At 50.8% G+C, this 68,405-nt stretch overlaps 1 protein-coding gene across 1 annotated transcript; it reads left to right on the top strand.

Annotated features, from left to right (window-relative positions):
* The first annotated feature begins 7,758 nt into the window (after positions 1-7,758).
* On the top strand, positions 7,759-37,068 carry WNT9B (Wnt family member 9B). Its single transcript, XM_078375417.1, has 6 exons — positions 7,759-7,835; positions 7,942-8,190; positions 27,765-27,884; positions 28,819-29,075; positions 31,358-31,623; positions 32,824-37,068. The coding sequence occupies exons 1-6, from the start codon at positions 7,759-7,761 to the stop codon at positions 33,295-33,297; spliced, it is 1,443 nt and encodes a 480-aa protein (XP_078231543.1). The 3' UTR covers positions 33,298-37,068.
* Positions 37,069-68,405: the final 31,337 nt, after the last annotated feature.

The following is a 68,405-nucleotide window of genomic DNA, read 5'->3' as shown; positions in this document are numbered from 1 at the left end:
TTTCTCTGTGCCCCTCCCTCATTTGTAAAATGTCGTGAGGATTAAATGGGCTAACAGTTTTATGGGACTTAGAACAATGCCTGGTGCAATTGTTAGCACTCAGTTTACACTTATATAAAAATGTCAGAATGCTCTCTATTTTTTATGTGTCTTTCCTAAGAAACTGTGTGCTCCTCAAGGACGAGAACTGACTTAATCATCTCTTACTCCAGAGATTAGCATCAGATGCTTATTCAAAGTATGTTAAATTGAATATTATATATTCATACTTTATTATTTGTTCTAAGACAGAGTCCTGCTTTGTCGCACAGGCTGGAGTACAGTGGTGCCACCATGGCTCAGGGCAGTCTCAACTTCCCATGCTCAAGCAATCCTCCCATCTCAGCCTCCAGGGTTGCTGGGACTACAGGCATCTGCCACAATGGCCGGCTATTTTCCTTTTTGTATTAACAGGGTCTCATTGTGTTGCTGAGGCTGGTCTTGAACTCCTGGCCTCAAGCAATCCTCCTGCCTCAGTCTCCCAGAATGCTAGGATTATAGGCACGATCCACCATATCCAGCCTATACTTCATATAAAATGGAAAATGTGCAGTCAGGTGGAGTTTGTTGCCCTTTTTTTAAAAATATAAGTTAAGCCTCAGCTTACTGCTTCCCAGAGATAAACCAAGGCTTGAGTCTCTCCTTTGTTTAAAAAAAAAATCTGGCTGGACACTGCAGTCCTACCCTGAGTTCAGGAACACATGCTATGTCCCAGCTGGGACATGGTTAGTGAGCACTTCCTGCAAACTTATTTGTACCTGCAGTTATGATAATGTGACATGGAAGAAATGATCTGGTGGTGGCCGGCTCCTAAAACTAACTGCATTCCTCCAGGCACCTATGAACTTCAAGATGGGACCCCTTTCCTCTCATCTCCTTCTTTTTAGAGAGCAAGAACTTACTCAGATGAAAACAAACTAAAAGATGTTGAGAATACCTCTGTCAGGTGCAAATCTATAGAATGTTATTTATAGTAAATTCTGGCATTATTGTTTTAACTTCTATTCCCTAAGAAAGTTGTTTTCTTGCCTCCCTCCTTCCCTCCTTCCTTTCCTCCTTTCCTCCCTCTTTCTTTCTGTCTGTCTCTCTCTCTCTCTTATTGCTCTTGTTGCCCAAGGTGGAATGCAATGATGGGATCTCTGCTCACTGCAATCTCTGCCTCCTGGGTTCAAGTAATTCTCCTGCCTCAGCCTCCTGAGTAGCTGAAACTACAGGCATGCACCACCACACCTGGCTAATTTTTTGTATTTTTAGTACAGATGGGGTTTCATCATGTTGGCCAGGCTGGTCTTGAACTCATGACCTCAGGTGATCCTCCTGTCTCGGCCTCCCAAAGTATTGGGATTACAGGTGTGAGCTACAGTACCTGGCCTCCTTCTTCCTTCTTTTAAGCAGTATCCATAGCTGTGCCCTGCTTGGAACCCCTTTCTGTTGTAAACCCCAATATAGAGTCTTTCATTAGTGCTTTGCCCATAGGGGACTTCACAATGGTTGAAGACAGAACACCCCGCTGCCCCATGCTGCCTGTCCAGGTGTATCCTGGTCTCCAGGTCATCTCACTGTATTGTATACTCCTGGAAGTGGTAACCAGGGCTGGGGTGGGGGTTATATTCATGGTGAGCCCAGTACCCAGACAGAGCTTGGACATATATGTCACCTGACATATATGAGTCGACTTATGGGGGACAATGGAGTGAGTTATCTGAATTTTTTTTTTGACATGGAGTCTTGCTCTGTTGCCCAGACTGGAGTGGAGTGGTGGGCTCAGCTCACTGCAAACTCCACCTCTTGAGTTCAACTGATTCTCCTGCTTCAGCCTCCCGAGTTGCTGGTATTACAGGTGCCTCCACCACGCCCAGCTAATTTTTGTATGTTTAGTAGAGATGGGGTTTTGACATGTTGGCCAGGGTGGTCTCCAACTTCTGATCTCAGGTGATCCACCCACCTCAGCCTCCCACAGTGCTGGGATTACAGGCATGAGCCACCATGCCCAGCCATGTTATCTGAAATTGAGATTTTCATTCCAGGTCACTACTTACTTACCTATAACTACCAGACAGAACTGGACTGCTCAAAGCACTCCTGCTAGTTCCAACTATGTCAGTGTGGATGGCTCATCCCATCTCTTGTGAACATGATAAAATCAGGGGCAGGGTTTGGAGCCATCAATAAGTCAGGTCTGACCTGTCCAGGGTCCAATGTTCATTCATTCAGTTATTTATTCATTAATTCAGTTATTTAACAATCTCTTTACTGTGGGCTGAAACTCAGTACCACTATGGGAAGAAGTGTGGGATAGAAAAGAAAGAGGGGACAGGGTCTCATATCTTGAGGTATCTGCAAGCTACACATAGCAGAGATGCCTAATCTCCCAAACTCAAGGTCAGTGTATCAACATTGGCACTGGCACAGAGCACAGTTATGCCAATAAAGGTTGTAGAACCGGGAGTTGTCAGTCAAGGTGGGCTTCCAGGAAAAAGCCCACTGGTCTTGGCCACAGAAACATGGCTGGGTAAGGAGACACCAAAGAGCTTTTTCTTGCTCCGTTGCTAGGCTGGAGTGCAGTGGCCCAATCTTGGCTCACCGCAACCTCCGCCTCCTGGGTTCAAGCAATTCTCCTGCCTCAGCCTCCTGAGTAGCTGGGATTACAGGCACGTGCCCCCACGCCCAGCTAATTTTTGTATTTTTAGTAGAGACAGGGTTTCACCATGTTGGCCAGGATGGTCTCGATCTCTTGACCTCGTGATCTGCCTGCCATAGCCTCCCAAAGTACTGGGGTTAGAGGTGTGTGCCTGGCCACAAAGGGCTTATTCTCTGCATTCGGCCTCTCTTGGCTGTGCTCAAGGATGCTGCTTTATCAAGGGCTGGAGAACGGCCTTGGACAGGCAAGAAGTGAGAGAGTCAGTCTCTCCTCATACACAACTCAAAGTGTTCTGTGAGGAAGAAGAGGGAGGAAGGGAGGAACGGAAGTGAGAAGGCCTCCAACTGAACTGCCGTGGGGAGTGGTGAGCTCTGTCCGCTCTGGAGTGAGCTCCCTAAGAGGGGACGGGGCCCTTCCCACAGAAAGACAGATGAGTGACTGTCATAGAGGACTCCAGTCCAGAAATACTGCCCTGCCGCTCCCGAATACCTTTCCTGCAAATGCTTAAAGTTCCACCATCGGAGATTTGTTGTTCTATATTTGTCTCCTCCCCACTTTCAGTAATTTTTTTTCGTTATAAATGTCAAACCTGCTTGTAATAGAACGCTAGGAAAATGAAAGGGTAAAACACTTCTTACCCACACTCCCAACCTCCAAGTCAACCACTGTTAACATTTTGGTGTCCTTCTCTACCCTCTTTTTTGTGTTTCAAGCATGGCTGTGAGTTCCCGAGAGGGGATTCTGAAGCCCACTTTCCCTGCTCACCTTCAGTCCTATTTCAGTCATGTGTTCCAGAAACATCAAGTCTCCCACCCCTGAGAGCCAGTGAGTTCTATGACCTTGAGGAAGTCGTTCATCTTTCTGGACTTTAGTGTCCTCATCTGTATAATGGGACAATCATGGCCCACATGCTACCTCACAGTGGTGCTCCAGAGTCAATGCTAGTGGGGCATTGCAAGGGCATTGCCAATACAGTTCCAGTATGTGGGGCTAGGACTGCTGGGAGTGGTCAGGACACAGCCAGTCAGAATAAGACTACGGCAACAGGGCCAGGCCACAGGGAGGATGGGGAAGGACAGGGAGAGGGACAGGTGAGCCCAAACCCAAACCAGTCCTGTCTGGGCTCCCCAGGAACATTCCTCCTGAGCAGCTGTGTCTCAGATCACCATGGGTGTCTTCCCTTGGAGCTGCTGGGGCATCATCCTATTGGGTGCAGAGTTCATTTCCAGTGTAGTCTGAGGGAGATTAAAGGAGACAGCCAGCTTGGACCACGGCATTTCCACTCGGGAGGCACAGGAGATCTGGAGTCAACCAAAGACAATGGTTCCTGAGGGTTTGCTTAAGGCAGGGGGTGCTGGCGGCAGGTGGCAGGGAAGGTGCCGGGAGGAGGAGAATTTGATGTGGAGCTAGATTTGATGTGGCCATGGCAAAGCTTTCAGCCTCATCATGTTTGTGACTTCCAAAGTGTGTGTGTGTGTGTGTGTACATGAGCATGCGCATGCACACAAGAGAAGAAGAGGGCCCCAGCCCTGAGCGGTGGCTGCTTTGTCTGGTTAATGGAGACAGGTAGCTGCATGTGGATATCTAAGAATGCTTCTCTTGCATACCTGTATCAACGTGTGGACCCAGGAATGCAGACACCCATGGGGGAGCTGTGGGGGCCTGTGTGTCACCGAATGCCTGGACTTGGGCTGTAGTGTGTGTGTCCTATGGAGCCTGTGTCTGAGCCCAGGAAGGCCTTCCATGAGCACACATTGTGTTGGTCTGATATTTTACATCTTTACAGCTCCATAAAAGGGCCACAGACCAGGGTTTTAAGCTGAAAACAACACTTGTTTCCTGGGTACCTACTATGTGCTGGGACCTGTGCCAGGCTCTGGAGACACGAGAGAAGTAAAACTCAGGCTGACCCTTGAGGAGCCCACAGGGCAGAGGGACGAGGGCAGAGCAATAAATCCTTGATGGCACAGGTTGTATGTCTCAAGGGCTGCTCTTCATGTCCTTCCTCGGGGATCCCACAATTTCGGGGATATGTTTTACTGCCAGCTCCCCCTCCAGGCTATGAGCCCCTTGGGGATGGACACTTAGGAGGAAAATGATGCTCTGTAAGGATGTATAATCCAAAGGTGTCTGTGAGTCAGGCTGTGCCTGGGGAGTCCTGAGCCAGCCATGGCCAACCAAGAGCCACAGCCAGTAGTGACAGTCCCACTGGGCTAGAGTTGGGCTCAATTCCTGCCTCCACTACAGCTGGGCCACTGACACCACTACTTAAGCCCTCTCAGCCTCTGTTTTTTCATCTGTGCAATGGTGTTAATGATTGTCCCAGCCTCCCAGAGAGCTGAGACTTTAGTGAGACTGTGAGCCAAGCATGGCATGTGCACACACACACACACACACACACACACACACAGAGCTTGGTACACGAGAGCTGCTATGGAATGATTATTATTATTAGCAAGAAGGTGCTATTATCTGGGCAGTTCTGTGCAGCCTTATTGGCCAAAAAGGCAGAAGCAGAACCCGAAGCCTCCATGGGCAAGCTGGGCAGGGGGCACCCAGCAGATATACATCTGGTATAGTTCTAACATCAGGAGGAAGGAGCCCAAGGGTGGGGCCATGCCATGGGCTCAAGAGCATCCATCTCAATATTTTCCTCATGTTTCTCACTCTCCAACCACTGATGTCTCCATAGAGTCTTTGGTGCTTCCTCCAGTCTCTTTGATTCATAGGTTTACCCATCAGACATCAACATGTAACTTTCATGAAATTTTGAAGAGGGTCACTTTGGAAGAACATGCCCTGCCTTCTCCATGCACAAGCATTCTTGTGTGTGCTTAGAGGCATGAGAACAGGAGGAGCGGCTGGGGCAGCCTGATCCAACCCACTCCCTCCTCACCTGCCCAGGGGATGTGGCTGGGGCCTGGTGGGGTCTATCTGCCAGTTCCCGGCTCTTCCTTCTCTCTGACACACTGGTCCAGCTCAGGCCCGTCATCCTCTAGCTTCTATGATCATGGTTCAAAGTCTTACCAGTAATATGCTGGAGCCAGTTCCAGCTGGCCTGTAGGGCTGACTGTGCACATCTCTTCTTAACTCCAGTGATCAGAAATGATGCCACATTGGTAGCATGAAGTCAGCCATAATGGGACTATTTAAGGTGGAGAGATCAACAAGTGATACAAATCAGACCCCAGTCATCCCTCCTCAAAAACTGGTTCTAAACATCATTACATCCCTGGTCCTGCCTGCAGGTATAACAACCACTGATATTAGGTGTGACACCTGCTAGGCATTTAACACCTTTTTTTTTTTTTTTTTAGACAGGGTCCTGCTCTGTTGCCCAGGTGGGAGTGCAATGGCGTGATCTCTGCTCACTACAACCTCTGCATCCCAGGTTCAAGCGATTCTCTTGCCTCAGCCTCCCGAGTAGCTCAGATTACAGGTGCGTGCCACTGCCACCACACCCGGCTAATGTTTTTGTATTTTTAGTAGAGATGGGGTTTCACCATGTTGGCCAGGATGGTCTCGAACTCCTGACATCTAGTGATCCGCCTGCCTTGGTGGCCCAAAGTGCTGGAATTACAGGCGTGAGCCACTGCACCTGGCCAGCATTTAACATCTTATCTGCACAAAAGTCCTGTTAGGTATTTCTCATCATTCATATTTCATATGGGGCTCATAACTTACACAATTTGACTCCAGGTCTCTGCATGTTACAGTGGGCCATGTGGCCTCAATAAATAGAACCACGGATTTGATAGGGCTGGCAGAGCTGTAAGGAATCATTGGATCATCTAATCACCGTGCTGGTTTGACAGAGAAACTGAGCCCAAAGAGGCTCTAGGAGGTGGGGGCTTCCTCTGTTAATGCCACCTAATACTGTAGCCACCTCTTCCCCACACCTCTCTCAACCCCCTACCATGCTGGTGTCCACTGAAAAGCCAAGGTCGCTGTCACCTGATGTTCCACACGCATGGCTGATTTTTTGGAAACCTTACACGTAGATCTTGACATTCATTGCAGGTTATATTTTGTTTTGCTTGATTTGACCCAGCATTCGAGACTCGCAAAAACTCTCTCACTTGGGTCATTGGTTGGTTGTCTGTCTCCTTTCTAGACAGGTACCACCCTCTGCTTTGATCTCTGCACCGTCATGCAGGAATTGGGGTTAAACTTTTAAAAAATAATAAGCAAACAGAACTTTGGGGCCCAACACTTGAAGCTCCCACCCTATCTACCAGAGATTCTGGCATCTACACACCTTGGAAAGTAGGTTCCTCGTCTCACTGGGCTCTGTCTGCTCCACTGTCCACTCTGGATTTCTGCGCTGGGGAACATCAGCGGCATTTTGTAAAAAGCCCACGGAGGCCCACGCTGCGCACCTCGCCGGTGACAGCCACTCTCCCGCGTAAAGACAGGGTGCCCTTTCCTCTCTCCCCTCTGACCAGGAGTTCCCTTGGGGACTCCATTTGCAGGGCCACAGAGTCCCCCGAGCCACTGAACATGTGTTTCCCTCGCTTCCAGAGAGCGGTTCTGCGTCAGGATCCGGCTCTGCCCTGAGTCCGGGGGTTGCGGCGAAGAGACCGGCTCTCGCTGGGCAGGAGGGCGGACAATACCCGGGTTTTCCACCGACTCCAGGTGCGTCTCTGCTACCCTCCACCGTCTCTGTCTCGGAGAAGCTATTGCACTTGCCTCCGCCCCACCCCGGAGAGGCAGAATCTCCTCCGTCCCCGCCCCGTACCCTCCTCCCAGCCTCTCCGGACCCGGGGGGCTTCACGTTCCGCCGCCGCGACCTCTGGCGCGCGCGGCGCCAGGTGAGCGCTCACCTGGGGCGGGAGGGTGAGACGACAGGGCCAGGGCGGGCCCAGGGTGGCGGCCCCACCGCGACGAGGCGGGGCGAGAGCAATGGGGCCAATGGGGCGGGGGGCTCGCTGCCCGGGATTGGGGCGCCGCCCGATCTCCCTCCCCCAAGCCTCCTGCTCCGCCCCCACCCGGGTTTAAAGCCCCGCGGGCGGCTGGTGGCGGCGCTGCGAGCTTGAGCGGCGCGAGGAGATGCTACAGGGCGCCGCGCCGCCGGCACCATGCGCCCCCCGCCCGCGCTGGCCCTGGCCGGGTTCTGCCTGCTGGTGCTGCGCGCCGCCGCCGCCTCCTATTTCGGGTCAGTGCCCGCCGCGCCCCCCGCCCGCTCCCCGACCCGCCCGCCTCACCCTCTTCCAGCTACAGCTGGGTCAATTTTCCCTCCCGCTGTCCTTGGCCCTGCGGAGGTCTCGAACTCAGACCCTAGCTCTGCGCGACCCAGCCCACCTCTCAGTGAGAGTTCGCGCCCTGAGCTCGGTCTCTGGCTTCCCGGGCTCCGAATCCATCGCCCTGTTCGGTGTCCGAGTCTCTGGTCCCCTCCACCGCCGCTGTCCTCACCCCACCGGGTCTCGGACTCTGCGCGTGCCTCGGGCCCTGGCCCCGCCCGTCCAGGCGTCAGCCCTGAGCTCTGATGCCCTCTTGGGATCCTCACGAGGGTGCTCCGTCTGCCGCCATCCTGGGCTCCGTCGAGCCGAGACCAGGAGGGCTGGGTGGATGGGTGGGGTGGGCTGTTCCCGGTCTGGGGGCAGAGGATCGTGCGCGTCCACAGGGAATAAGGGAAGCTTCGGAGCGTGAGACAACAGCTACAGAAGCAGGAAGGAACCATGTGCTGGGGAAACCGGACCACGTCTTAGACCTGGCATGGGGTGATTTCTCAGGAGAATGCCGGAAAGAGCGAGAGTGCCCAGTGTCTGTGTGTGTGTGTGTGTGTGTGTGTGTGTGTGTGTGTGTGTGTGTGTACATAGTTGGAAAAGGAGGATCACAATGGGGGAGAGTCGGGCAGGTAACACTGGGGAGAGAGAGGGACAGGAACTATGAGGGGAATGTTTGGAGCAAAAGTTATCGGGCAATTGTTTCCAAGTTCCTTCTTGTCTGACCCTGAATTTCAGGGACTTGGTGAGGGGGTGGGTATCATGGGTAAGAAGGCACCTTCCCACCCTCCACACAAAGACAATTCCAGTATGTACAGCCTGTTGCTTTAAACCTTGCCTTCTTTTAAAATCTTCACCCCAAGTCAATAGGAGGCTTACAGTCTGAGTATATACAGCAAAGGCAGGAAAACACCAGGCAAGTGACCTACTAAAGGCTACTTTGAAGAAGTAGCCAGGGAGAGGTGTGTGAAGGTCTGAGAAATTCTGTACAGGTTGGAGTAAGGGCTGTGGGCTAATTTCCAGGTGGTTAAAACACATCTAGGCTGTGGGCACTGGCTTTTTCTGAAATATATGGGGAGGGAAGGAGGGCATCATCCCAGACCCTAGCTTTGGGCTCAGCTTGCTAATGACGTGGGAAGACCACTCAGTCTCTGGGCCTCAGTTTCTCCTTTTGTATAAAGAAGGGGCTGAACTTGATATGACTGATCCTTTTGCAATCCACCCCAAGAACAGTGCACAACATATTTGCTTCCTGAAGATTTCAGGCTTGAAGAAATGGTTGTTGCCTCTGCAGGCAGGATGTCATCACTAGGGCACAAACTGGGTTCAGTCTCGCCACTTGGTAGCTGCGTGCTCTTGGCCAAGTCACTTAACCTCTCAGTCTCTCAGTTTCTCAATCTGTATAATGAAGATTTTACTGCCTATTTTATAACAGATGGAGCTAGTACATGTAAAGCACTTAGGACATTGTCTAGCACACAGTAAATGCTCAACTAATGCTAGTGAGTTTTTTTCAAGATGGAGTCTCCCTCTGTCACCCAGGCTGGAGTGCAGTGATGTGATCTTGGGTCACTGCAACCTCCGTCTCCTGGGTTCAAGCGTTCTCCTGCCTCAGCCTCCTGAGTAGCTGGGACTACAGATGTGTGCCACCGTGCCCAGCTAGTTTTTGTATTTTTAGTAGACATGGGGTTTCACTGTGTTGGTCAGGCTGGTCTCGAGCTCCTGACCTCAGTCTGCTAGACTGAGCCTCCCAAAGTGCTGGGATTACAGGCATGAGTCACCAGGCCTGGTTAGTGATTATTTTCATTAAGGGAACCAGGTATAGAATCTTGATGTCCTGGCCCTACCAGCTCTCTGAGCTGGAATGGAGAGGGACAGGGAAAATGGTACCTATATCCTCTTACACACCAGCTCATTTCTACAATTCATTTGTTTATTTGGGTTTTATGGTTGGAGATGGGGCAAGAGTCAGGTGGGATGAGAGGAGAGGGATTCCAGGAGGACCATCCTAGCTGCTGTGTTGGAGGGGAAAGGTGTTCTCAGCAGTGCATGGGGTTAGAATTTGAGGGATATGAGTGAGGAGCAGCCTTGAAAATGACGGGTGAGATGTTCGAGCAGGCCTGGGTTAGGGCTGAGAGGGGTGAGTATCTGAGCCACTTCTTCCAGGTCAGGAGTCCAGCTGGAAAGAGCTGACAAAGGACACAAAAGCCACCACCACCCCAATCTGGGGAGCAGGACAGATACTCAGAGAATAAACTAAAACTGGGGTCTCATGCTTTGAAGTGTTTGGTCTCAGGAAACAGACAGGATTCAGCCTGAGCTCTAAGTGAAGAAACCCTCTTGTGACTTAGACCAGGTTTCCCAGCTTCCTATCCACATTTGCTCTCTGGGAGGAATCTGGGATCAGTCATCTACACTGGGATGGGCCAGTGAGGCAGGGCGCTTCTTCCTTCCTCCACAAGCCATTTGCATTTGCGTCTAATACCAAGTGCTTTGGCATCCTGATCAGAGAAAATGCAAACATCAGGAGGGCAGGTGAGGCTGATCTTCTTGGGCTCTTTCAGATCATAGTATTACAGACTTCAGAGTTGTAAATGACCCCAGAAGGATCTCTGTTCCAAAACTCACTGCTTCAAGCAGCATGTATTATCCCAATTTTTCAGATGAGGTGACCCTCCAACCCCAGTGAGCCAGCTGTTGCTTCTGCTGCTTTTGAGTGAGCCTAGAGCCTAATTCTGTTAATGGTGATTTAAAAAAAAAACAAAAAAACAAAACAAAACAGAAATAGTACTGCAGATTACAAATTACCCTTTTTTTTTTTTTTTTTTTTTTGAGATGGCGTCTCACTCTGTTGCCCAAGCTGGAGTGCAGTGTCATGATCTCAGTTCACTGCAACTGCCACCTCTTGAGCTCAAGTGATTCTCCTATCTCAAGCCTCCTGAAAACTAGGACAGGGTTTCACCATGTTGGGCAGGCTGGCCTCGAACTCCTGACCTCAGGTGATCTACTTGCCTCAGCCTCCCAAAGCACTAGGATTACAAGCATGAGTTACCATGCCGGCCCAAATTACTTTCTCATACAGCTGCCTCTCTCATCTGATCCTCAGAGCCATTCTTCCAGAGCCATGTAGGATGGGTGTAAATAGTTCCCACAAGGAGTCTGAAGGTCAGAAAGGTTCAGTGAGTCACCCGATGTCACACAGTGAATTGGTGGGGGAGGCTGAATAGAAACCATGTTCTGCTTCCAGTTTGAGCCCTTCACCCTACAGGGAGCAGCCTCCCGAGCTAAGGCAGTGAGAGGGCAGCCGTGGCTGCAGAGAGGCCGCAGAGCGTGAGAGTGAAGGGAGGCTCTCTTCCCTGCTTAATTGACTCTTTCAGATCCTCTTGGCTATAATGTGATGGGCAAGGCCCCATATTCTTTTCTGTCCTCAGTAATGAGACAGGATGCACTGACCCCTGCTAGGCTGTCAGGTGGGTGCAGAGAACAGCATGATGGCAGTAGGACAGAAGGCGGACCAGAGGTCAGAGGCAGAAATAGTCCTGGCTCTGGGACACTCTCTGTGTTGTCCTTGATCAAGTCACTCTTCTCCAAGGTCAGTAGCAACTGGAGGTCCTGAGGTTCCCTGAGGTTAACAGTCCTGGTCCTGGGTCTGGAAGTCTAGGATTGCCAAAGAGCTTTTATTTTGGCTTTGAGTGCCTAAAAATTCCACAGATGTTAAACTTCTGTGATGTCGTATAAATGAAAATGCACTGCATTATGTGATGAGCTGGGCACAAGACAGGCGTAGTTACCCAATCCAGGCTTGCTTATTTATTTGTTTATTTATTTATTTAGAGATGGAGTCTTGCTCTGTCACCCAAGCTGGAGTGCAATGGTAAGTTCTCAGCTCACTGCAACCTCCACCTCCCAAGTTCAAGAGATTCTCCTGCCTCAGCTTCCCAAGTAGCTGGGATTACAGGCGTGTACCACCACACCCAGCTGATTTTTGTATTTTTAGTAGAGACAAGGTTTCACCACGTTGGTCAGGCTGGTCTTGAACTCCTGACCTCCAGTGAACCACCTCAGCCTCCCAAAGTGCTGGGCTTATAGGTGTGAGCCACCATGTCCGGCCCCCAATCCTTTTTAAGTCATCCCAATGGCTTCGTAACTAGAAATAGTTTCTGTGGATGCAGTTTTTAAAATCATAGTTAACTTTGGTGATGTTTCTTCAGTGTGTGACCTCTGCACTCATCAAGTTTCTTTCCACTCTAGGGACAGTACTGAGAAGTTTATAAAAGTGCAGGATAGTGAATCCCAGCTTTGCCTGTTGCTAGCTCTGTGACTTTGGACAAGTGTCTTAACCTTGCTGAGCGTAGGGTTATGAGAACACCCATCTGAGGGGCAACGCTGAGGCTTAATTGAAACAATGAAGGGAAGGACTGGATGGGGTGCCTGGCATATACATGCTAAGTGCTTAGTCCAGGCTCACTGTCTGGGTGCTGGGGTTCTAAACATCATCCCAGGTGGTGGAAGAGTCATTACTGTCATTCCACTGGAGAAACAAAACATAACCTTTATTTTCCCCCCAAATCATTGTTATATACAATGAAATGCATGCATTTTTTTTTTTTTTAAGATGGAGTCTTACTATGTTGCCCAAGCTTGATTGCCATAGCATGATCTCGACTCACTGCAATCTCCACTCTCCGGGTTCAAGCGATTCTTCTGCCTCAGCCTCCTAAGTAGCTGGGATGACAGGCATGCACCACCATGCCTGGCTAGTTTTTGTATTTTTAGTGGAGACAGGGTTTCACCATGTTGGTCAAGCTGGTCTTGAACTCCTGACCTCAGGTGATCCACCCACCTCAGCTTCCAAAAGTGCCAGCACTGTGCCCGGCCAATGCATGCATTTTAAAATGTACAGTTTGGGTTTTAACAAATTATACACCTGTGTAACACATTTGTGGTGACTACAATGACTACATGGGACATTTCCACTATCCCAAAGGATCCCTTGTGCCTCTTTGTAATCAGTCCTCTCCACCAGCCCCTGGCTACCCCACTTCTCTGCTTTCAGTCACTCTATGTTAGTTTTGCCTGTTCTAGAAGTTTATATCAATGAAATCATGCAGTGTGTAGCCTATTATGCCTGGATTCTTTTGCTTAGCATAGAGTTTTTGAGATTCATCTATGTCATAGAATACAGCAATAGCCCATTCCTTTTCATGGCTGAGTATTCCTTCGTATGGCTGAACCACAAATTGTTTATTCATGTCCCCACTTGCTAGGTATTTGGATTATTTTGGCTGGGCACAGTGGCTCATGCGTGTAATCCCAGCACTTTGGGAGGGATTGGTGGGTCACCTGAGGTCAGGAGTTCAAGACCAGTCTGACCAACATAGTGAAAACCAATCTCCACTAAAAATACAAGAATCAGATGGGCATGGTGGTGGTGGTGCATATCTGTGGTCCCAGCTGCTCAGGAGGCTGAGGTAGGAAAATCACTTGAAGCCAGGAGGCAGAGGTTGCAGTGAGCCAAGATGGTGCCACTGCACTCCAGCCTGGGCAACAGAGCAAGACTGTGTCTTTAAAAAAAAAAAAAAATTGAGTATTTGTAGTTTTGGACTATTCCAGGTAAAGCTGATACGAACATCCATGTGTATTTCTTTTTGTGGGTGTATGCTTTCATTTCTCTTGGATAACTGTCTAGGAGTGGATTGTTGGAGCATATGGTTAGTATCTGCATAACTTGTAGAATTGGTGTTTTTCAGAGGGGTTTTTACCATTTTACACAGGAATGCATGAGAGTTCCAGTTGCTCCATATTCTATTGTCAACTATTGTCAGTTTTAACTGTGGCATTTTCAGAGCTATGTAGTAATATCTCATTGTGGTTTTAACTTGTAATTCCCCATTGATGAACGGTGCCTTGAACATTTTTTCATGTGTATATTTGAATATCATTTCATTGAGTTACTTCTTATTTTAAGAGATCTTTATATATTTTGTTGTTGTTGCTGCTGTTGTTTGAGATGGAGTCTTAACTCTGTCGCCTAGGCTGGAGTGCAATGGTGCGATCTCGGCTCCCTGCCACTTCTGCCTCCTGGGTTCAAGTAATTCTTGTGGGTTGGCCTCCCGAGTAGCTGGGACTACAGCCATGCACCACCACAAAATTAGCTGGGCTAATTTTTGTATTTTTACTAGAGATAAGGTTTCATCATGTTGGCCTGGCTGGTCTTGAACTCCTGAGCTCTGGTGATCTGCCCGCCTCAACCTCCCAAAGTGCTGGGATTACAGGTGTGAGCCACTACACCCAGCCTAAGATTTCTTTATATATTTTAGATACAAGTCTTTGTCAGAAGTATTGGTAATATTTTATTCCTGCCTGTGACTTGCTGTTTCATTTTTTTATTGGTATCTTCTGAAGAGCAGATGTTTTTAATTTTGATGAAGTCTAGTGTATCAACCTTTTCTTCTATGGTTTGTGCTTTGTTGGTGTCCTATCCAAGAAATCTCTGCCTACCCAAAAGTTGCAAAGATTTCTTCCTATGGTTTCCTTTTTTTTTTTAGAAATGATCTCTTTCCATCATCCAGGCTGGAGTTCCCTTCTGCTGATTTTGAGTGAGGCTAGAGCCGAATTCTGTTGAATTAATAACTAATATTGCAGTTTACAAATCACTTTCTCATACAGGCCATTCTCTCATGTGATCCTCAGAGCCATTCCTTTAGAGCCATGTAGGATGGGTGTAAATAGTTTCCACTAGGAAACTAAATGTGTTACACAATCACGACTCACTGCAGCCTCGACCTTCTGGACTCAAGTGATCCTCCTGCCTCAGCCTCCTGAGTATCTGGGGCCACAGGCATGCACCAGCTAATTTTTTATTTTTTGTATAGATAAGGGGTTTTGCTATGTTTCCTAGGCTGATCTCAAACTCCTGGGCTCAAGTAATTCTCCTACCTCAGCCTCTCAAACTGCTGGGATTATGGGCATAAGCCACAGCACCTAGCTGTATTTTCTAGAATCTTTATAATTTTCTCTCTCTTTCTTTCTTTCCCTTTCTCCCTTCCTTTCTCCCTTCCTTTCTTCCTTCCTTCCTTCGTTCCTTCCTCCCTCCCTCCCTCCCTCCCTCCTTCCTTCCTTCTTTCCTTCCTTCCTTCCTTCCTTTCTTCCTTCTTTCCTTCTTTCTTTCCTCCTCTCCTCTCCTCTCCTTTCCTTTTTCCTTTCTTTCTTCAGTTTAATTATTGTTGCCCAGGCTGGAGTATGGTGGCATGATCTTGGCTCACTGCAACCTCTGTCTCCTGGGTGCATGTGATTCTCCTGTCTCAGCCTCCCGAGTAGCTAGGAGTACAGACACCTGCCACCATGCCTGGCTAATTTTGTATTTTTAGTAGAGATGGGATTTCACCATGTTGCCCAGGCTGGTTTCAAACTCCTGACCTCAGGTGATCCACCTACCTTGGCCTCCCAAAGTGCTGGGATTATAGGCAGGAGCCACCATGCCCAGCCAATTTTAGCTTTTACACTAAAAAAGTCTATGGTTCATTTTGAGTTAACTAGTGTGTACATCATGGAGTAAGGGGCAAGCTTATTATTTTGCATATGGATGTCCATGTGTTTCAGTGCCATTTGTTGAAATGATGATGTTTTCTCCACTGTCATCTTCATTGCTCATCAATTGATTCGATATGTGTGGGCCTATTTCTGGATGCTCTATTCTGTTTCATTCATCTATATGCCTATCCTTATGCCAATGCTATACAACCTTGATTACTGTAGCTTTAAAAAAATGTTTTTCCCAATGAGCCTTTTGTATTGACTATAGCTTTATAGCAGGTCTTGAAACTAAGTACTATAAGTTCTCTAACTGTGCACCGCATTTTCAAAATTGCATTGGCTATTCAGGATCATTGTATTTCAGCATAAATTTTAGTAGTAACTTGTCAATATCCACAAGAAAGGCTCCTGGGATTCTGACTGGGATTGCATTGAATCTATACATCTGCTTATGGAAGACTGACTTTCTACCAATATTGAGTCTGCTGATTCCCACAGAGGTAGGACCTTTCCATTTAGGGTTTTGTAATTTCCCTCAGCAGTGTTTTCTAGTCTTCAGTGTACAGGCATTGAACATTTAAAAAAAGAAATTATTCCTATGCGCCTTAGGTGTTTGGATGATATTGTTTTTATTTTTAAAACCCCCACATTTTTAGAAACTGAATTGGGGCCTGAGAAAAACATAGCTGGAGGGAATAAAGGGTAAAAGAAATTTTACTGCTTTTGTGGGGGCGGTGGATTGAAAACCAAACATCGCTGATAAGAATCATCGTGTTTTGGGAAGGAATTTAGGCCAGCTTGTCCCTGGCTGAGCTGTAACCCCTGAGGTGTTGGGCTCCAGAGTTGGGCTGAGAGTCAACCTAGCCTCTTCAGTGGATGACAGTGGACTTTCTGTGGCTGAGGACAGGAAGGAGGAGAGGAGGAAAGCGGGACCAGCAGACTCCTGAGCTGGAATCTCTTAAGGAAAAGTAGTCCTGGTGCCTTTGGGATTACGTGCTCAGGTGGAAGTTGGGCTCAAGGGGAGGAGGGGCAGGGTGACTTCCACCATGGCATCAGCATGAGCAGGATGGGACATGGCCCCAGGCCCTGTTATAGTGTCAGGAGCACTGGGCTTGTAGTCACACAGATCAGAGTTCAAATCTCCATCTACCACTTACTGACTGACCCAGGGCAAATCAGATAACCATTCTGACCTCAGTTTTCTCATCTGTAAAATGGGCTAATCTTGATCCCTTAGGCTTGTTGTAAGGGTTAAATACACATATGTAAAAGTATTAAAATGCTATCTCTGTATAAGGATTGAAAGAAATCTAGTGATCTGCCATACAGCATCCTGAGTTAAGAAGGGTCTTTGGTGATGACATCTGTTCCTTCCTCTCTGCGCCTGTATCCCAGCCACTGTACAATTCAGAACAAACCCAGCCTTTTCTGTGCTCTGCACTTTATATACAGTACTTTACCTCATACTGTGGCAACCTGAGAGGTAGGCGCTGAGATAATTCTCATTTAAAATTTCACTTATGTTTTCATTTTTAGAGAAATATGTTCTTGCTCTGTCACCCAGACTGGAGTGCAATGGCACGATCATAGCTCATTGCAGCCTTGAATTCCTAGGCTCAAGCTATCCTCCCACCTTAGCCTCCTGAGTAGCTGGGAATACTGGTGCACACCATCATGCCTGGCTAATTATTTTATCTTTTTAAGAGATGAGGTCTCACTACATTGCCCAGGCTGGTCTTGAACTCCTGGCCTCATGCAATCCTTCTGCCTCTGCCTTCTGAGTAGCTGGGATTACAGGCACAAGGTATCATATCTGGCCAGTTATCCTCATTTACAGGTGTATGTGTTGGGGGGAAACTCAGAGAGGCCAAGTGCCTTGCCCGAAGTCACTCAGCTAGTGCCTAACAGCACTGAGGCTTGAATTCTAATCTGTCAGAATCCAAGCCAGCCTCTTCATCTCTGCCTTATGTTGCCAGCGGAACCCCAGCTGGAGGCCTGTCCCCCTAGGACAGCTCTGCCCCTCTAAGCCCTGACTCTGTGGCCCAGGCCCTGCACTTGGCACTTGTCCTGGGCATCTCTGGCCTTGCATGGCTCAAACTCTTGGCTCATTAGCTAATTTTTCAGGTGCTCATGTCTTCAATTCACTTGTAGCTTCCCTTCACAGAGACCTTGGGGCCCTGCTGTTGGCTGAGCCCCACAGTCCCTAGTGCTGCTCCCTGGTCTGCAGTGAATGTCTTGGTGGACAGTACCCTCTCCTTTTCACTGGCCCTTCCTTCCCCCCATCCCCCCTGAATCTCCCTCCATGTCCTGTTCCATTCACTCTTTCATCTGCTTCCACGGGGCTCTCTGGGGCACATACTACCTCACCTAGGCCTGGCCAGAGCGAGCCATGACCTGGCTTCTGTCAGGATGGGAATTGGACACAAAGCAGAGGGCAGAGACATATCCCCATCAGACTCCAGAAATCAGCCACACCCACTGCTTCATAGCATGCTGGTAGCAACAGAGATGAGCTGGAGGGACAGGGCAGCCTCTTCCACACCTAAACCCCTCAATGGAGAGATGAAGGCTGAAGAGGAGGGTGAAGAGTCTTAGAGCCAGAAAGGCTTCAACTACCAAGCTCTGGTCAGTCCTCAAAACTTCCAAGAGGCTGGTTTTAGGGTAAGACCAGAGGGTTTGTTTTTCCTGATTGAGACCAGATGCTTTCAGAATTCAACATTTGTTTTTGAATTCTAGAAAAGTAGGCCAGGCAGGGTGGCTCATGCCTGTAATCCCATCATTTTGAAAGGCCGAGTTGCCTGAATCACCTGAGGTCAGAAGTTCGAGACCAGCCTGGCCAACATGGTGAAACTCCATATGTACTAAAAATACAAAAATAGCTGCTCACGGTAGCAGCCTCTTGTAATCCCAGCTACTTGGGAGGCTGAGGCAGGAGAATTGCTTGAACCTAGGAGGCGGAGTTTGCGGGTGAGCCAAGATTGTACCATTGCATGGCAGCCTGGGCAACAAGAGCAAAGCTCCTTCTCAGAAAAAAAAAAAAAAGAGAGAGAGAGAGAGAAAGAAAACAAAGAAAAGTAATATAGGAGGTAGGGGAGGCAGAAAAAAATAAAATTAAAAAATTAAAACTAAAAAATTGAAAGTCTAGAAAGGTAATGTATTGTGTATTCTGTGGCTAACAGCACCTCTAGCAAGGTCTAGGGCAGCACCTGTAATCAGACTGTATTATTTTTGCAGGAAGACGCCTACAGGTTAGGATAAATAAAGACCGTAATAGTCTTGCTGATTCAGGTCAGGGCTTTCGGCCATATGAGTCCACCACAATTGTTAAAAAAAAAAAAGAACTTGTGGTTTTCTGAGTTTCCTGGAATTTGGAATTGTGGATAAAGGTTTGTGACCTGTGGCAAACCTGGAGCCCATGTCACCACAAGAGGTTGTGCAAGCCGAGTTTTTGTTTTGTTTTGATTTGGTTTTGTGAAGGAGTCCTGCTCTCTTGCCCAAGCTTGGTGCAATGGCGTGATCTTGGCTCACTACAACCTCTACCTCCCTGGTTCAAGTGATTCTCTTGCTTCAGCCTCCAGAGTAGCTGTGACAACAGGCATCTGCCACCACACCTGGCTAATTTTTTTGTTTTTTTAAAGACGGGGTTTCACCATGTTGGTCAGGCTGGTCTTGAACTCCCAACCTCAGGCGATCCGCCCACCTTGGCCTCCAAAGTGCTTGGACTACAGGCATGAGCCACCAAACCGGGCCTAATTTTTTTGTATTTTTAGTAGAGATAGGGTTTCACCATGTTGGCCAGGTAGGTCTCAAGCTCCTGACCTCAAGTGATCCGCCCGCCTTGGCCTCCCAAAGTGCTGGGATTACAGGCGTGAGCCACTGTGTGCCCAGCCCAAGCCCAGGCCAGTTTCTTGGCTGGTCCTTGCTGGGTGCCACCAGGCTACCCAAGCATGATTCCTTCCCAGGAACTGAGGTTCAGAGGGAACCGGCCTGACTTTCAGACTCTGGGGTACAGGGCCCCACAGGAGCTGAGGACCAGAGCCAGACAGTCCCAAGATCTGGCACTGGGGAGAGCATTCGCTAGGAATCAGTCTCAGGCTGGGGAGGGCGTGGCCGCAGGCAGCTTCCTGCAGAGCCACGCCCTCCCAAAGCCTGCCCAGCCTGAGCTTGGGAAGGTTTGGTGTCGAGGTGTTGGGTGGTAGAGACCATATGGAGACCAGCAGGGTGGGACCACAGAGAGGCTGAAGAGAGCCCCGGGCTGCACTCTTTGCGTTATACATCTAACCTACTCTTTAGGTTAGACATCTAAGGGGCATAATAAGCAGCCAGCAGGTGTCTGTGGAGCATCTGCTTGGCGGGGGCAGGCATCTGGACTGGGAAATAACGGATCTCAGGGTATCAGGGTATGGAAAACCATGGCCTCTGCCAAAGAGCTTACAGGATACAGCTTGGAAGAGGAAGAAAGAAGCGTCAGCCATTCAGAGCTGATGGTACTATTTCCACAAAACTGGAAGAAGACAAAGAAAGAGGATAGTTAGAGGGGGATGGGGCTGGCAAGTAAGGAGGGCTTCCTAGAGGAGGCAAACACACATCACAGCATGCTGTGTGGGACCTCAGGATCACCTTCCCATTCTCTGCATTTTTAGTCAAGTGTTAAAAAAGGTCATGGGTGTAGAAGATTCCAGGGGATCTATGAAGGCTTTTGGACTGGGAGAAGGTAAACCAGGCAGAGGTTGCAGCATGGAGGTGGGACCAAGTTAGACATGGCAGAGGACAAGGGAGAGACTAGCCTGGCCGAGGGGAGAGGCCCTGTGCTCCAGCTCTGGCTGGCTCTGGGTTTAGGATGGTCCTAGTGGTTCTATTCTCAAGGGAGCTGCTCACAACTGCGTCCATCCCAGGGGGTGTCCTGGACTACTCTGGTTGGATCCTTGATCAGGCAGGGAGGTTCCTGCTGTCCCTAGAGCTGAGTGGGGGGTATGGACCATCCACGGGACCTGCAAGAGAACAAGTGGAATCTGCAGCATGGGACATCTCTGCCTAGAGCCTGTGCAGACAATGGCACTTTCCTCAGCATCGAGGGGTCACCCACAAGCCATTGCCCAGGGACCTGGCCCTTCCAGGGCTCAAGCCCAGCCTGAGCCTGCCTGTGCATGGGAAGAAGGTGATCAAAGCCCAGGGTGCATTCAAGAGCCTGCCCAGCTAGTTAGTTGGTCAGCTTGTCATGGTTAAATAACGGCTGGAGTCACCCAGCTAGGACCCCTGGTTGGGTAGGAGCTTGCCACCGGAAGTGCGGCTTCAGCCACAATTTGCCTTTCCCTGAAGTTCCCACCCACCGCCTCCACATCCCCACACCAAGCTCCCCCAGCTCCTTCTCTCTTCATATGCCAGGCCCTCTCCTCTGGTCTTCCCTCTGCCTAGCCAAGTATGTTCTCAAGCACTGGTATTGTAGCAGACTCTCACACTTTAGTATGAATAGGCAGGCCACTTCAGTAAGCCTGATTTCTGACTTTTTGCTGAAAAGAGACTGAGTTTCAGACCAAGGAAAGTAGCCTTAAACAGAGGGTCTTTCTCTCCCTTCCTGAGGTCCCACCCTTAGGCCACTCAGGGGGTCAGAGGAGTCCTGACCAGGCTTCCTTCCCTCAAGACCTAGCTGTCTTGTGTTTCCGCCACCTTAGATGTTTGATGTGGTGATACTGATTTGGCTTCCCTGAAGGGCTGGGGCTGCAAGCAGAAACTGCCAAGCTTGGTGGGAGCAATCAAGAGACCTGGGCCACACACCCAGCCCTGCTACCAAGTCAGTGGGTCACCTTGGATGACCAATCTTGCGTGAACTTGCAGGGAACCAGATAGGTCAAAGCAGAGACCTGCACATTTGGCTCACTCTACCCCTCCTGCTTCCCTGCAGTGGCCTCCAGGATACCTCCCAGGAGCCAGCAGAGCAAAACTTCTGAGCGAGGGGACCTAAAAGGGTTTCTCCAGCTCTAATGTATAATGATTTGAATGGTGTACATTTGGACTCAGCCTAGGAACTGGGGGAGATGTTTACAGTCACAGACTCATAGAGGTGATGGATCCTTCTGTGCAGGAATGACTGGGGACTCTCTGCAGTCACTGTGCCACTTGACACATGCGTGCCAGGGACAAAGGCTCCCCCTCCTTGGCTTCAGCCGAGCCTAAAGAGAGGGAGAGAGACAGGAGGAGCAAGGAGGAAGCATTTCCTTCGCAGATGTTGAACTAGCCACGCTGTAAATGCCGGGCATTGTTGAGATGCAAAGCATGCTCCCTGTGCGAGCTGTGAGCTGCCCACTCAGCCCTGAGCATGTCTCCCCGATGCCATCCCCGTAGGCAGCCCAGTCTGCGGTTGTGAGACAGGAAGTGGGGCTGCGCTTGGAGAGACAGAGCCCACAGCTGGACCCGGCTCTTTCCTCTGAGTCAGGGATGGGTGGGGGACAAGGCTGTGGGGCGGGCTCCAGTGGGGAGGCGTGGACAGATTCAGTCCTCAGGGTGGGTTTGTGGGGATGGAGGATGAGAGCTGGCAAGAAGAGGAAGGCTGGATCCAGGGGTGGGGGTAGGGGTGGGGGAGCCAGATGGGAGGAACAAGTGGTCTTAAGGTCTGTGGGTGGATGGGGCACAAGGCTGATGCTCAGAAAAGTCCCTTTTGCTGTATGTGACAGGGTCTCACTCTGTCACCCAGGCTGGAGTGCAGTGGTGCGATCACAGCTCACTGCAGCCTTGACCACATGGTGGCACATGCCAACATACCCAGCTAATTTTTAAAGTTTTAATTTTATAGAGACAGGACCTCACTTATGTTGCCCAGGCTGGTTTCAAACTCCTGGGCTCTAGTGATTCATCTGCCTTGGCCTCCCAAAGTGCTGGTGCTACAGGTGCACGCCACCATGCCTGGCCAAAAGATCCTTTATAGTTGTGCTTTTGTTTTCTGATACTCAGTTAATAAAGGTATAAGGGAATGAGTGAGTAAGTGAAAAGATGGGCTGGAGAGAGTTGGGCATAAAGATAGGAAGGTAGGAAACAGTTGTTTCTGAATTTCCCTGGCTGCAGGACGTCATGGAGGAGGTGCAAGGTGGCTCTAAGTGCTGTAGAGGAGAAAGACGTCTGGAAGGTGGAGGGGAGGGTGTGCTCACAGTATGGGATATCTGGGGCCTCCCAGTGTAACAGCAGGAGGGGAGAGAAGCCTGGAGTTGGTGTTGAGTGCCCACTTTCAAAGAAGGGCTGCCCAGGGCCATGGTGCCCCATCTTACTGGGCCAGGCACTGACCTCACCCAACTCCCTGCTGCTGGGAAGAGGTTGGGAGTAGAGACCAGGGAAGGGGATAGGGGTGTGAGTGTGTGTGTGAGAATGTGTGTGTGAGTGTAGGTGTGTATGAGTATGTATGTGTGGGTGTGTATATGTGAGAGTAAATGTGCATGAGAGGATGTGTGTGTGTGAGTGTGTGTGTGTATTTGTGTGTGTAGGGGGATCAGTGAGGGCCAGTAGAGGTAGACAGACGTTTGAGATGAAAGCACAAAGGGCACACTCACCATGCAAATGGCCCTGCAGCAAAAGCCTGTTATTGGGAGCATCTGATGGGGTTTTGCAGGGTGGTGGCCAGCACCCCCAGCAGCACAAGGCTTTTCTGGTTCCCAGGCAGCAGCCTGCAGTTGGCATGGCCCTGGCACAATGCACCATTCCTGGACCCTCCAGCTGAGAGTCCAGACACACTGGTATTACCTGGTGCCCTGGAAACCACCCGCCTTGTCCTGTGCCACCCACCTACCACATCCTAGGCATAGCCTCTGCTGAAACCAGCAGACTCTCTCAAGCAAAAACAAGGGTGGGAGTAGGTGGAAGAACAGGACGTGGGCCACTCTGAGGTGATGAGAAAAGCTCTCCATCCACCTGGTCTTTCCCAGAAAGCCTGGAGTGCTCCCTGAGAGCTCTTTCTTGCCTCCTCCCCACCCCCACACCTCCAACAGGCAGGATGGGACTGGTCAAGATCAACTTCTTACCTGCACAGTGCCAGGAGTTCTGATCTGGGTCCCTGGGCAGCTACTGGTGGGTTCCAAGCTTCCTCTTCCTTCCCCTTCCTGGGGTCTGGAGAGAGTTTGGAGGACTCCTGAATCCAACCAAGTTCCTTCCAGACTGTGAGCTTCTTGAGGGCAGGACCATGTCCCAGCACAGTGGCTGGCACATGGTAGATGCTCAATAATGACAAATACTTATCTGGAGTGTCCAATGTGCCAGGCACCGCTCTCAGAGCACAGGGAGGTAAAGCACCTTGCACAAGGTAGCACAACTAGGAAGAGGTGGAGGTGGGATTTGAACCCAGGTAGTCTGGCTCCAGCCACGCCCATTCATGAGTTAAGGTGTATTTGTTTGATGGAATGAGCTCAGGTGGTGAGGGGACAGCCCTGAGGCCACCTCTGAGTAAGTCAGTCCTGGGATTAGACTACCCCCCAAGGCCAGAATAGCCTTGGGGCATGAGATCCTTGGGCCCCACTCTCCAGGCAGGGTGTGGGTGATTATTGAAGGGTGAGGTCCCTGGGGTCCTGCTGATGGTGGACAGAGCAGTCTCCTGGGAGGCTTTCCCCAAAGCCTGGGAGAGCCATCTTCTGCTTCCTTCAAGGTCACCCCAATGGGTCAGCTTTAGCCACATTTGTGGGTGCCGTCTACCTTGGAGAGTGGGAAAGGAAGTGGGTGGGAGGTGCCAGGAGGGTCAGAAGAGACCTGAGGGTGGGAGTGTGTGTGACGTGAAGTCCTGAGGGCACCCTTGACTTCTCCCACTCTAGAGAAAGACAGACTGGTCTGTCAAGTGGTTGAGGGTGCCTTGGGGTCAAAGCCAGAGGTCATCGCATGTGTGGGGGTGGGGTCTCTGGTCTTATGATCAACCTGACCACCAAGGACCATGAGGCGAGGGTACAGAGGGCAGAGGGGCACAGACTGGGGCAGAGAGGGAAGGAGGAGGCTGCTGGTCACTTGGGGTAATTGCTTTCTTAATAGGAAAAGAGAGGCTAGAAATTAGCCTGGGGGAGCCTGAGACAGACAGGGATAGGGGAGGTAGCTGGGCCAGAGCAGGTGCAGCCTGAAGGAGTGGTGGCCCCAGGAGGCTCAGGAGCACCTGAGCCAGGCAGTTGCCCCCAGCCCAGAAGAGCAATTAGCAAGTTGGCAAACAACCCTTCCTCTGCCCTTTAGTTCAGAACCCTGGTTACTTGTTTGACTGATCTGATAGCATCTGACTGGCCACAAGGCAGCGTCTTCATTAAGACTCCCATATTTAGCCAGGCGAGGTGGCTCATGCCTATAATCTCAGCCCTTTTGGAGGCCAAGGTGGGCAGATCACCTGAGGTCAGGAGTTCCAGACCAGCCTAGCCAACATGGGGAAACCCTGTCTCTACTAAAAATACACAGAAAAACTAGCTGGGCATGGTGGTGTGTGCCCGTTACTCCAAACTACTCAGGAGGCTGAGGCAAGAGAATCACTTGAACCCAGGAGGCAGAGGTTGCAGTGAACCAAGATTGAACCAGCCTGAGTGACAGAGTAAGACACCATTAAAAAAAAAATTCTGGATTCATAAGATTAAGGAAGCTCACTCGAATTTCTCCAGTTGTCCATCTTATCCTCTTGGCACTCAGCTAACTGTGGGTAATCGAGATTTCACAGAGGGACCCACTGAGTGGTGTCTGCAGGCCTGGGATGCCAGAGAGTATGACTTCCTCCAGGGGATGACACCATGCCTGCTGACCTCTGAGCAGGCTGGAGCCTGCCACACCCAGAATTATTCTGGGGTCCAGGAAGATAGCTTCCCAGCAGAAGCCATGGGCTGCACATACGTAGAATTCACTGCTTAGGAAAATAGGTGGTCATTTTCTAAATGTGATGTCCTGGTACTTTCTTCAAAGGAAATATGATCCCAAGCTGCAACACAGAGAACAAGCAGAGGGAAACTGGGTTTTGGGGGCCTCTCAGGCTGTCTTCCTAGGCCCTGTGGGGTTCCCGAGGCAGTACCAGGGAGCCTTCTTTGAGAGCAGCCCTGGGCAGACCAGGGCCCAGTGTGGCCTGCGGCCTCTGTGCGGTTGGCTGCCTTTCCTGGTCATTAATCGCTACTAAGTGTCATTACCACTAATAAAATTAACCGACTTGATACTAGACTCCCTGAGCCATCAATCTCAGGGTCCATTAGATGAAATTTAAAAAACAGATGCCTCTGGGGTGGGGCCCGGGAATTGGTATTCCACCGAGTTCCCAGGCAAGGCTGGCTGTGCCAAGGTGGGCACCGTTTGAGACTCATTGCCCCCTCCAGGGTCTCTTCCCCTGGATGTTGTGGACAGTGAGGTGGGGTGGGGCCCTTCTGGGCACTGCAGGGTACTGGGCAGCATCCGTGGCCTCCACCTACTCCATGCCAGAAACATCAAAAACAAAAACAAACCAACAAAACCCAGATGCCTGTTGAATGAGTGGAGGGGTTTGCTGGGTCTGGCTCCCAAGGGCAGCCTTGGGAATTCTGGCATTCTCCAGATTTCAGAGGTCGTAATCGAGGGCAACGCCTTTAGTTAGACAAGCAACTTTGAGCCTCCAATCTACACTACAGACAGGGAGTCTCAGACAAGAACACAGCTTGGGTGGGGTGCAGTGGCTCACATCTATAATTCCAACACTCTGGGAGGCTGAAGCGGGCAGGTCACTTGAGGTCAGGAGTTCGAGACCAGCCGGGCCAACATGGTGAAACCCCCTTTTTACTAAAAATATGAAAATTAGCTGGGCATGGTGGTGCATGCCTGTAGGCCCTCCTACTTGGGAGGCTGAAGCAGGAGAATTGCTTGAATCTGGGAGGTGGAGGTTACAGGGAGCCAAGACCACACCACTGCACTCCAGCCTGGACCACACAACAAGACTCTGTCTCAAAAAAAAAATATATATATATATTATGTCATATCATATGACATATAATGTAGCTATAATAATATAATAATGGCTATTATTCTTAAAATGGCATTTGAGGCAGGTCTTGAAGGATATGCAGCCCCATTGGCCAAAATTGCCATCACTCCCTGCTTGTTCCCTCTGTCAATCAATCAGCTGCTACCAGGGAGGTCCAGTTTCTGAAACACAGGAACTGTGTGAACAGAAGTCACCGCTCACCCGGGCCCCCGGGCTGAGGGGAGGACAATGGAGGGCAAGGTAGCTGCAGCCCCCAAGCCGCCAGTCAAGGCGTGGCCTCCTCAGCTGGAACTGACATCCAGTTCTGCCCTGGACCTGCCAGGGGTCAAGCTCTGAGGGTTTCCTGCCAGGCTGCAGGGAAGGGGTTGGGTGTAGACCTGGCGAACTGGAAAATTACCCATTTACCCCCAGATTAATGATTAACGGGTCCCTGCCCTCACCCTGTCTGGGAGAGGAGCCCAGGGCCAGGCTGGGCCAGGGGAAGCCCGATAGCATCTGTCTCTGCTCGGAGGTTTCGGAGATATGCTCCATGATGGGTTGACTGCACCTGATGGGTGTGGGATCTAAGGGTGATTTCTGAGGGCACCTGAGTGGTTTCTGAGGGCCTGGCCAGGCTGCATACCCTCCAGTGAGGCTTCTGGCTTCTGGGCACACAGAGAGGGTGTGGCATCCAGCCAGACATCCTGGCTAAGGCAGGTGGCTTCAAACAGGAGAGCTGTGTCCTTGGCTCAGAGGGACATGGGCCTCTCTGATCACTCCTGGCTTGACCACAGGACTTGCCATGGCCAGTGGCACATGAGCAACCTGGCAAGTGCCACATCCAAGCAGGAGCTCTAAGAGCCATTGCCTGCTTCCTCCTTTGCTTTTTTTTTTTTTTTTTTAAGACCTGGTCTTGCTCTGTTGTCCAAGCTATAGTGCAGTGATGCAATCTCAGCTAACTGCAGCCTCCGCCTCCTGGGCTCAATTTATCCTCCCACCTCAGCCTCCCAAGTAGCTGGGGCTACAGGCTTGTGCCACCACACCCAGATAATTTTTTCTCTTTTTAATAGAGACAGGGTTTTACTGTGTCACCCAGGCTGGTCTCAAACTCCAGGACTCAGGTGATCTACCTGCTCGGTCTCCCAAAGTGCTGGGATTGCAGGTGTGAGCCACCACACCCAGCCTACCTTTCTGTTTTACCCTAGCTATGAGGACAGAATGTCCCAGAATGGGGTTACTTCTTTTGGGCTGGGTCCCAGAATGGTGTATGTTCCACCCGCCCTGGAGGCACCAGGGGACAGGACAGCAAACGTTTTGCTCTCACAGAGAGCTTCTGGGAAAAGGGAGGGAAGGCGAACTCTCACTCCAGTTCCCACCCTGCTGCTGATCTGCTGTATGGCTGGACCAGTCACTGGTTCATCATCAATCCTTCATTTCCTCATCTGGACAAAGGGGAGACCCTGCTTAGTCAGAGAGTAAAGCATCTTGCAAAACGAGAGAAGTTTGGGAAGCCCCAGCCAGCAGGAAGGTAGGCCTGCATGTCCCAGGCACTGTGGTTAGTCCATTTCACATAATCCTCCCAGTGACCCCAGGAGGTAGAGAAGATCACTCTCCCCAGTTTCCAGAAAGGGAAAACCAAGGTATCAAGGTTGCACAGCTAGAAAGTCAGCCTTAGAATTTGGCAGCTTGGCTCCAGAATCAATGAACTTTGGATCTAGGAGAACAAGAAGTCTGGGATTAATGGCCTGATGGGAACTCAGCTCCTTCACCTGCATCTAACTATCTAAGTCTTTCCTTCCTTTCCTTCTCTTTCCTTCCATCCCCTCCCCTCCTCAGGCATCTATTTGTACCAGGTACCAAGTAGTCAGATGGTTGAAGATCTATCTGGGGATTATGGAAACATGTTAGATCGGAACGGGATTACTTGGGCAGCAGCACAATGTAAGGGAGAGAGGGATGTCAGGGGACCTTGGCTGGGTGTTCGCTCAATGTCCACATCCCCTCGCTGCCCCCTCTTAGGAAAGCGGCTTTCCTGGCCAGGCAGCCACCAATACTCTGTGTGTTATTTCCCTGAATTCCCAGATCACAAAAGCTGCCCAGGGAATGTGGTAAATATACAGATTCCCAGGCCCAATTCCAAACCAATAGACTCAGAATTGCCCAGCATGGATGCTGGGAAAGCCTATGTTTAATAAGCACCCCAGATGATTTTTCTAACTGAGCAAGTTTAGAAAATAGGATAAGAAGAGCAGAGACTGGAATCTAGAAAACGGGTTTAAGGTCCCGCAGCAACCCTGGTTACGTGAGCCTTAGTTTCCTAATCTGTAAAATGGGGACGGGACCTCCAGGGGGTCAGCCTGATAACCAGAAGGGTAATGAAGCCCCCGAGGAGGTCCCTTCCCTTCACCTGCCCCTCACCCCCATCCCCACCTCTCCTGTCTCCCTCCTCTCGCCCTCTCCAGCCTGACTGGGCGGGAGGTCCTGACGCCCTTCCCAGGACTGGGCACTGCGGCGGCGCCGGCACAGGACCGGGCCCACCTGAAGCAGTGCGACCTGCTGAAGCTGTCCCGGCGGCAGAAGCAGCTGTGCCGGAGGGAGCCCGGCCTGGCTGAGACCCTGCGGGATGCTGCGCACCTCGGCCTGCTCGAGTGCCAATTCCAGTTTCGGGACGAGCGCTGGAACTGCAGCCTGGAGGGCAGGATGGGCCTGCTCAAGAGAGGTGGGAGAGGCCGGGGGAGGAGGAGGGCTGGGGAAGAAGGCTTCGGGCAGGAGGAAGCTGGGAGAAGCTGCCCTTTCCTCTCCCCTGGCCCCCGTGCCCAGGCCACACTGCCCTTCCTGCCCTAGCACAGTCCGAAAGGTAAAGAGTCCTGCGCATTAGTGAGGGCAGTTGAAGGCCAGGTGTGGCTCAGCCTCAGGTTTAGGGGAGCAGAGGAGCAGGAAAGATCTGAGAGAGGAGGAGACACATGCCCGTTCCTGGAGGAGCCCACAGATGAGATGGGGTCCCCCAGTTATCTCCCTCTGCCTCTTCACACACATGAAACAAGGCACATGAAGACGTGAGGACAGGTGGCAACTGGTTCCAGGTCCGATGACGTGAGCCAGGCCATACATTTGTCCACTCCTTCATCTGTCTCTTTGTTCGTCACATCCATCAATCCATCAGTCCCTCCCTCCCTTCGACTCCCATTCTACCCCCCTCCCATCTTCAGGCCTCCCTCCTGCCTCCACCCACCCCAAAGCATCCATGGAGGACCACAGTGAGCCAGGCACTGTACTAGATGCTAAAGGGTCAGAGCTGAACAAGACCCCAGCTGCCCTTGAGAAGCATGCAGTCTAGAAGGGAGAACACAGGTCACCATGTGACTCCAGGGGGAAAGGGCTTCTGATGGGCAGGACAAGGGAATGTGGTTTCAGGACATAGCTCCGCATGGGTCTCCCGGTCAGTTGCCCCTTAAACTCTGACTACAAGTTGCCATTTAAATGGAACTTCCAGACTGGGCGCAGTGGCTCACACTTCTAATCCCAGCACTTTGGGAGGCTGAGGCGGCCGATCACTTGAGGTCAGGAGTTCAAGACCAGTCTGGCCAATATGGTGAAATCCTGTCTGTACTAAAAATATAAAAATTTTAAAATTGCAGTTGGCTAGTTGCTTTGGCTCATGCCTTTAATCCCAGAACTTTGGGGGGCAGAGGTCAGGAGTTCGCAACTGGTCTGGCCAATGTGGTGAAACCCATTTCTACTAAAAATACAAAAGTTAGCCAGGCATGTGGCAGGCACCTGTAATCCTAGCTACTGAGGAGGCTGAGGCAAGAGAATTGCTTGAACCCAGGAGGCAGAGGTTGCAGTGAGCTGAGATAGTGCCATTGCACTCCACCCTGGGCAACAGAGAGAGACTCTGTCTAAAAAAAAAAAAATGCAGTGATGCTGTACAGGGCATCCAGGCCCCTCCTAGGCCAGCTGCTCTCCACAGTCTGCCGCCGAGCTAATGGCCTCTGTCTGTGTCTCTCTCTGGACATCGCCAGCACCCCAGATGCACTGGAGGGCAGGTAGGAAGTAGTGAACCCACGGGAGGCCAGCTTTGGGCCATACCCAGCAGAGAGGAGTAGCGGTGGTCCCAGAGTGGGTGAGATGGTCAGTCTGGGGCAAGCCATCCAGGAGACTCAAGGTTACTCTATCATTGGGTCTATTCCACAGTAGCTGGCAGAGAATGACATCTGAGAACCATGACGCATCATGAAAAGCTCATGGGGCTTATCTCAGGAGCCTCGGAAATGGGCTGGTCCGAATGGTCACACACCGACTTGGTGTCAAAATAGCAGGTTTAGCCACAGCTGTGCCTGCACCAGGTGTCTGAGTAGCTTCTCTTTGCATCTCAGTGTCTTCTCTGAGAGGCGGGGGCAGTAGACCCTGGCCTGCTGCCCTCTGGGAATCTGGGCATGTACTGCAGAGTGAATTTGGAAGTTCTATTTATTTATTTATAATTAAAAAAATTTTTTTAAGACAGGGTCTCCCTCTGTCACCCAGGCTGGAGTGCAATGACACAATCTCAGCTCACTGCAACCTCCACCTCCCCCGTTCAAGCGATTCTCCTGCCTCAGCCTCCTGAGTAGCTGGGGTTATAGGCAGATGCCACCATGCCCCTCTAATTTTTGTATTTTTAGTAGAGATGGGGTTTCACCATATTGGCCAGATTGGTCTCGAACTCCTGACCTCAAGTGATCCGCCCACCTCAGTCTCCCAAAGTGCTGGGATTAGAGGTGGGAGCCACTGTGTCCAGCCTGGAAGTGCCATTTAAAAGGCAACTTGCAGTAAGAGTTTAAGGGGCAATTGACGGGGAGACCTACACGGAGCTATGTCCTCAAGCCACATTCCCTTGTCCTGCCCATCAAAGCGCTGCCACCCCACCTCCTGCCCTCAGAGGGCAGCAGGCAGCCTCTGAGCTTCCTCCTTTCCTCTCTTTCCCCTTTCCATCCTCCCTATACCCCTGGGTGCCCGATACAGGTTTCAAAGAGACGGCCTTCCTGTATGCAGTGTCCTCTGCCGCCCTCACCCACGCCCTGGCCCGGGCCTGCAGTGCTGGGCGCATGGAGCGCTGCACCTGTGATGACTCTCCAGGGCTGGAGAGCCGGCAGGCCTGGCAGTGGGGCGTGTGCGGTGACAACCTCAAGTACAGCACCAAGTTTCTGAGCAACTTCCTGGGGTCCAAGAAAGGAAGCAAGGACCTGAGGGCACAGGCAGATGCCCACAACACCCACGTGGGCATCAAGGTGAGCAAGCCGAGGGCTGCCCACAGTGCCTTCCCACCAGGGTGCAGAGCTGGGGAGCAAGGCTTGAAGGAGTCCAGCACCCCACCCCCCAAAACATATGAACTTCAGGAAGGCAGGATGAACTTCACGTCTTCAACCAACACTCCCTTAGCGTCTACTCTGGGCCATTACTGGGTACCAGGAACACAGCAGAAGTAGGGAGCGATGATGGGTGCCATCAGTGGCTGGTCAGCAGTGGGAGCCAGGCTTAGGACTAGGTCTTGGTGAAGCAGGGACATGTTTGGAGAGGGGTCTCCATTCCAAGGACTGGGCCTTCCTGGAGGTCCTAGAAGCAACATTGTTTGAAAACCTCTATCTAGAGCACCCCTGCTTCTTCTCCAGTTTATGGGTGGGAAGATGGAAGTGGCCCCAAGAAGGGAAGGGGCTGAGGCTACACAGGAATGGGAGACCTGGAGTCTATTGAGGCGAGGAGGCCAGGAGACACCAGCGCTCTAACTCTCTAGGAGATTAAATGGAGTTGTCATCACTGAGTTGGTGTGAACCGGGGCTGCTGTGTTCAGTTGTATAAATTGTCTATTACACAAGAACGCCAGGCCAGGGGGAGGAGCTGGGGCTGAGACGTGGCCCACACTGTTGTCACCAGACGTGGCATGCACACTGGCACGAGTCTGGCTCTATAGAGAGGAAGGGAGCCTTTTACCTTTTTTTTTTTTTTTTGAGATGGAGTTTTGCTCTTGTTGCCCAGGCTGCAGTGCAATGGTGTGGTCTCAGCTCACTGCAATCTTCGCCTCCCAGGTTCAAGCAATTCTCCTGCCTCAGCCTCCCTAGTAGCTGGGATTACAGGCATGTGTCACCATGCTTGGCTAATTTTGTATTTTTAGTAGAGATGAGGTTCTCCGTTTTGGTCAGGCTGGTCTCGAGCTCCCGACCTCAGGTGATCCACCTGCCTCAGCCTCCCAAAATGCTGGGATTAAAGGCGTGAGCCACTGCTCCCAGATGCCTTTTACTATTAATAGTTTGCATGAAGGTGCCCCTCATGGCTAGCTTGTGTCCTATCTTTTTCCTTCCTGAGAACCTTCCTCTGTCTCTTTCCAATCCCCTGCTGCTGCCCTGCTGGGGTTGGTGCTCTGGCTCTGGGGGTGGGCTGTGGCTGCTGGGCCCTGGCCTCTGACCATGCCTCTGTTCTGCCTCTCCCCACAGGCGGTGAAGAGTGGCCACAGGACCACGTGTAAGTGCCATGGCGTGTCAGGCTCTTGTGCCGTGCGCACCTGTTGGAAGCAGCTCTCCCCATTCCGTGAGACGGGCCAGGTGCTGAAGCTATGCTACGACTCAGCTATCAAGGTGTCCAGTGCCACCAATGAGGCCTTGGGCCGCCTAGAGCTATGGGCCCCTGCCAGGCAGGGCAGCCTCGCCCAAGACCTGGCCCCGAGGTCTGGGGACCTGGTGTACATGGAGGACTCACCCAGCTTCTGCCGGCCCAGCAAGTTCTCACCGGGCACGGCGGGCAGGGTGTGCTCCCGGGAGGCCAGCTGCAGCAGCCTGTGCTGCGGGCGGGGCTATGACACCCAGAGCCGCTTGGTGGCCTTCTCCTGCCGCTGTCAGGTGCAATGGTGCTGCTACGTGGAGTGCCAGGAGTGCGTGGAGGAGGAGCTTGTGTACACCTGCAAGCACTAGGCCTGCTGCCCAACAAGCCAGTCTGGCACTGCCACAGCCTCCCGTGGCACCCTTCCAGCTGCCCAGCTGGCCCTCTGGACAGGCAGTCATCACATGCATGCACAAACCGGCATGTGTGCCAATGCACACGAGTGTGCCATTCACTACCATTCCTTGGTAGCCTTTTGCCTCCCTCAGTACTCAACAAAGAAGCAAAGCTTCATCCCTGAACCCAAGCATCCCCAGCCTTGTTGAAGGCTTGGAGAGGAGGGCAGAATGAAAAAGATGTGGAAGGAAATAAGGGAGACCAAGAGGACAGCAGGATGGATGGGAGTTTTGGAGGGGAAGGAGGAGCTGTTCCATCTTGCTTCCTGGAATGAATGGCTTGGAGCCAGCAAGTTCTTGGGAGGTGAGCAGCTGGGCAGGGAATACTGAGGGAGGCAGCACCAGCTGGAAGTGAAGGCGGGAGTCTGGCCCTGCTCAGGTACAGTGAGCTCCAGGTGTCACACACCTCCACCACTACCCTGGTTTTGCTGTGCCAGAGATGGGGAGAAAGCCCAGGTGGTAGAAGCCATCTATCTGTTCAGAGAAAGGAGAGCTTTCTGAGCTTGAGTGGATCCAAGTGAGATCCATGCCCTGGAGCCCTGTGTCCTTGATTTGGCTTTTCAAATATGCCTCCCTGAGGCCTCATTCTTGCCTTGAGAGCTGGGTTATCCACACCCATCCAGCTGTGCTCAAAATGACCGCCAGTGCAGGTAAGACAGGTGGGAGAACCAGCCGCCAAGGTGAGGCTCAGTGCACCTGAGGTTGAGCAGAAAGACAGGGGCCCCTCCCTGTGTTCCCTGCTGGCCAAAGGAACCTTTACTCCCAGCCCAGAGGAGGAGGGCAACAGCTTCCTGGTGCCCAGCAGTGACATGGTGAGCTCAGTTTCTCAGCTGGGTCTTGAGTTCATTTGGTGACTTCCTGTGACTGGGGCCTGCCTGGTCTGTGACACCCCCACATCAGCTGAGTTCAAAATACTGAAGACCAGCTGCTCATGAGCTATGACTGGAGGTGACATGTCTATTCTTGCGGGTGCTCATCTAAGTAAGGCTTTTGCCCTGGCTGGGGTTACAGGTGCTTGAGTTGGTGCTAAGCCTGGCTCCTGGGTAGCCTCCTTCAGTTCCCAATCAATGGCCCCTCACTTGGCCCTCACTTGGGCTCTTACTTGAGGAGGAGACATGACTTTGTTAATTTCTTCAGATCCTGTGGGCATTTCCAGCACCACCTGCCAAAGCCCTCTGCGAAAGGAGAGACTGGCATCTCCAAACAGGCACACACAGGCACGCAGCCCCTGGACCAGGCAGGGGTTCCGGTCACACATGCCTCTCTGGTTCAGGATGAAGACCTTGCAGAGGTCACCTTGCTGGAGGAATTGTGCTTCCCCAGAGTGGGCCCGATGCCAGCCAGGAGGAAGTGACTTCTTTCGGGAAGCCCTTGGCCACTTTGCTGGCCTTGCCACACCCCTCTGTCAGCTTCCTTTCTCCCTAAACCTAGAGTTGCTGACCCTTCACCACGACAGGAAACTTCAGAATCAGCCGAATTCTCAGAAACCTCGCCTGTGCCAGCTCCAGGACAAAGGCCCGCTGATGGCCCCAGTGGACCTTCTGAGACCTCCAAGGCCGAGGAGGAGCTTGCCTGTCTCCAGTGGATCAGGGCAGCCTGCTGGATGCTGGAAGGATCTATGACTGCAGAGACTCGACTGAGAAGCCAGACTGACCTGAGCCCCTCTCGCTAAAGTGACATTGCTGACCCAAGCACCTGCCCACACCTTGGCCGGAGGAGAAACACAGGGAGAGGGCTGGCTTTCTCATGTCTTTCACTTCCCCACAGCATGGAGACGTTCTCTGCCTTTCAGTCCATCTTGCTCCTCTGAGATCCCAACTCTGCCTCCGTCCAGGCTCAGCCCTGGGCATAAGGCAGCAGGGGCCTCGCTGGCAGGAAGAGGGGGCCTGAGAGCAACTTGGGGGGCCGGAGCACCCTGATCCACCAACACACCACCCGCATCCTGACTCTGGCTGGCAGCATCAGGGTGATGGGAGGGCAAAGGGCAGGCTCTGAGGCACTTGGCCATGGCTGGCTACTAACATGGACACCCAAGTCAATGGCACAGTGCAGGTTCTGAGGGCTCCTCGGCTTGTGGGGACTTCTCTGTCTGTCTCTCTCCTTCTCTTCTTCCTTGCTCCCATCCCTTTCTTTCCAGTTACCCCTAAAGACCCACCTCAGCCCTCTTGGGGCCCCCGGGGACTAGAGTGACCACTGACTCCCTCATTCTATAGCTTTAAGGGAAATGCTCACAGGGTATTTTGTCTACCTCAAATATATAGTTTTTAGGGCAAAGGAGAATAATTTATATAGCTAAGCTATGTGGGAAAGTATTTATATTATTTATACAGTTGCTATATTTCATGGACAGCACAGGTGGGTTGTGTGTTTTCCCGGAAACCCTCTGTCTGGGGAGATGCAGCCTGACCAGGCCAGGTGGCAGGGAAGGAGGTCAAGCCTGTATCCCACAACTGGGTCCGTCTCAGGGCCCATGAGCACATCTCCCTCTGTGTGAGCCCTGCTGGGATCCATCCAGACCCTCCTTGTGAAGTTTTTGTAGGTGTTTTGCTCTTCTGGGTCCAGGCCCCCTTCTTCTGCTCTGGTCGAAGTGTCTTGCTCATAATAATGACAAGAGTGACCACACCTGACATTTGTAAAGCACTTCGCTGCTCAGAAATGCAAATGTTTACCCCTTTGATCTCACTTGATTTCTCTGTTATCTCTGCGAGGTGGGTGGGGCACATGACTGTGCCCATTTTATAGATGAGGCCCAGAGATGGAGAGCTGTGCTCAAGGTCACACTGAAGAGGCTTGTTCAGTGAATATTTACTGAACATCTTCATGGACCAGGCACTACAGGAGCTGACTTGCTCTGAGCCCAGGAGCTCCACAGCCTGGCTACCTCTGTGAGCCCAAGCACTCAGGGAAGTGGTTCCAGGCTGGGACCCTGGTCTTTTGGATCTGGATGGCGGTTGGCACTTCCCCCAAGTGGAATCCCATGTCTCAGGGGCTGAGACTGCCTGAAAAGTCTGGAGAGACCAGGACCCCACTGAGGCCACTCCAAGAGGTCCTTCTGCCCATATTGCTAGAGAAGGTTTGGCTACACCACCAGGCCCTTCCCAGCCTACAAATAAGTTTTGTTTGCTCTCATTTGTGTTTTGCTTGTAAAAATGAATTGTCTTCCACTGGATTTCTGGCTTCTTTTGCAAACATCAGCTGCACTGGCAGACCGGGCCTGCATTCCCTCCTGGCCACAGGCAGCTAGAGTGAGAGAGCCCTATCGGACAGGATGCCCTGAGTGCTCCCGTCACTCATAATGCTTCTGCCTGCTTCTCATGAGCACATAGTCCCATCTCCTGTCTAGATAAGTCCAGCTTCCCTGGTATCTTTCGTCGCCTGGCAGACAGACCCATGCCAACCCTGGAGATTAATTACATGCTTTTGAACCTTTCCTTTCTCAACAACCGTGAATTTCAAATGCTTTTTGTCTCAGGACACTTGAATAACAATGAAAACCATCACTTATTGAGTGCCCCTTATGTCCATGTATTCAACCAACGATTATTTAGTGATCTCTTATTGAGCACCAAGCAGCAACCTGGGTGTTTGGTACAGCTATGAATAGGACCAAGTCTCTGCCTCATGGGGCTGACATCCTAGTGGGTGAGAAAGACGATAAACCAATAAATGATATGCCAGTTATATGCACTTACTTTGTCTCAATTTATTGCAGTAACTTTGCACATTGGACATGGTCCCCGTAATGGTAAGGAAATGGAGGATGTGAGCTGAGAAGCCGCCTCATTGCAGCTGGCAGGCAGCGGGGTCAGGATTAGAACACAGATCTCTTATCCTCCAATGTATGGGATTCTTCCTCTATACTGGTGTAGGTTGGACAGGGATGGATCGCCCCGTTTTATGGATTCTGGGTAAACTGAGGCCTAGAGGAAGGAAGTAACCCATCCTGGATTACACACCAACTCAGAGCAGAGCCTGAGTCCTTCCTGGAGGTGACAGGCATTTCTGGAGCCCTCATGCTACGGCCAGCAGCATGGGGCGGGGTCGGGCAGGATGAAGCTAAGCAGGGGTCTTCAGGGACCTACAGTCCGACAGGAGAAATGAGCAGCACAGCCATGCAGTGATTTGGGTCATTTTTGCATGAACACTGAGTCCCTTTTCTGGCCACAGCGACTTCCCAACATGCTTTGGGGGGCCTCGCCCACAAGGATCCTCCTGGGGGTCTGATGGGAGAGGAAGCCTCTTTCTGAGGCAAGCACAGCAGAGAGTACCTGTCTCCTGGCGCAGACCTGCCCAGCCCCAGTTCTTCACCGCTGCTGGGATCCACATTGCCTTACCTGGGCTCCCCAGGGCAGGAGACAGAGGTGGCCCATAGTCCCACTCTGCGGGGGCTACATTTCCACCTGCATCCCTGTCCTAACATGTTCCTTCTGCCCAGTGTCCTGGGCCTGGAGACCAGCTGGCTCTGGGCAACGACAGACACATCCACACGCAGCAGCAGGCTCCAGTGTATCAAGGGATTTCTCAGCTATTTTCTCTCTTGAGCCTCACAAGGTGGACACCCTTCTTCTCTTTTTAGAGATAGGGGAACCGAGACACAAAATGGTTAAGTGACTCACCAGAGGCTACATTGCTAGCAAGTGGATCCAGGCCTTCTGCTCCAAACCACATTTTCTTTTTACTGTACCCCATCCTCACCTCCTCCTGCCCCCATCTGGGCCTTACCTTGTTCCTGCTCATAAACTGGTCCCCAAACAGGCCAGCAGACTCCTCCACCTCTAGCCGTTGGGTGCCACCATCTTCCAGGAGGACTAGGACACGTTGAGACAATCGCTAGGTGGGTACCCTCCCCACAGTCTCCCCTCCTTTAAAAACAGCCACATTAGCTATCTCTCTTTGCATATGCAGCATCTAATTTTGTTGAACCATTTGTGAGAACTCTGTAGACACCAGGACACTAACATACTTTATCATGTACTTCCTAGGGACAACAGAACCCCCAACAGAACCACAAGGCCATAACCACAGTGAAGAGATGTAACATTGACACCCATATCTACTACATAGTTCATATTTAGATTTCCCCTCCCTCAAAATGTTCTTTATAGCATTTTCTTCTGGCCAGGCGCAGCTTCATACCCATAATCCCAGTGATTGGAGAGGCCAAGGCAGGAGGATCGCTTGAGCCCAGGAGTTTGAGGCTATAGTTTTGCAACACTGTATTCTAGCCTGAGCAACAGAGCAAGACCCTGTCTCTAAAACATTAAAATAAAAAAAATTTTTAAACATGTTTTCCTGGCCCAGGATCCACTCAAGAATTAGGCATGCCATGTTGTTGCCATGTCTCTCCAGCCCCCTGTAACCAAGAACAGTCCCCTGCCTTTGCTATCTTAACAATGATAATTTGAAGAGTGGAGGCCCCATGTCCTGTAGAATGCCTCTCAACTGAGATTTGCCTGCTCATTTCCTTAGACTTGGATTCAGGTTAAACGTTTTGGCAAGAAGCTCCCTGGGTGATGTATATCCTCCTTCTCTATGCCTGCTGTCAGAAGTCACAGGATGTTGGTTTGTTCTGTGACTGATGATACTGAATGTCTTTCTTTTTTTTCTTTTTTTTTTTTTGAGAAGGAATTTCACTCTTGTTGTCCAGGCTGGAATGCAGTGGCATGATCTCAGCACACGACAACCTCCACCTCCTGGGTTCGAGTGATTCTCCTGCTTCAGCCTCCTGAGTAGCTGGGATTACAGGTGCTCGCCCCAATGGCCAGCTAATTTTTTTGTATTTTTTGTAGAGACGGGGTTTCATCATATTGGCCAGGCTGGTCTCGAACTCCTCATCCATCTGCCTTGGCCTCCCAAAGTGCTGAGATTACAGGCATGAGCCACTGCACCCAGCCTATGATTCCCATTTTATAGATGAGGAAACTAAAGCTCAGAGATGTTTCCTGGCCATGCAATTAGCAGGGCTGCAAACGAAACAACTTCTTCACTGCCTCTTCCCAGGGAGTGCAGGGCACAGCCTGGGGACAGGGGTATCAGGGACCTGCAAGGGTTCAGGGTGACTGGTGGCATCTTCCGTCCCTGCTGCTTGTCCTCCTTGTCTTCTCCTCTCTCTCCTTCTCCCTGCCCTGCATACCTGCAGAGAGGAGGCTGATGCCTCTCACGGTTGTATCCCCCCCATCCCACCTCGAGTCCCCAGGGGCTGTGGGGCCCACATTCCTCCCTGGCTCTCTTGGGCCCATTAGTGTGTTTATGCTGGAGCCCTCTCAAGGGAGTGGAGCCCCGACCCTTGCCCCACCACCCTCCCACCATGGAGAGTGGGCAGTGGAGTGGCCAGGCAGAGGCACAGGAGGACCTGACCCAGTGTCCGAATTCCTGCCCCCCTGTCTCAACAAGTCCAGGGTGGCCAGCAGCCTGGGGAGCAGTAGTAGCCCCCCAGGACCCCACCCCTTCCCACACCGCCCCTCCAGAGCTTGACAAGCTCTAATCTCAGCTGTCTTCATGCAGCCAGCCCTCCGAGCCCGGGGTCACCTGACGCCGACACATTTTAATTCAGAAGCTGATTTCTGCTTGTTGGCAACATGTCATTTCTGAAATTGCTTTCTCTGCCCAGAGGCGGGAGATGTCAGAGCTTTGCAGGTGTTGTAGTGGTGCCGCCCCCACCCCACACCCACCCCCTCCCCAAGTTCAGGAAGGATTAAGGGATGTGGGGGGGCACACAGGAGATCCTCAAGCTCTGCTTCTCATGTTTCCCCAAGGGCCGGGGGCCAGGGATGGGGGACGCCGGGAATGGCGTCTGCTTTCCTTTCCAGCCCGAAGACAGAAGCCTAGGGTTTGGTAAATGAAGTTGCTGCTCTGTCTATACTGACAATGGCCACAGCAGTTGTTTTGTCCTCTGCAGAGTGCCTCGCAAGTGCATTGTTGTATTTCGATGTTATGACAACCCTCCAGGTTGGTGGCATGCCTCCTTTGCAGCTGAGACAACTGGGGCTCAGAGAGGTAAGACTGCTACCTGAGCAAGTATGTGGCAGGGCCAGCATTCAGACCCAGTGAGGGCCACCACTGCACTGGGACTGGGAGGTCTGGGAAGGGAGAGGCCATGGAGCTGGGGAGGACTATGGTGGCTTCTCCTATATTTGCTTCATGACTTGGCTCAAATATCTCCAGTGAAATTTGTGAATTCCCACTCCTGCAACCCATCAACTAGTTCTTTGCTCCCCTGGCTTTTTAAAATTATTATTATTATTTTGAGACGGAGTCTTGCTCTTGTTGCCCGGGCTGAAGTGCAATGGGATGATCTCAGCTCACCACAACCTCCACCTCCTGGGTTCAGGCGATTCTCCTGCCTCAGCCTCCCAAGTCGCTGGGATGACAGGCACATACCACCACACCTGGCTAATTTTGTATTTTTAGTAGAGATGGGGTTTCTCCATGTTGGTCAGGCTGGTCTCAAACTCCTGACCTCAGGGGATCCACTCGCCTCGGCCTCCCAAAATGCTAGGATTACAGGCATGAGTCACCATGCCTGGCCAGCTTATTTTATTGTATTATTTTGAGACAGAGTCTTGCGCTGTCACCCAGGCTAGAGTGCACTGGTATGAGCTCTGCTCACTGTAGCCTCTGCCTCCCAGGTTCAAGTGACTCTCTTGCCTCAGCCTCCCAAGTAGCTGGGACTATAGGCACGTACCACCGCACCCAGCTGGTTTTTGTATTTTCAGTAGAGATTGGGCTTTCACCATGTTGGCCAGGCTGGTCTTGAACTCCTGGTCTCAAGTGATCCGCTGGCCTCAGCCTCTCAAGGTGCTGGGATTACAGGTGTGAACCACCGAGCTTGGCTGCCTTAGCATTTTGTGTATGTCTTGAGTGACAGCCATCTGTCAATATTGGCATCCTTTGTTTTATTGGATGAATGAATGAACAAATGAATTTATAAATCCTGTTCTCCATACTGTTTACCCATCCTAATTTCCCTCACTGGCAGTGTCCTGCCACAGCAGGCTTCCTGGTACCACATCCCTCCCTGACACACAGGCTCCTTATTGCCCATGCTTCCTGCCCTTTTCTCTCCTCCCTTTCCTTCATTCCCCCTTCCCTCCCCCACTTCCCAACTCTCAGAATCCTTGGCTGCCTCAACCACAAGAACAAGGCTGTGCAGAAGGCTGAACCCGGAGCTTCCGCAAGATGAGGTGGAGAATGAGCTGACCCAGCTGGAAAGCAGTCTGCCGGTCCCTGGGAGAGACGACGCTTGGGCCAACCCCTCTTCCCCAAGGTGGTCCCCACCTCTCACCTCCACCCGCTTCCCCAGATGAGCTTCTTCCTCTCCCTCCAGCATTTCAGAGGATCCACAGCTATGTGTACTTGACCCTTGGCCTGGGCTAGTGCTGGGGACATAGCCAGTCTGGCTGATGTGGAGCCCAGGACAGAAAGCTGTCCTCACTTCATGCACTATTGCATCGGTACCAACCATTGGCTTTATGAGGCCTCTGCGGCTATCATCTCATTTACTTCAGGCATAAGCCTATATCAGTTGGTGGGGGTGGAGGTTAAACTAAAGACATCAAAGATGCATAGACCTAGTGGGCCTCTTCCAACTGTTAAATAAAATTTGCAAGAGACCATTGGTTTAGACTGGGCTCCTGTACTGGACTGAACAGACCAAACAAATATGGAGTCACTCATGCCAAAAGCAATTAACTTAGGAGTATACTCCTAAGTTACAAAAAGTTGTAACAAATAAATAGCTGACTTTTGGGGCAGTTAAAGCAGCTGAGCATTCCTCAATGTAGATGGCCAGGTAATTCAATTAAGTTCACCCAGCTATAACCAATTAAGCTGTCTCTACATCTCACTTCTGTTTTCTAACCATAAATACTGCCTGATCATGTTGCTGGTCAGAGTTCTCTGAACACTGTTTGGAGTGTTGTTTGGAGGGCTGCCCACTTCTAGAATCATGAATAAAAGCCAATTCAGATCTTTTAAACAAAATTCATTGTCATTTTGTCTTTTGACACCATTTTACAGACGGGCAAAGTGAGGCCAGGTGAGCAACAGTAGCAGCAATAACTTCCTTTCTTTTTCTTTTTTCTTTTTTGTTGTTGAGATAGAGTCTTGCTCTGTCACCCAGGGTGGAGTGCAGTGGTGCAATCTCAGCTCACTGCAACCTCCGCCTCCTGGTTTCAAGAGATTTTCCTGCCTCAGCCTCCCTGGTAGCTGGGATTATAGGCACGCGCTACCACGCCTGGATAATTTTTGTGTTTTTAGTAGAGACGGACTTTCACCATGTTTCCCAGGCTGATCTTGAACCGCTGACCTCAAGCGATCCACCTGCCTTGGCCTCCTAAAGTGTTGGGATTACAGGCATGAGCCACTGCACCCAGCCAGCAATAACATCCTTAACACAAACTTGGAGTCATGGTAAAATGAGGTCAGGATTGGGCAGGCACCAAGGGGACTTTGGGAGTGGAGCATTGCTCTATTTCCTGATAATTAATGACGGATTAAGTTTATGTTCCCATTTAAAAATTAAACTTAAGAAAGTGAAATCGGGATCCATTTCACAGAGGATGGTCAAATGTCCAAGACAAGACAGGGGGTCATTAAAATTCAGATACACGGAGTCCCCCGTGAGCACTGTCTTGGGAGTTGGAACTAAGCAGGCAAAGTCACCTTTCTTCTCTGAGCCTCGTTCATTTAAAAACATCTCTATATAGATGTCTCTCTATAGAAATCTCTCAGAGAAGGCTGGGCATGGTGGCTCATGCCTGTAATCCCAGCACTTTGGGAGGCTGAGGTTAGGGTGGATCATCAGAGGTCAGGAGTTTGAGACCAGCCTGGCCAACATGGTGAAACCCTGTCTCTACTAAATACAAAAAATTAGCCAGGCATGGTGGCATATGCCTGTAATATTAGACACTTGGAAGGCTGAGGAAGGAGAATCCCTTGAACCCAGAAGGCGAAGTTTGCTGTGAGCCGAGATCGCGTGACTGCACTTCAGCCTGGGTGACAGAGTGAGACTCCCTCTTTAAAAAAAAAAAAAAAAGAAAAAGAAGAAAAGAAACCTCTCAGAGAAATAGATAACATATGCAGCACTCCTACTATGTGCCAGCCACTGTGCTGGGTCCTAGGAATGAAGCAATTAGTGAGGCAGGTAGAGTTCATGCTCTTAAAGCACAGAAGACAGATAAAGAAGTCATCACTATTCAGCCTGACGAAACTGACAACCCTACTCACCCTGGGGGAAGCCGAACTCAGTGGCGGGGAACTGGGGATAGGGAGAACAGGGAGACTTTTTACTCCATTTATTGTTGCTTTTGAATACTGAACCGTGTGAATGTATTCCTGATCCAAAATCAATAAAAGTAAAATGTGATGAGTTTTCACAAGCAGGAAGTAGAGTGTGCTTATGGGAACATCAGTAGGGAGAAGAGGTACAGACCGGGCCTAAGGGATGTCAGAGAAACTTTCCCAGAGAAGCGAGAGCCCAGCTACAGCCTGAAGCTTAGGGTGGTATGGGTCAGGTGGAAAGAGGGAAAGGGACGCAGGTGTCAATGGACGTTTATGGCACTGAGTGATAAACACCAACCTTGCAGGGCCACCGGGAGGATTAAAGGTGTCCCCAGAAAGTGCCTGGCACACAAGATGTGCAGACTGTGTGGTAGCTATTATTCTTCCTCAATTATGATTGTTGTCATTGGCAGAAGCTAGGGAGAGGGAACCCTAAAGCTGCCATTGACTCTACTGATATATTCCTGGGCCTCTGAAAGGCTCTTGGTGGTGGGAACTCCTAGCACTGCTGCGGGATTTTACAGTTTACACTAATCCAATCCTGGGTACAGGAGGGCAGAGAGAAGTTTGAAGCTCAGGGTGCCCCACTGAGGGGGTCCTTGGCTTTTCTAGAATCAGCTCCCTGTCAAGCACAGGACCAGAACAACCCCACACTGTCTGGTTGCTCATCTTACGTCACAGACCAAGAAATCTCCCTACACTAGGAAGGGACGGAAATCTCTCCTTGCCCTAGACCCGAGGCAGCAGCAATGGTAATTCACAGCAATGAAAACCAGTGTTTCTGAGCACCATCAATGCACCTGGTGCTGTGCAAAATGCTTTACTCGGATTCGATTAAATGACTGAGCTCACAACCACCCTACCAGGAGCAAGCTACTGTAATCACTACCCCCATCTTACAGATGAAGAAATTGAGGCATGCAAAGCTTAAGTCACCTGCATGAAGTCACATTGTCAAGCTTTGACTCCAGGTGGCCTTTTATCTGAGTCTACCCTACAGCAGAGCTCTCATGTCTAAAATTTCGTCTGCTTGCCTGCCCAGCTCTTCCCTGCAGCAGAAAGAGAACCATTTCTTCTGAGTCTGCAAAGCCTGCTAAGTGTAACTCACCCTTTTTTCATGTTCTAGACTTAGAACCCATCACGGCACCAATAAGATTTTGAAAATCTGATTTCCAGGGGGGCCAGTTGGTCAGGAGGTTAACAATATCTAGATGCAGAATGGGAGGGAATGAACCACTCACTCAGAGATGTCCCCTTCAGAATCAAGACCTCTGGGTGTGACTGCCTTAGCCAGGCAGGAAGTGCTTCCCTGGGGGTGGGGGCTGGTGGCTCAGCACATCTGACACCCGGAGAGCTGTGGGGCCAGCTAGCCACAGGGAAGCAGAGCTGGAGACCAAGTCCCCTCTGTCCTTTCTTGAAAGAACATGGAAGTCATGTCTTAATCCATAGCTTCATCGTGGCCTTAGTGGAGACCAGCCAGCTGTCAGGGGTCATGGCCATCAGCCCCCCGTTGGCTAAATGGACCTCTGGCGTCTGAGTCCTAAAAGGCTAATTAAGACCTCTGACTTCTGTGTTCTTGGTCCCCGTCATCTATACCTGTGCTGTGGTTATTAGAGCTTGCCTTTTCTTCCCTCCCAACCCTGGAGGGAGGGGCTCCACACAGCCCTCCCTCACCCTCCCCGCCTCGGACCCCAAGCCCTCGTTCATTCTGAAAGTGTCAGTTGCATTTCATGGACTTCTAAGCGGGACCTTTGGCTTTTGACCTCTAGAGAACAGAAGGCAGTTCTACTAGCAACCAGACCCCAGCCTCGCACGCAGGGCTGACATTCTTCATCGACGGACAGAGCTCTCCGTGCCTTTATGTCTACATCATCTGTAAAATGAGGATAGAGATACTAACACCTACATCTCGATGATCACATTCGTTAATACAAGTGCTTAGAACAGTGTCTGGCCCATTGTCAGCTCTAAACAAGCATTCTCTGTGATTGCTACTATTACCGTAAATATTATCCTGAGCAGCCCCTCCCACGCCACCATTTCAGCCCTGACTGTATCTCCACCCCTGAGGCCCTGCCTGATTCTTGGGTCTGCTCTATGTCTTTTTGTCCCTCGCCCTCCTCCTCCTCATCTTCCCTCCCTGCCAGTCCCCCGCTGCTCCCGCAGCCTTGTGCCCACTAATCATGCTGCTGTCAGTTCAGATTAGAGCCCATTACGTTCCTTCATCTCAGCTTAAAATTTTTGTGGTTTCCCAACTCTGCCTAAAGTGCTCCACGAGGGGCAAGGGCTGCACAGCTGGAGGATGCTTCAGAAGGAAGAATTTGGGTCTCCAAGTCCCCTGGTGGGCTTTCCTCCTTTCTGCCAATTCAAGAAGAATTGGTGGTGGGGAGTGGGCAAAGGGTGATCAGTCAGTTCCTCCTGGCCCACCATCAGGAGCTCAGGGCCCAAGAGCTGGGAGTGAGAGGTCTTGGCATCCCAGTGTCACTGCCTTGGGGTAGACTCAGAGCCCAGTGTCATGTGACACCATTGCTCTGGGACCACATCTTGGTTACTCCACTTGAGAATTCCCAGGGCTGTGGAATTTTGCAACTGAGAGACTCCTGGCAAAACCACTATGCTCAGCTCTTGAACTGGGGTCTACCTCCTTCAGCCAGAGGTGTGGCCTGTCTTTGGGATGGTGTTGTCCATAGTAACCTTTGGACCCTGTCACAAATGGACCCTGCCTTCCATTGGCCCAAGCTCCAAGGGTCTCACCAGCCATGGGTCCTTCAGGAGCCCTGGGCAAGGCTCACAGGAAGAGACAAAAGCAGGAGCAAGAGGTCCGGGTGGGAGTTGATGCAAGGAAGGAAGGAAGCCAAGAACCACCCATTTTAATGTTCACTTTCAGTGGGTCTGGCATTGAGCCAGGACTCTGCCCGCCTCATCCTATTTAATTTCCATAACAGCCTCCGAGGTAGGTGGTGCCCCAGTCACCACTTGACAGTTGAGGAAACTGAGGCACAGAGAAATGAAAGGCCCTTGCTTGGGTCCCAGCCTGGGGCTGGGGAGGGGAAGAGCAGGATTTTGAATTCAGGTTGCAAAGCAGCTGACTTGGAGAGACAGCAGGGGGACTCCCGGCAGCCTCAGGGCTCTTCGGCTAGTCCCAGCCTCCAGAAAATTTGGGTCTGGACCCTGAAATTCTGTGTCTGGGCTTCCCTGTCCTGTGACTTGGGTATTAATAATCATATTTAACATTTGTGCAGTGCATTCCTGTCTGCAAAGTGTCTTCTGTGGCCGTTCTTTTTGAGACTCACCATAGCCCATGGGGGTGTCTCCTTTGGGAGATGGAGAAACTGAGGCTCAGAGAGATGAAGCCTCTTGCCAAGGTCAGAGGTGGAAGATGACCCAGCCAGAACCCAAAGCAAGGTCTCCCGGGCCCAGCTGTGCAGTCAGGACACCACACTCTGACCTCTTGGATGGACAGTTGGCATTTACCCCACCATCTGCAGCATCCTCAGTTGGGTCAGGAGCTGAGAAGCTTCCGGGGGTACCCAGCCATGGGCTCTCCTCTGGACACCACAAACTCCCCCTCCCAAGGCCATCAGTTGAGTTGGGAGGATGTCAGTTTGTCTGTACAGAATACCAGAGAAAAATGATCACCGCCATTTCCCATTTCCCACCATGTCCCGTTTCACCCAACCTGACAGCCTTCTGGGCAGAAATGTCCTTGCATGTGGCCCAGTCTTGTCCCGTCACTAGATCTGGTCCTTCTTTATCCTCTGGTCAGAGGACACTCCTCTGCAGGGGCTTCAGGGACCCTGACGCTTTCTTGGCTCCAAACTAAATGGTCCCTGTTTCTAGTGAAGGTTAACGGCAGTCTTTAGAGTTTCAGAGTTCATCCCTTTACTCTGTTTTTCTTTTCTTGAGACAGAATCTTTCTCTGTCACCCAGGCTGGAGTGCAGTGGTGCCATCACGGCCCACTGCAACCTCTGCCTCCTGGGTACAAGTGTTTCTCCTGCCTCAGCCTCCTGAGTAGCCAGGATTACAGGTGCCCGCCACCACGCCCTGATTTTTGCATTTTTAGTAGAGACAGGGTTTCACCATGTTGGCCAGACTGGTCTTGAAATCCTGACCTCAAGTGCTGGGATTACAGGCATGAGCCACTATGCCGGCTTCCTCCCTTTACCCTTGGTGGCTGGAAATGTCACACCCCTGGCTAAAAACACCAGGTAAGCCCCTCAGCTCTTCCCCACCATCCCAGCCACCTCCAGACCCATATCTCCAATGCCCCTCAAGGCCCCCCACAGCCTCATTCCCTGAGCTGAATCACCTGTCCCTGAATGCTGGCTACATGTTTCCAGCTCTGTGCCTCTGTATGTGCCAGTCCTACTGACAATGGCTTTCCTGCCTTTGTCCATCCAACTCGCTCCTGCTCAGCCTTAAAGACTCATGTCCCAACTCTTCCCTGAATCACTTCCTCTTCTGAGCTTCCACCATCAGACTGTTTTACCCCTTATGCCTGCACTAACCACCCCTGCCTTGCAGGTGTCTGTCCGTCTGTCATTCTCCCTGCACTGGACTGTGAGCTTTTTGTGAGCAAGAACTGGCTCTTGGCCACCTCCTGAAAAACTTCTTACCCTTCGTTCTTTCCTCCGCTCTCTCCACTCTCCTTCAATAAATATTTAAGCAGTCCTGCAATGTGCCAGGCCAGGTGGGCGTCAGGGATGAACAAAAAAGACATGTCCTAGTTTTCATGGATTTTCAATCTAGTGGTTGATGTGCATCATCAAATATGCATACATTGAGCATAAGACTCATCAGCCTGTGGTAAGTGTCTGCTGAAGAACTGCAGAGTGCTGGCTTAGGTGCCACCCCGGTCATTCACACAGCCAGCAAACACCCATGAAACACCTCGTACATCCAGGACTATCTGACCTTTCTTTCTTTTTCTTTTTTGAGATGGAGTCTCGCTCTGTCGCTCAAGCTGGAGTGCAGTGGCGCGATCTTGGCTCACTGCAACCTGTGCCTCCCAGGTTCAAGCAATTCCCATGCCTCAGCCTCCTGAGTAGCTGGGATTACAGGCGTGCATCACCATGGCTGGCTAATTTTTGTCTTGTTAGTAGCCACCACGCCTGGCTCCTGAATTTTCTTAAGAAGTACCTGATTCTGAGGAGTAGGTTCCTGTATTCAAATCTTTCATAGCAATCCAGCATCATGTTGGCTGGTCTCTCGGACAGTGACCACTATAGTTTCAGCTTGGGGTCCTTTATGGACTTCTGATCCTTTTTGTCTGTCTTTGCTCAGACTCATTCATTCTTCCCACCAGGCATTTATGGTGCTCTCCTAGGGTAGTCTAGCCCAGATCATCTTGGGTGGAGGTTGTCTGCCTGTGGGACCGTGTATGTGAGCAGAGTAGGAGAGGCCAAGGCCCCCTTGACTTGGGTATCTACATGTCACCTGTGGAATCTCTCACCATGGAGATGTAAGAACAGTCATTGAGTTCCAAGCTGAGGCTGGAATCCTGAAAAAGAAAAAAACTGGAAGACTCTGGCTTCTAGAGGCATCTAGAAAGATTGCTAAAACTGTCGGCAAGAGGAAGAAACAAGGAGCCCAATTCATTCTCCCGAGCAAGGGCGGAGCCTGGGAAAAGCCAAGCTGGCCAGAGGCCAAGGATCCCTGGTGGGGCCAGACAGTGGATGTCATGCTTCAAGTGGGAATGGAGGTGTCTTGGTGGACATCTTCATCAAGACACAAACAATGATGCTGAGCACGGCGGGGTTAGCACAGCTGGCTGCCTTGACACCAGGCTCCGTCTGCTTGCGGCACTCAGTGCCCCAGGCCTCGCCCGTGCCTTGGTTTGTAACACCAGACCAGGATACTCATCTGCTCTTCACAGCCAGTGAATTCGCTCCCAAGATTTGGGGAACGCCTACTGTGACTGCGTAGGTGCTACCCCTGATCATTCACATGGCCAGCAAACACCCATGAAACCCCTCCTACATCCAAAACGCTGTTGGGTTGCAAGGGTATCACAAAGTCACCCTGTGCCTTTAATGTCAATGCCTTAGGTATAAAGGCCAGTGCTGAAGATGCAGCCACATCCTCAAGAGATCTGCAACCTCATGGGACTAACGACACAGAGGGCAATGTGATTGATGGAGTCCCTTTCCATCTCTGGGCCTTGGGCTCTTGCCCTGTAATAACAAGGAGGGTCAGCCTACCCGACCTTGGATTTTTGCCAGGCCTCAGACGATTCCAATGGAGGTATATACAGAAGGTCACTGGGTGGTGTGCAGGAGCCATCAAGTCCCCCTACGACAGGTGCCAGGAAACCTACCAATTGGATAATTAGGCTTGCCGTGACCCTTCAGCCCTTGAGGAGGCAGACATGGACTTCAGCTGCCCTCTCTAAGGGGCGGATGTGCCGGCGCTGCAGGGGTCCCCTGGTGGAATGTGGCTGTGGTGGGTGCTGGGACCGAGGGTTTGGCTGACAGATCTAAGGCTGCCGCCTGCCACCGGGTCTCCGTGGGGTGGCCTGCCAGCCCCCCTCCTGTGGAATGACGAGCTCACTCCCCCCACCTGGTGTTTAATCTTTAATGTAGTCCCAGCTGCCCTCGGGCAGGACCCATCAACCCACCCGCTCTGATAAAAGCGATAATTAGCTCTTTTTCAACTTTTCACTTCTCCCCCTCCACTCTGATGTGTGAGCATTGGGAGGATTCCAGCTAATGGGCCTGCCCACAGCCAATTCCCGGCCCATGCAGGCCGGAATGCATGGGGTCATTAGCGGGGCCTCCCGGGCAGGGGCCTCTGCTCGGGACGTGCTCGCCTGCCCGTTCTGGGGCATCCCAGACACTGGGGAGCTGGCCAGGGCTCAGCAGAGCAGACCTGCCTGGACCTGCCGGATCCCACCTTCCTGGGTGGTGGCCTCTGCCGGCATCGCAGCAGAGACCGCAGGAAAGTGACCTCAGGCCCTCTCAGCGCCCTGCCGAGAGGACACGGGGCCATCCGTCCCCCAGCATCGCCCTGCTCCCAGGGCAGAGAGCCCAGCCTGGGTTCAGCCACCGGTCAATGCAGAGGCTGCTGGCTGGGATCTCCCTCCCCTGCCCCGCCCCTCCAGTGACTTCTAATAACTAACTTGTACATGGAGCGTTACCAAGCACTTCCAGTTCTGAGGTAGTCGAAGCCCAAGGCTTCACCACGCAGGCTCAGGAGCTGGGCTGTATAAGTCAGATCCTAACTTTCCCATTTGTGTTCCGAGGATGGAACCTCTCTGTGCCACAGCTCTGTCACCCGTGAGGTGGGGATGGTGGCTGTGGTGCCCACCTCGGAGGCCGATGTGAAGATTAAGTGATATGATGCAGTGAGGTGCTTGACATGGTGCCTGGCCTGCCTGAGCATTCTGCCTCTGCCATTGTCACTATTTAGTTCTCTCGACAGGCCTCTAGATAATTGCTGTTACCTTATCTTGCAGAGGTTCAGAAAGCTCATGCCTTTCCCAGGTTTTCTTTTTTTTTTGAGACTAAGTCTCACTCTGTCACCAGGCTGGAGTGCCCTGGCACGATCTTGGCTCACTGCAACCTCCACCTCTCAGGTTCAAGTGATTGTCCTGCCTCAGCCTCCTGAGAAGCTGGGACTACAGGTGCACGCCACCATGCCCAGCTAATTTTGGTATTTTTAGTAGAGATGGGGTTTTGCCATGTTGGCCTGGATGGTCCTGATCTCTTGACCTCGTGATCTGCCGCCGTGGCCTCTCAAAGTGCTGGGATTACAGGCATGAGCCACCGCTCCCAGCCAGATTTTATTTTCTTCATGATAACTGACTTAACCAGTCCTCACAGCCACGTTGCACTGCAGGTCCTATTATTCCCATTTTGCAGAGAAGCAGCTTCCGTAGGGCTCAGTGTTGGGAATGTGGTGGGTGCAGAAATATTTTCTGCTACTCCAAGAATCTTGCCTTGATTGGAACCATCTGCTGCTGGGCAAACCCCTGGTCCTACTGCAGGTGTGAAGGTCCAGGAGGCAAGTGGGGGCAGGCCTGATCTGAGCTTGAGGGGTGGGAGCCTGGTGCTGGGCAGGGTCTTGAGGGGTAAGCTGGTAGGGGCAGAGAGGGTTCCATCTGGGGATTAAGAAAGACCAAGGCCAGGCTTTGTGTCAGCTCACACCTGAAATCCCAGAAACTTGGGAGGCCGAGACGGGATGATTGCTTGAGCCCAGGATTTTGAGACCAGCCTACGTGACAGAGTGAGACCCTGTCTCAAACAAACACATTAACAAAAATACTGAGGTTAGCGCACAGGTCATGAACTGGCCAAGCTCCATCATGGCCACTCTCAAGGCAAAGGGACAGCTCAGCCCTGCCTCTTTCCCTCCATCCACAGACTATGACGTCCTTCCCAACACAAGGCAGTCCTTGCCTCTCACTGTCCCCTATTCCTCCTGGATTCCAGCACCCAAGTAGGAGGGGAGTAGGGGAGAAAGTCACACAGCATGGGCCTGAGCCCCTCAGGGCATCTAGGGCTGGACACCCCCCACCAGAGTCCAGGCCAAGAGAAGTGCCCCAATCAATACTTTTAGGTCTTACTAGAGCTTTGCAGCTTCAAGTCAAGTGCTACAGACTGTGACTCTCCTACAGGTTCCTGAGGGGACTACAGAAGACCCATGAGCTAGTGGGTGTGCCCTGGCAGGAGGTCACTAGACAAAAAGAAAGAGAAGAACTTCAGAAGAGAAAGAACCCCACTGCGGTGGCTCGGGTACCAGGAAGGCTGGCATAGCAGCTCAGCAGCACCAAGCAGACTCTGGCTTGGCTCCACTTCCTCTCTTCCTGACCAGCTGCAGCCAATGTCTACAGGCTGGAGACCTCGTTCCAGAAGGCGGCCAGCACCTGGAACTGTGGGGCTTCCATCTGTAATGCCCAGGATCACTAGATCCTGGATTGCCCAGGGCTACCCAAGTCTAGGGCCACAGTCTCCAATAGTCACAAACAGGACCATTGACACCTAGAACCTGAGGCTACCATTAGCCACGGCCACCTTCCTCTGGGGCTGTTGACATCTGTAACCACCTGGACCACAGGACATAGGACCCAGAGCCTTGGAGGAGCCCACCCAGGGCTGCCATAAACTAGAACTTTAGGTAACCAGGAGCCAGTGTTTTGGGCCAGAGTCACTGATGTGGAGTCCACCCTTGGTCTCACCCTGGACTGAGAAGCTTCCTGGAGGGGCTGTGATGGTTCCTGGTGAATGACTTTTCTTGTGCAGGCTCTGGGTATAGTATACCTTTATTTTATGTTATTTTTATTTTAATTTTTCTAGTGACAAGTTCTCACCATCATGTTGCCTAGGCTGGTCTCGAACTCCTGGGCTCAAGCAATCCTCCTGCCCCAGCTTCCCCAAGTGCTGGGGTTGCAGGTGTAAGCCACCATGCTGGCTATCTTTCTTTATTGACTCTGGTCTATAGCAAAATATCATGGAGACTCCGTACCCCTTGCTTCTCGCCTAGCCGAATCCTGGGTTCTGGCTGTAAACTTTCCAAAGAGAAAAATAGGAGGTGTCATGTGGGTGGATCCTGCACACCCAGCACCCTGGGTGAGGACTGTTCGGTGAGGGAGGGGTACATGGCTTCTAATGTGGTCTCCTCTTTTTCCAGAAAATACTTTGGGAAGTAGGCCAAAGGGTGTCCTGGAGGAGGCTGTATGAATGTTCCAGAGACAGAGCAGAGCATTACTGGGGATGGATCACGGGGCTGGGGCCATCCTAATTGCATCCCCTCCATCCCACTCACCCAAGGGCCAACCTTTCTCCACATTTTTCAGTCTTGGTCTCTACTGTGACCTTGCTGAGATACCCCAAGGAAAATGTGGGAAAGGACTTTTCCTTTTCCACCTCCCCCAGCCAACAAATAGACATCCTTAAAGCATCAAAAACATGCAGAGAAAAAGTTCCAAACTGTTAACAACCAAAATCTTAGTAGTATTGACAAAAAAAATGTACATTTAAAATTATTCCCATGGGATGCCTTAGCCTGCTACCCCAAGGGTTTCCATTGCCAAGTTCAAGGGTGTCCAGGGGCTGCTCAGCTGTTCTCTGCCCACGATGGCCATGGCCTCTTCTTATGAAACCTGGCCTCATCTCTGGCCTGCTACTATATGTGAGGAGGGCACAGGTGAGACCTGGAGAAGAAAACCAAACTTGGGGATGGAGGAGTGTTAGAGACTAGGGCCAGGAGGAAAGATGGAAAGCAGAGGATGAGGAATGACAACTGAACAAAAAATGAAAGTCACACTGGGGATTCTTGCCTTGGGAATCCTTGCGTTTCAGGTGGGATCCTGGCCTAATGGAGCCAGATTCAACAGAGAGTCAGACAATTGCGTATTTCAACAGTAGTAATTACGGGTGATAATAACAGCACCTAGCCTCCCTCATACACTGTAACACTAGTCCCTTGCTGGTGGGAATGTAAATTGGTGTAACTTCTTCGGAAAACAGTCAGGCAGCTCCTCAAAATGTTAAACATAGAGTTACCGTATGACCCCGAAATTGCATTCCTAGGTATCTCTCCAAGGAAATTGAAACATATGTTCATGCAAGAACTTCCACAGGAATATTCATAGCAGCATCATTCATTATAAGGAAAAGATGGGTACAACCCAAATGTCCATCCACTGGTGAATGGATAAACAAACTGTGATATGTCAATGCTGTTGAATACCATGTGACCATAAAAAGGAATGAAGTAGGGCCAGGCATGGTGGTTCATGCCTATAATCCCCACACTTTGGGAGGCTGAGGCGGGTCGATCAACTGATGTCGGGAGTTCAAGACCAGCCTGGCTAACATGGAGAAACCCTGTCTCTACTAAAAATACAAAATTAGCCAGGCGTGGTGGCACATGCCTGTAATCCCAGCTACTCGGGAGGCTGAGGCAGGATAATCACTTGAACCCAGGAGGTGGAGGTTGTGGTGAGCAGAGATCACGCTATGGTACTCCAGTCTGAGCAACAAGAGCAAGACTCCATCTCAAAAAAAAAAGGAAGTACTGACACATAGCTGCTTGCAGTGGCTCACGCTTGTAATCCCAGCACTATGAGAGGCTGAGGTGAGTGAATCACTTGAGCTAAGGAGCTGGAGACCATCCTGGCCAATGTGACAAAAACCCACCTCTACTAAAAACACACAAAAAAATAGCCAGGCATGGTGTCATGTGCCTGTGGTCCCAGCTACTTAGGATGCTGAGGTAGGAGGATGGCTTCTGCCCAGGGGACAGAGATTGCAGTGAGTCAAGATCATGCCACTGCACCCCAGCCTGGGAGACAGAGCAAGACCCAGTCTCAAAAAAAAAAAGAAGTATTGATATTGACACACACACAACATAGATGGGCCTTGAGAACATAATGCTAAGTGAAAGAAGCCAGACACAAAACACTACATATTGTGTGATTCCATTTATATGAAATGTCCAGAAAAGAAAAATCCATTGACACAGAAAACAGATTAGTGGTCACCTAGGACCAGGGGCAGGAGGGAATGGGAGTGATTGCTAATAGGTTTGGGTTTAGGAAGGAGGTAGTGAAAAATGCTCTGGAATTAGTGGTGATGGTTGCACAACTCTGTGAATATACACTGAGTATACATAACCCACTGAATTGTATATTTTAATAGGGTGAACTTTATGTGAATTGTATCTCAATAGAGCTGTTATTTAGAATATGCTAGGAAATTGTGTTAGGCAGGTTGATTGCTGTCTCATTTCATTCTTACAGTGACCCCACATGGATTAAGGAAATACACAGTGGGTCATAGACTCTCCAGTCAAACTATAGGGGTACAACCTCAGCTCATTCCCTTCTAGTTCAGTGACCTTGGCCAAGTCACTCAACGTCCATGAGTCTCAGAGTCCTCCTCTGTAGAAATGGACACAAGGCTCTGCATCTTATCCACACAGCACAGTGGTTGGGGCACAGGGAGTGCACAGACATCGGTACTGTTAGGAATTCAATAGTAATACAATTTCACCACCTCCTCCCCTCCTCCCATCCTTTTCTTTCTCTTTCTTTCTTTCTTTTAAGACAGAGTCTTGCTGTCTCGCCCAGGTTGGAGTGCAGTCAGGTAATTTCAGCTCACTGCAGCCTCTACCTCCCGAGTTCGAGCGATTCTCCTGTCTCAGCCTCCTGAGTAGGTGGAACTACAGGCGTGCAGTTCCAACTAATACACCCAACAAATTTTGTATTTTTAGTAGAGATGGGGTTTCACCATGTTGGTCAGCCTGGTCTTGAACTCCTGACCTCAAGTGATCCACCTGCCTTGGCCTCCCAAAGTGCTGGGATTGCAGGCGTGAGCCACCATGCCTGGCTCTTTTCTATTTCTTGAGCCCCCTGGAAGTACAATCACCCTTAGAGGATGAGGATGGTGAAGAGTAAGGAGAAAGAACAGCATTTAGGAAAGAGTCTACACTTGCTTCTTGCATTCAACTCACTCCGCTGTGTTCAGCAGTGCAGTACATGCTTGCAACTTATAATGGGTGGAGTCACTTGCAACTTATAGCGGGGAGACTATAATACCAGCTAATTTCTGTTAGGCACTTTGGCAGCAGATGTATGGTTTTTATTCTTTCCATGCCATCCCAGAAAGGTGGTCTGGCCTGGAGATACCATTAACTTATTCATTACTGAACACCATCTATAAGCCAAGCTCTGTGCTCTGGGCCCTAAGACAGAGTGGGGATGAAGATAGTCAGGGTCTGGCACTCATGAGGCTTACATTTTAGTGGGATGGGGAGATGGATAAGAAAGAAATAAGCCAAAAACAATATATTTCCCAATCAGCTGTAATGCAATGGAAATTAATCAAATAAAAGGGGAAGGACTGCCTTATATAGGCATTCAAGGAAGATTTCTCTGAAAAACTGGCTTCTGAGCTAAGACAGGAGGAAGATGTTTGAGGTAGAGGGAACTGAAGTTAAAATAAACCCAATAAGCCCAGCACATTTATTTATTTATTTTTATTTTATTACTTTTTTTTTTTTTTTGAGATGGAGTCTCACTCTGTCACCCAGGCTGGAATGCAGTAGCACAATCTCAGCTCACTGCAACCTCTGCCTCCTGAGTTCAAGTGATTCTCTTGCCTCACCCTCCCAAGTAGCTGGAATTACAGGCTTGTACCACCATGCCCAGCTAATTTTTGTATTTTTAATAGAGATGGGGTTTCACCATGTTGGCCAGGCTGGTCTTGAACTCCTGACCTCAGGTGATCCTCCTGCCTCAGCCTCCCAAAGTGCTGGGATTACAGGCATGAGCCACTGCGCCTAGCCCAGCACATTTAAAGAACAGCAAGAGGGCCAACGCGGCCAGAGCTGGGGCAGCCAGGGCGAACGATACAAGGTAAGACCCGTGAGAAAGGCAGGGGCCTGTTACATACAGCAAGCAGGTCTGCATGAGGGACTTGATTTTTGTATTCAGTGCAGCATGTGGCATAGGAAAGTTCTCTAGCCTTCTAATGGGAAAGAAGCTAAAGAGAAGCACAGAATCCCAAGCAATAGGTCTAGTCTGATATCTCTTCATGCTTAAGGCAATTGAGTGAGGGTGGAGTCACTTGCAACATATTTTTTGGTTTCCCCCACGATGTTGGCTGCCTTGTACTATCTCTGGAATATATGAAGCAAGATTTTTTTTTTTTTTTTTTGAGATGGAGTCTCACTCTGTCGCCCAGGCTGGAGTGCAATGGCGCGATTTTGGCTCACTGCAACCTCCACCTCCCAGGTTTAAGTGATTCTCCCTGCCTCAGCCTCTGGAGTAGCGGGGATTATAGGTGCCTGCCACTGTGCCCAGCTAATTTTTGTATTTTTAGTAGAGATGGGGTTTTGCCATGTTGGCCAAGCTGGTCTTAAACTCCTGACCTCAGGTGATCTGCCCACCTTGGCCTCCCAAAGTGCTGGGATTACAGGTGTAAGCCACAGCACTCAGCTGCAAGATCTTTACCACTGGGATTCCTTCTGGTGCCTGGTGTGGGCCCAATGAGGCGAGCAGCCTCCTTACCTCCCTGGTTGCTGCCCTCCGGAAGCATCTTCCTTCTGGGAAGGCCGGGTGATACACATGAGTTTAGGTGTTCTTTTTCCCTTGCTTTAGGTCAAGCCCAGTCTTCAGCTGTAAATTGATTATGAAGAAGTGAAGGCTTATAGATGCCTACTTGTGCTAACCTTGTCAGAAATAGATGAGGGATGTCTGACAGGGAAGGTGCAATGTGCTGAAACTTACTTTCCCCATAAGATGAGATGTTCAGAGTAATTCAGTTGAAATGTAGAAAAAGGAATTTTGTGTGTGTGTGTGTGTGTGTGTGTGTGTGTGTGTGTGTGTGTGTAAGATAGAGAAAATACTGTGGAAGGAAGTCTTCACTTGGCCAAGTTTTAACAACAAACAAGGAGCAGTTTGTAGTCAAGCAGTCAGTCCAGGGGGAAAAACAAACAGGCAGAGTCAGAGCTTGGGTGGGGGGTTGCTGAGAACGCCAGAAATGAGTTTACCATGCTGCTTCTGGGGTGAGGAAGAAATACAAAACATTCAGATCTTTCATCTGGTTGCCCACAGATACCGTGAGTAGCCAACCCAATAGTCAGTTTCCTCTTCTTCCTGATAGAGAGAGCCCTGATTTTGATCAGATACGCATTCTCCCTTAGGGAAGGGATCTCCATCCTCAGCTCAGGGGTAAATCATGACTCACCTAAACCAGGTGTGGTTATTCCTTTTTCCTTTCCAGAGTCTAATTTGCACAGGAGCAGGTGATGCAGTGCTAGTCAATGACAGCTGAAGGGAAGTTCTGCCTGGGACTGTAGAAAAGGTCTCCTCTCTTAAAAAAAAAAAAAAAAAGGATTCTAGAAGGGGCTGGGTACAGTGGCTCATGCCTGTAATCCCATCACTTTGAGAGGCTGAGGCAGGTGAATCATGAGGTCAGAAGTTCGAGACCAGCCTGGCCAACATGGTGAAACCCCGTCTCTACTAAAGATACAAAAAATTAGCTGGTCATGGTGGTGTATGCCTGTAATCCCAGCTACTTGGGAGGCTGAGGCAGGAGAATTGTTTGAATCTGGGAGGCAGAGGTTGCAGTGAGTCAAGATCACGCCACTGTACCCCAGCCTAGGCGACAGGGTGAGACGCCATCGCAAAAAAAAAAAAAAAAAAAAAAAAAGATGCAAGAAGAAACTGTTCCTCTTATACTTCAGTTATTACAGGAATGGTCTTCAGTCCCCAGATGTGTGGCAGCCCTCTCGGCACCATGAGCTGACCTGGCAGGCACTTGGAGGGTGGGTCAAGCAGAAAGACAGACAGAGCCCCTGAATTGACCAATCCAAAGCTTCATTACCTCTGGCCTTCTTATGTGATATAAGTTTTTCTTCTTATTTCAGGTAGGGCTTCCAGGTACTCTTATCCTGATTGATGCTGTTTCTCTCACTGGAAAATAATTGGAAGGTAAGAACCATGGCTTCCGCCTCTCTGAATTCCAGTACCCTACACCAAATCTGGCTTATTGTGAGTGCTCAACAGGTGGGTGGATGTATGGGTGGGTATGTGGGCGGTAGGTGGCTGGCTGACTGGATGGATGGACATATGGTTGGATGGGTGGCTGGATGGATAGATGGATGGGGGTGGTGGGCGGGTGGATGGATGGATGGATTGATGGATGGATGGATGGATGGATGGATGGATGGATGGATGGATGGCTAGCTGGCTGCCTGGATGGATGGATAGGTGGGTGGGAGAATGTGTGGGTGAGTGGGTGGGTAGATGGATGAATGAATGTATGGATGGAGCTCATCTTCTCTCTTATCTCAGCATCTGCTCTTCTAGTTCTCATTGTATTCTCAATTTGGGTTAAGTGGACTGAAGAGGCATAAAGTTACAAACTCAGGAGACTTGTGTGAAGCTTTCACATGAACATAGGCCTGTGCTCTATTTGGAGTTGACAGGAAACTTGGACTTTCCCAACAAAGACCTCAGAAACAGTGTCCTTGCCAGGAGCTTCCCTCAGATCTCTGCTTCTCCCTGGAAGATGAGGCACTCGCATCTCTTTGGGGCCTCTCGGGTCTCTGCCTCCCAACACACAAAGCAGGAGCTATCCATCCCCACTGTAAAGAAATCAGCTGTGGGATCTTTGAGCAGGTCTCCACTTGTTCCAAAGCCTCAGTTTCTACATTGGATAAAGGAGAACAGCAGTGTCCCTAGTGAGATGACCTTCTTCTTTTTTTTTTCCTTCGAGATGGAGTTTTGCTCTGTTGCCCAGACTGTAGTAGAGTGGCACCATCTAAGTTCACTGCAACCTCTGCCTCCTGCGTTCAAGGGACTCTCCCTGCCTCCACCTCCTGAGGAGCCAGGATTACAGGCACCTGCCACCACTCCTGGCTAATTTTTTTTTTTTTTTTTTTTTTTTTTGAGACACGAGGCTCTATCACGAGGCTGGAGTGCATTGTTGAAATCTCGGCTCACTGCAACCTCTGCCTCCCTGGTTCAAGTAATTCTCCTGCCTCAGCCTCCCAAGTAGCTGGGACTACAGGCATGTGCTGCTATGCCAAGCTGATTTTTGTATTTTTAGTAGAGATGGGGTTTCATCATGTTGGCCAGAATGGTCTCGACCTCTTGACCTCATGATCCACCTGCCTCGGCCTCCCAAAGTGCTGGGATTACAGACATGAGTCACCATGCTGGGCCGAGATGACCTTCTTAGACTGCATCACAGAATTTATAGTTCGCTTTAAAGATGATGCTTGAAATAACTCACTTCCAGCAAGAGTGGGCAGCAGCAAAAAGACTCCATTTCATCCTTCAGCCAAGTCATAAATTGTTCCCTTTTGCACATGTCACACATGAAGAAGAGAGCAAACCCTGGTGCAGGATGGCATCTGTGGCTGTGAAAGAGAAGAAAATCTAGGGCCACACTAGGGATTGATCCACGTCCTTGACCTTTTGAGCAATGAGCACTGACAGCTAAGCCATCATCCCCAGTGTACATCATATGGTACAGCCTTGCAGCCAGGACAGCCCCGTGGAAGACAAATAGCCAAGTCATTCATCAGTTGCTTTACCCTCCAGCCCCTGTACTCTGTGTATGTGTGCAGGTGTGTGTGTGTGTGTGTGTGTGTGTTGGGGGATGGGGTAAGGGGATTGTGTGCCTGTGTGTGCCCAGCCCTGCAGACCAGGGTCCTCAAAGGGACCTGCCCCAGTGTGAAGGAAAGACCCCACCCAGCAATGACGGAGTGGCCAGGACATCTTTCCACAGCATCTGGGAGGAATGGGCAGGGCCGGATATGGGCCGCCAACCTTCTCCCTTCCTCCTGGAGAGGAAGCTCCTCCTGCGCCACCTTTGTGCTGACCACTGGGTGGTTACGAATGTGTTCCCTGCCTGTTGTTCTCTTCCTGAGCAGTGAGGAGCAGCTCTCTTGGCCCAGCCCATCCCCACTCCAGAGAACCAGCCCATGAAGGAGCTCTGTGTCCTGGCTTCTGACCAGGCTGACGGGTGGGGTGGGAGGCAAGGACCAGAGGCCGAGTCAAGGTCTTCACCCAGCCTGTTCTGGAGCATGGCTCCCTCACCTCTCCCACAAAAAAATAGTCACAAGGTTGGAAAGGACTTCCCTGAACTAACAGGACAGTGTCTGCATAAGTCCTGAACCCTGGCCAGCAGATGGGTGATGACCATGTCTAGGCCAGGAAGGTGGGGAATAAATTTTATTTTAAAAATTAAATCAAATTAATTTAAGAGACATGATCTTGCTCTATTACCCAGGCTGGAGTGCAGTGGCAAGATCATAGCTTACTGCAGCCTTCAACTCCTGGACTCAAGCCATCATCCTCCTGCCTCAGCCTCCCAAGTAGCTAAGATTACAGGTGCATGCCACCATGCCTGGCTAATTTAATTTTATTTATATAACACTCCTACACTATGTATCATGTGCCCTTTATAATTATGAACTGATATTATATAAGCCTCATAACAACCCTAGGAGAAAGGTGCTCTGATTATGCCCACTTTATATAGGAGGAGGTTGAGGCACAGAGAGGTTAAGCAACATACCTGAGATCGTCCATCTAGTGAGCAGCAGAGCCCAGATCTGTGTTCAGGCTGCAGAGTTGAGGCTATTACCTAATATGCAACGCCGCCTCCTAGAGGCACAAAAATGAAAGCATTGCCTTAATACCATGTGTGTGCCAGGCACTGTCACAGGGTTCTGCCTGGAGCCCACTAATCAAGTACTCTCAAATACATGGTTTCATTTATTCCTCACAAAAAACTCATAAGGAAATTGAAGGTCAGAGGAGTCAATTAAGTTGCATGAGGATGCACAGCCAGTCACCGGCCCCAGTCTCTCTGATGGCAAGACAAGATGGCTTTCCACTCCACCAGGAATATGTATCCCAGGAACAGCTGCCAATGAAGGAAAGAGGGGCTTAGATCATTCAAGTAGCCTGCGGAGGTCAACAGACAGCAGGGGGCTGAGCCAGGATTCAAACATGGGCCTTTCTGGTGTCTCTATGAGCCACTGCCAAGGATGGGGGCTATTCCAGGCCCTTCTGTCCTCAGGACTGCAGTTCCCCAGGTAGGACTTCCCTTGGAGGAAGAAGTAGAAATTTCATGCTTTGGACCCACCTGGTAAAGAGGGGTTGATCATGGCAGTGAGTACTTGGGGCACCTGGGGCCAGCTGACCATCGTGCTTTGGCACAAGCGTGGGGCTCGGTGGAGAGGACTGCCAGTCCTCTGCTCTTATCTGAGCAGCCCCTCTTTCCCTCCAGCCCCAACTCTTGGCATAAACAAAGCTTTGGAGATCTTCAGTGCAATTCAGCTCCCTTAATTTAATTTCTAAAAAAGAGCTCACACTTGTAGCTCCAGCACTTTGGGAGGATTAGGTGGGAGGATCGCTTGAGCCCAGGAGTTTGATACCAGCCTGAGCAACAGAGTAAAACCTCTATCTCTACACACACACACACACACACACACACACACACACAAATTAGGTAGGCCTGGTGGTGTGTGCCTGTGGTCCCAGCTACTTGGGAGGGTGAGGCAGGAGGATCACTTGAGCCCAGGAGTTTGAGGTTGTAGTGAGCCATGATCGAGCCACTGCACTCCAGCTTGGGAGACAGAGTGAGACCCTGTCTTTAAAAAAAAAAAAAAAAGATAAAGATTGCGTTTCAGAGTGTGTGCTATTTTCTTAAAAACAGGGGCAGACAAAAAGGCCCCACCAATTTCTATTTTGCCCTGGGCCCCTTAACCACAACCCCATTTGGGAATGGGGGTTAGGGGAGTTCCGTCTCGGCACGGTGGGAGGGCAGGCTGGGGACCAGCCCAGCCTGGGTTACTGACCCCCTAATCCCCCACCAGTGGAATGTGCTTGATTCCAGGAGGCTAAGGTTTGGAAGGTGGGTGAGCTGCAGAGGCTGCTATGGCCCTGCTATTTGACGGTTCATGATGGATGAGCCCCCAATCCTCCGGTCTCTGTGTCCCCCTCCTCCCACACCCCGTCACTCTGTGAGGTCTGGCTTGTGCAAGGAAGCCTGTCAGTGTTGGGACACGTTGGCCCTATGGCCTGCAGCGGGAAGGGGCCTCTGAGATGCCTGCCGTCTGGCCCTCTCCTCAAGAGGGCTCCTCTCACCCTGTGCCTCAGGGTCCTGGGAGCTTCCCTTTCAAAGCTGCAAAATGATCACCATTAATGCAGCTTGTCTCCTGGAGGTGCTGAAAATAGGGTAAGGGAGGGAGGACCCCTGACTGCCTGGCCTCCGAGAACCTGCACTGGGCTGGCTTATTTGGGGTTGGGTGTGGGAAAGGGAAGGGCACAGGCTAGCTTGGTGGATGTTGAGGGGGGGGTTTTGCCGAGGGGGTGGGAGCTATTAGGACCACCCTCGGGACTGCTGTGAGCTCAGCTGTGGACTTCTGCAGAGATGTAGCTGCCACCTGACTTCCAATGAAAGAACCATCTTGAAGCCTGACATGCCAGGAGCAGGGGGAGATAGGCCACGTCCCCAGGGTCAGCACCTGCACCTTCCGGGGAGTAAGTGCCGCCTAGGGGCCTCCGTGCCTCACTCTGGCCCTAACCCTAAAGCCCCATTCACCTCCAACAGAAAGCTCACCTGGACTGCCCTCACACCCCATTCTGAGATCCACTCTTTGGATCTGAGGAACTCACAGGAGCCCAAATGGAGGAGCTATTCAGTCTGGAAAACTGGGGATCCACTTTGTACAGCAGCATGTGCAGGCCCTGAGCTGTCAGACTGGGAGAGGTGAGGCTGGTAGAAGAAGTACCATCCAAGGCAGCTCTGCCCTCCAGGAGCCTGTAGTCTCATCAGAGGGCAAAGGTTACAATCCAGACCAGCCCTGAACCATAGAAATGCAGCAGAGCCTCACTCTGTCACCCAGGCTGGAGTGCAGTGGCACAAACATGGCTCACTGGCAACTCCTGGGCTCCCAAGTAACTGGGACCACAGGTATGCACCACCACACCTGGCTAATTTTTCAATTTTTTTTTTTTTGTAGAGATGAGGTCTCACTATGTTGCCCAGGCTGGTCTTGAACTCCTGGGCTCAAGCAATCCTCCTACATTCCCCTCCCAAAGTGCTGGGATTGCAGGAGTGAGCCATTGTGCCTGGCAAGATGCAGATATTTAATATGAGCCACATAGTTAATTTTAAATTTGTATATGGCATATTTAAAGTGGAAACAAGAGCAGGTGAAATTAAGCTTAACATATTTTATTTAATCCAATACAGATGAAAAATATTGTTTCAACATAAACATAAACATTAAGCATATTAATATTTGACCTTTCTCGGCCCTGTCTTTGAACAGGTATGCTTTCAGCGACACCACATCTCAACTGGTCACATTTTAAATCCCCAGGAGCTGCATGTGGCTAACAGCTAGTGTATTGGATGGCACAGCCCTAGACAATGTGGCTTGGGTCATGGCAATAGCACCTTTATTTCTGTTTAACTTTTATTTTAAGATCGAGGTACACATGCAGGTTTGTTATATACATAGACTTGTGGCAGGTGTTATGCCTAGTATTTATCATTTTTCCTGATCCTCTCCCTCTTCTTCCCACCCAGTGCCTTCCTTTCAACAGGAGAAAATTCCAGATGGAATGACTAAGGTACAGTGGGCTTGGGGGCATGGAGAAGCAGGTGGAACTTCCTCCTTGGAGAATTTCAGTCTGGGCTGAGCTGCTCCTCCTTTTGGCAGGCTGAAGGCAATCTAGCTGAGAGGATGGCTCCTGAGCTCTGGTCCCAAGCCTGGGGGTCTGGAATGTCTCTGCCTGCAGGGCTTACTTGCTGCTGTGTGTGTCACCTGAGAGGCAGTGTAGAGTAGAAAGCTGGGCACAGGATGGGGCTCAGGACATGCAGGTTCCAGCTGGTCTTCAAATTCTGTGCAATTGGGCTGATCATATCCCTGCTCTGGGCCTCTATTTCCCTGTGGGCAAGTGAGCAGGAAGGCAATTACTCCATAGCCCCATCTCCCACTCTCCACCTGAAACCCCAAGGACTCATTGAGTGGCAGGGATCAGTTGGGATAGGGATGACACAGGGTCTCTTGCATGCTCAGGTCAAGCCCTGTGGGGCTGTAGAATAGAGGACTTCTGGGTTGGCACTCTTTGCCACCTGCCAAAAACAACCTCCATCTCCACACTGGCCTGCTGCAGCTGGAGTCAATTCATTGATGTTTATTTATTTATTTAGTTAGTTAATTACTTTATTTTTTGAGACGGACTCTCAGTCTATCGCCAGACTGGAGTGCAGGGGCACAATCTTGGCTCACTGCCTGCGCCTCCCGGGTTCAAGCAATTCTCCTGCCTCAGCCTCCCAAGTAGCTGGGACTACAGGCACACACCACCACGCCCAGCTAAATTTTTTTGTATTTTTAGTAGAGAAGGGGTTTCACCATGTTGGCCAGGATGGTCTCAATCTCTTGACCTTGTTCTCTGCCTGCCTCGGCCTCCCAAAGTGCTGGGATTACAGGCTTGAGCCACCGTGCCTGGCCTTATTTTGTATTTTAACAGAGATGGAGTTTCACCATGTAGGCCAGGATGGTCTCGAACTCCTGACCTCATGATCCGCATCGATGTTTATTCAGATCTTCAGTGCACCAGATCCTCCAAGTGCCACTGTTCCAGTGGCTCTCACAGTGGGGCAAGGCATCCTAACCCCACATGGAAATGGAGTCATTTCTGAAGATGTCCTCTTAGCCATCACCTGTCTAGTCTGGGGTAGTTGAGCAAATTCATGGAAAGACGGAAGCAACTCTTTGTCCTCAAGAAGCATATGATCCAATGTGGAGACTGATTACATGTGGAAAGTCAACACACCAGTGAGGTGAACGCCGAGAACAATCAAGGCAAGAGGGTGGAAAGGCTGCCACAGAAGGAGCTGGGATCTGAGCCAGCTTGGAGGAGGAGGCAGATCACTTTAGGTGGGAGAATCGCAAAGGCCCACAGGTGTGAAAACACACAGTGTATTCGAGCATCCAGAGTAGGATCTATGACTTGACCCCACAGTCAGCTCAGGCAGGGCAGGGAAGCAGAGGCTCCGAGTCTGGGAGGTAGAGGTGGGTTGGTCTGCGGAAGGCAGAATTCCAAGCTAAGGAAGCAGGAGCAGGGAGCCACTGATGCTTCCTGAGCAGGAGCATGACAAGCATATGGTGATGTGGAAGCAGGTGAATGTGAAGGCAGGATGCTTGTAGAGGAAGGAGGGTGCGGAGGGAAATGGCCAGGAGCTCCTGTGACAATCGCTGTGACAATAACACTAAAAATGAAAAGTGCTTTCATGTCCCTTCTCATTTAATTCTCTTTCAACTCAGTGAAATACATGGAATGGGCAGTATTGCTTCCATCTTAAAGATAAAGAAAATGAGTTTCAGAGGAACTAATTGATTTGTCCAAAGAAAGCAGCTTGGAGAATCAGACTCAGGCTCTGTGTCTGAAAATACTGAACTCTTTCTACTATCCCACATCCTAATGGTCCAGGAAAATGGGGTCCCAAAAGGAGACAGAGATAACCGAAGAAGGCTCCCTGGAGGGGTGAGGTACATTCAGAGGAGAGTAGAACTCAGATGACCCCAGCATCCCTCAGAAGTCTTCACACTTCAATACTGACCTGGTGCGTCTGATCAGACTAGTGCTTACATGCCGAAACTAGAAGTCAGCGAGGCCTAAATTTAGGTCTCAACTGGCCACCTGCCTGCTGCATAGCCTAAGATACTTCACATAAACCTACTGAGCCTTAGTGTTCTCATCTGTAAATTAAGATAGCCGGGTGCCGTGAATCACACCTGTAATCCCAGCACTTTGGGAGGCCGAGGCTGGTGGATCACCTGAGGTCAGGAATTCAAGACCAATCTGGCCAACATGGTGAAACCCCGTCTCAACTAAAAATATAAAATTAGCCAGGACATGGTGGTGCACCCCTGTAGTCCCAGCTATTTGGGAGGCCGAGGCAGGAGAATCGCTTGAACCTGGGAGGCAGAAGTTGCAATGAGCGGAGATTGCTCCACTACACTCCAGCCTGGGTGACAGAGCGAGACTCCATCTCAAAATAAATAAAATAAATAAATATAAATTAAGATACTTGGATAGGAGGGGCTCATAAGGAACGAATGAGATCATAATTAGTGAGAGTCCAGAGAGACTGATTTCACAGCCAGCCCCTCAAGTCTAAACTAAGCCACCCCACTGCTTGATGTGACATGCAAGCCTGTTCCTCCCCAACAACTAACCAAGAGACCACAACTCTCCCCATGCAGCTTCCCCCAGCCTCACGCCACCCCTGCCTTCCTCAGACCTCCTTTCCTGCCCTCCAAAGGATGTGCACACCTATACCCTGTTCTGTGTGGCCTCGAAGAGCAGCGGGTGCAGAAGGCATTTCTCCAGTCTGGGAGGGTTCCTAGAAACGCTCCTGAGCCCTGTGAATACCTAATGACCATGGGAATCATTTAGCAAGAGAAAAAGCCAGACCTTTGCCCTGGCTTGGCTCACAGGTGATGGGGTTAATCGGGAATTCTCTTTCCCTCCTCAGGGCTCCTGGTTGGGGTCCAGCTCCCCATGACCTGGGGACACATTAGTCAGTGATAAGTGGGGCTTTCCAGCCCCTTTTATCCTGTTTACAATACACTGGCTTTCCTGAGACAAAACCTTCCTCCTCTGCCTTGCTCCTGGCTGTTATGGCTACATGAGACAATTTGCTGATGGTCTCTCCAGGGAGGGCAACTTCCTTGGAGTCCCTTTCCCACCTCCTGCAGCACCAGGGGCAACATCCCCTCCACCTGGTGGGTCCTGGAGAGGGCCACAGAAGCTTGTTTCTCTCATTGCAGCCTCTGAATTCACCTGTCTGTCTGCTCAGCTTTAACCCAAGGGGATGAGAAGAAATTCAGAGGTGACAAGATGATGTTTCTCTGGCTTTGGGGTGGGGATGACTGGGGTCATTTTTGCTGTCCAAAGTGGAAGCCATCAGAGGTGTCCTGTTTATCTGTGTGACTGGACCCTCTTTGGGTCACAAAGGCCAGATGATACAGCAGCTACCTGAAGGGTGGTTTATGACTGCAGCCTGGTCCTAGTCCCCTTCTGCCACCAGCAAGCTTGGTCAACTTGGGCAGGTGACTTAATTTCTCTGAAGTTCAGTGTCCTTGTCTAGAAAACTGGCATGGTGATGCCTGTGCTGCCTCCCATGAGGCAGATTGGGGCACAGGATGAGCAATGGTTCCAGTGCCTAAAGAGGAGGCACTGTGTTTGGCTCTCTGCACT

The sequence above is a fragment of the Callithrix jacchus genome, chromosome 5 (genome assembly GCF_049354715.1).
Source record: "Callithrix jacchus isolate 240 chromosome 5, calJac240_pri, whole genome shotgun sequence".
NCBI lineage: Eukaryota > Metazoa > Chordata > Mammalia > Primates > Cebidae > Callithrix > Callithrix jacchus.
The sequence above is the reverse complement of the archived record's forward strand: the minus strand, read 5'-3'. Positions and strand labels throughout refer to the sequence as shown.

Bases quoted from the DNA above. Each gene is read 5' to 3' on its own strand.
- WNT9B (XM_078375417.1), top strand. From the start codon at position 7,759: ATGCGCCCCCCGCCCGCGCTGGCCCTGGCCGGGTTCTGCCTGCTGGTG. The intron at 7,836-7,941 runs GTCAGTGCCCGC...GGCCCTGCGGAG, and splicing joins GCCGCCGCCTCCTATTTCGG to GTCTCGAACTCAGACCCTAG. The intron at 8,191-27,764 runs GTGCTCCGTCTG...TGGCTGGACCAG, and splicing joins CTCTTGGGATCCTCACGAGG to TCACTGGTTCATCATCAATC.